Here is a 70009-nt window from a genome sequence, read left to right on the forward strand (position 1 = left end):
CAGAAGATACATAAATACCAACAGTAATGGCTGCCACCATGGAGCAAGCAGAAGACTTGGCTCCACTCCAGGCTACAAAGTTTCAATTGTAGAAGATAAATAAACCCCAGATACGAGTGTATCTGTGTGGATCGCCAGGTGGCATGGCCGGCCTGCAAACCACCACAGGCCCCTCACCCAAGCCACCTCACACCCCAAGGGAACTCCCACCCTGATCCTGGACATCCTTCAGGGCAAACCAGCTGGCCCCCACCCATGCACCAGGCCTCTATCCTATCTAATAAAAGAGTAATATGCAGATTGACTATCACTCCAACACACAAGATGGCTGCCCCCATGTGGTCAAAGATCCTGCCCCCATGTGGACACAAGATGGCCACCACAAGATGGCCAGCAGGGAAGAGCAATTGGGAGGGACTGAGACATGGAGTAGAGAGCAGTTGGGGGGGACCAGGCCTGCAGGGGAGGGCAGTTAGGGGTGACCAGGCCTGCAGAGGATGGCAGTCAGGGGCAAACAGGCTGGCAGGGGAGCAGTTAGGCATCAATCAGGCTGGCAGGGGCGTGGTTAGGGGGTGATCAGGTTGGCAGGCAGAAGCGGTTAGGGGCAATGAAGAAGGCAGGCAGGTGAGCAGTTGGGAGCCAGCAGTCCTGGATTGTCAGAGGGATGTCCGACTGCCCATTTAGGCCCGATCCCGGTGGGCCTAAATGGGCAGTCAGACATCCCTCAAGGGGTCCCAGATTGGAGATGGTGCAGGTTGGGCTGAGGGACACCCCCCCTCCATGCACGAATTTCATGCACCGGGCCTCTAGATCTATCTAATAAAAGATTAATATGCAAGTTGCCCGTACCTCCACTATGCCCACAAACCATGCCCACCAGCCAATCAGGAGTGAGTATGCAAATTAACCCAACCAAGATGGCTGCGGCCACAGAGAGAGCTGGAGGCTTGGGTTTCTCTGGCAATGGAGGAAGCCAAGCTTTCTGCCTGCCCTGGCCTGCCTTGGCCTCCACTTAAGGCTACAAAGTTTTAATTATAGAAGATAAATATATCCCAACAAAAATGGTGGCACCCACAGAGCTGGGGAAGGCAGGAGGCTTGAGTTGCCCCCAACAATGGAGGAAGCCAAGTTTCCACAAATCTGGCCTGCATTGGCCTCCGCTCAAGGCTACAAAGTTTCAATTATAGAAGATAGATAAATCCCAGATACCAGGGTCTCAGCTTGGGTCACCATGGGGCATGGCCAGCCCGCAAACCACCATAGGCCCTGTCAGGGCCAGCCTAATGGTTGAACTGGGCTGAGGTAGTGAGGTGAGAATTGAGAAAAGAAAGAAAGACAGGAGAGCGGGATCAGGAGGGCGGCAAGCCATTGACCGACTGCAGCAACTTTATTAACTGCATAATGCCTTTTATACACAAACACTAAATGGGAGGTCTGTTAAGAGAAATGTACTCTCCATTCCTCCCAATCTTTAAGATAAAGCAGGAAGCCAAAATTCTTGGTAAATATTTATAGACTTCTGATAAGCTATGAAAGGTTGCTCTCATTCTGCTCATTCTGCTGACAATAGGAAAGTGCCATCAAAACAAGTCAGGGAACAATGCGTGGGAAGGGGACTGATTCTTGTCAGCCCCTTTAGGTGCAAGAACTCTGTCAGCTTACACCCGATCTCCAACCAGCCCTCTCACCCAGGCTGCCCCACACCCCAAGGTAACCCCCACCCTGATCTGGGGCATCCTACAGGGCAAACCAGCTGGCCCCCACCCATGCACCAGGCCTCTATCTTATCTAATCCTCCTATCTAATAAAAGAATAATATGCAAATTGACCATCACTCCAACACACAAGATGGCTGCCCCCATGTGGTCAAAGATTACTGACCCCATGTGGACACAAGATGGCTGCCACAAGATGGCCAGCAGGGGAGGGCAGTTGGGAGGGACCAGGTCTGCAAGGGAGGGCAGTTGTGGGTGATAAAGGCTGCATGGGAGTGCAGTTAAGGGTGACCAGGCCAGCAAAGGAGGGATGTTGGGGGCGATCAGGCTTGCAGGGAAGGGCAGTTGGGGCGGCGGGGAGGACTGAGACCTGCAGGGGAGGGCAGTTAGGGGCAAACAGGCTGGCAGGGGAGAAGTTAGGCATCAATCAGGCTGGCAGGGGAGTGGTTAGGGGGTCTTCAGGCTGGCAGGCAGAGGCAGTTAGGGTCAATCAGGAAGGCAGGCAGGCAATCAGTTGGGATCCAGCAGTCCTGGATTGTGACAGGGATGTCCGACTACCTGGATTGGGTCTAAATGAGCAGTTGGACATCCCTCGAGGGATCCCAGATTGGAGAGGGTGCAGGCTGGGTTGAGAGACACCCCTCCCCTGTGTACAAATATTGTGCACAGGGTCTCTAGTCTATATAGTAAAGAGCCAGGGTTGTAAGGACCTTACAACCTAAGGCTCCACCAGACCAGAAGTCAGTGCTGGGCTGACGTGGTGACCCAGCACTCACTGGACCACTGCTGGTGCCCTGACATAGCACTGACTGCCTAGGGGGCTGCAGATCATGCCTGGAGAGAGGCTGCAGAGAGAGAGGCAAGGTCTGATCCATAGCCTCTGTGGCAGCCATTGATCAGAACTTGCTTCTCTTTCTCTCTCTGCCTGGCCAACAGCCGAGCCTCCATTTCTCTCCAGGCCTCCACCTGGCTACTGATCAGCCCCATCTTTCTGATCAGGCCCCATTGTTAGGCCCAGAGACGCTGACTGGCATAGAAACTGACCAATCAGAACCAAATCTGGGTGAATGTAAGGAGCCAATGGTTGCCTAGGAGGCGGAGCTTTTGACACTGACTGGCATAGAAACTGACCAATCAGAACCAAATTGGCTGGCAGAGGAGGGCAGTTGGGAGCAAGATCAGGACAGCAGGGGAGGGCTGTTGGGAGTGGTCAGGCAGGCAGAGGCAGTTGGGAGCTCGATCAGGTCAGCAGGGGAGGGCAGTTAGGGGTGATCAGGCAGGCAGGCAGAAGCAGTTAGGGGCAATCAGGCAGGCAAGCAGAGAGGCTAGGGGAGATCTGGCAGGCAGGCAGAGGGTTAGGGGCAATCAGGCAGGCAGGCAGGTGAGTGGTTAGGAGCTGGCTGTAGGACATCCCCCAAGGGGTCCCTGATTGGAGTGGGTGCAGGCTGGGCTGAGGGAACCCCCCAATGCATGAATTTTGTGCACCGGGCCTGGCATCTCAGACCCGGGCTTCCCACCAGCACCCAGGACCCAGGCTTCTCTCTGGAAGGTCTCCAGAAGGACGTCTGGTCTAAATAGCATATTATGCTTTATTATTATAGATTAAATATGCTGAAACATGTGCAGAGATTTTGTATCTACAATCTGGACTCCTCTTATCAGTGAATGTGGCCATGTCTCCATTTATTTAGGTTTTCTTCAATGCTTTCCATATGAATTTCCCTTGACTTGTGTTGTTAAGTAACTTCCCTAAATACCCTACATTTTTACTGCTATAGTAAATGGCATCTTAAAACAATGGTTTAAAATCTTTATTTTTCTTATTAAGAATGTATTCAATTATTGATATTTCACCCATATTGCTAAGCTATTTTATTCTAAAATATTATCTGTAGAGTGGCTTGGGTTTTTTGTAAAGTTAAAATGAAAAAAGAAAAACATTGTGCTGACTAGTTGTTCTCTGAAGTTATGATAGAGGTATTCTTGATTTTAAAGAGGATACTTCTAACATGTCAACATTATGATGGATATTTACTGAAGGGTTCTGGTAGAACTCCCTTATCAATTTAGAGATAATCTGAGAAATAAATCTTTTATTATGCCACTCTGGGTTTGTTACAAATCATGCATGAGTGTTGAATATTATCTAAATTATTTTTAGCATATTTTATGATGAATATATATTTTTTCTTTAGTAATGTATTAAAATGATTAGTTACAACAATGCATATAAAGCCAAGGTTAAAATTTTATAATTAAATCCATCTTGACCATGATACTTTTTTTAAACACTGCTGGTAAGTGTTTGCTATTAATTTATAACTTTTTACCTTTTATATAAGAGAGGCTGCCCTTTAATTTCTCATTTCTGCACTGATCTTATCTGATGTTGACATTATGTATGTAATCCTACTTTATAAAATACTAAGGATTGCTTTTACTTTATTTCTCCTTGGAAAGACTTTGAGCATGATCCCAGTAATCTGCTCATTAAATGTTTTGTGTGATAGCATTTGTGTCTGTTTGTATTGGTCATGGAAAGTATTAAACTACTGACACAATTTTTTAGTATTTACTGAATATTACAGACCAAATTGTGCCCCCCACCGTGGTCTCTTTTATATTTTGAAGCACTAACCTGTAATGTGACTGCATGTCGTGATAGACCTTCAGGAAGTGGTTAAGGTTAAATGATACCCAAAGTGCAGGGCCCTAACCCATAGGATTGTGCCCTTATTAAAGGGACACGAGTGTGCTCTTGTCACTTGCCAGAAGCCAATTCCAGCATGTCAGTAAGGGCTGAATCATCTGGGAATGGCTTAAAGGTATTTCCCCAAACCTGAAAAGGATGCATAAAATAATTGCTTGCTGCCAGACAGCTCAGGGCTTCTTAATCTACATGTTATTGCCTCCTCCTGGCCAAACACCTGAACAGCCTGAGGAAATTCCCCAATCTGACAATGGCTTCTGTATGAAACCCTACCCTTTGAAGTGTATATCTCCACCTTGCCTTAGGACAATTTGTGTTAATAAAAAGCAAGGAGTCCTGAGACAAGGAGAACTTGGTTTCTTTAGCCAGGCTCCTCTGCCCCCCCCCCCCCCCCTCACCCCAAATGCCTTTCAAAATTATGTTTCATTTCTGGACTCTTATTTAATTTATGCACACCCCCTTCTCCAGATTTCAGAACCCTTCTAGATGCCAGATCAAGACCACCGGCATTAGTCACCCACAACAGAGAAAAGGCCATGTGTAGACATGGCAGGAAAGCAGCTGTCTGCTAGCTGGGAGAGAGTTCTTATCAGAAACCAACCTTGCTGGCACTTTGATCATGAACTTCCAGCCTCCACAAGGGTGAGGAAAGGAATTTCTGTGGTTTTTCCCATGCAGCCTGTAGCTCCTTGTTATGGCATCTGGAGCAGATGAACACGCTGGCTGATGTAGTACTTCTATTTCTTTCATAAGTCAGTTTTACATGAATTTGTATATTCACAAGCAGTGGTATAATCTTGTTCAGATTCATTTGATTTTTATGTTTCTGCTCTATCTATAGTTATATAATTTTTAAGTTTTTTATTCCTTAACTAGAGGGCTGATGCATGAAAATCATGCACTCCGTGGGGTCCCTCAGCTTGGCCTGCACCCTCTTGCAATCTGGGAGCCCTTGGGGGATGTCAGACATCCTTAGCGCTGCTGCAGAGGCAGGAGAGGCTCCCGCCACCACCTCTGTGGCTTCTGGAGCGGTGCTCCTCCTGCATTGAGCATCTGCCCCCTGGGGGTCAGTGCATGTCATAGTGACCAGTTGTTCCACTGTTCAGTCGATTTACATTATCTAGGACTAGTGGCCTGGTGCATAAAATTTGTGCACAGGGGGAGGGGGGCGTCCCTCAGCCCAGCCTGCACCTTCTCCAATTGGTCCTAAACTGGTGGTCGGACATCCCTCTTGCAATCTAGGACTGCTGGCTTCTAACCACTCACCTGTGTGCCTGCCTGATCACCCCTAACTGCCATCCCTGCCAGCCTGATCTCACCCCAAAGTGCCCTCCCCTGCTGGCTTGGTTGCCCACAACTGCCCTCCCTTGCTGGCCTGATTGCCCCTAACTGCCTCTGCCTTGGCCCCCACCACCATGGCTTTGTCTGGAAGGAAGTCGGACTTCAGGAAGATGGCCGGTTGACCCTGTCTAATTAGCATATACCCTTTTATTAGTATAGATAGATTATATAGGATAGGATTGCTTAAATGAGGGGGGGAGCCTTTTTCAGCAGGAGGAGATGCTCTTGGCAGACAAAAACACATAATCCCTGTATCTGGACTGATAGCCAGCCATATGCACTATACTACCAAACTGGTCATGAAAAAATTGAACCGCTTCCTTACACCTTATGCCAAACAACTGTTGCCCTTAAAACCCCTTCTCAGCCCCCACCTTAGGTTCTGCCTTTGCAGTTCACCCAGTTTAGGTTCTGATTGGTTGGTTTCTATGCCAGTCAGCGTCAAAAGCTACGCCTCCTAGGCAGCCATTGCCTCCTGGCACATCACCCAGATTTGGTTCTGATTGGTTGGTTTCTATGCCAGTCAGTGTCTCCGGGCCTATCTCTGGGCCTGATCAAAGAGGCAGGGATGATCAGCAGCCTGGAGGAGGCTGGGGGAGAAAGAGAGGTGGCTCCTGACGAAGCCAGGAGAGAAAGAGAGAGGCAAGGCTGACCAAAAGCTGCCACGGAGGCTGGGGATCAGACCTTGCCTCTCTCTCTGCAGACCTTTCTCTGGCCTGATCCACAGCTGCCTCGGCAGTCAGTGCTGGGTTGCCACGGGACCCAGCACTGACTTCCGGTGTTCAGTGTAGCCGTGGTTGTCATGGACCCTGGCTCTTTATATATATAGGATTGTGTGTTTTGCTATTCTATGCATTCACAAGGAGGGCATTGCCCCAAGCAGTGAAAGGCAGTCCTCCTTCAAGTATGAACACAGTAGACAAAGAGATATACCATGTATCTATGGCAACAATATTTCCTGAGGAACCACCAGTGTTTACAAAGCTCCTGGGAGGTCATACTAGAAAGAGAAGTTTGGGAAGCACAATCTTGTTTTAAGGTCAATTTTATTAGAGGACTAGAGGCCTGGTGCACGAAATTTGTGCATGGAGAGGGGGGTGTCCCTCCAATCTGGAACCCCAGTGGGATCGGGCCTAAACGGGCAGTTGGACATCCCTCTCACAATCCAGGACTGCTGGCTCCCAACTGCTCACCTGCCTGCCTTCCTGATTGCCCCTAACCACTTCTGCCTGCCAGCCTGATCACCCCTAACCACTCCGCTGCCAGCCTGATTGATGCCTAACTGCTCCCCTGCCAGCCTGTTTGTCCCCAGCTTCCCTCCTCTGCCGGCCTGGTCACCCCTAACTGCCCTCCCCTGCAGCGTTGATTGCCTCCAACTGCCCTCCCTTGCAGGCCGGGTGCCTCCCAACTGCCCTCCCCTGCTGGCCATCTTGTGGTGGCCATCTTGTGTCCACATGAGGACAGGATCTTTGACCACATGGGGGAAGCCATATTGTGAGTTGGAGTGATGGTCAATCTGCATATTACTCTTTTATTAGATAGGATAGAGGCCTGGTGCAGGAGTGGGGGCCAGCTGGTTTGCCCTGAAAGGTGTCCCGGATCAGGGTGGGGGTTCCCTTGGGGCGTGGGGCAGCCTGAGCAAGGGGTCTGTGGTGGTTTGCAGGCCGGCCACGGCCCCTGGCAACCCAAGCGGAGGCCCTGGTATCTGGAATTTATTTACCTTCCACAACTGAAACTTTGTAGCCTGGAGTGGAGCCAAGCCTCCTGCATGCTCCACGGCTGGCAGCCATTTCTGTTTGGGTTAATTCACCTTCTATAATTGAAACTTTGTAGCCTTAAGCGGAGGCCTGGGCCCGGCCAGGGTGTGCGGAAAGCTTTGCTTTCTCCATTGCCGCGGGAAACTCTGGCCTGCTCTCTCCAGCTCCATGGCTGCCGCCATTCTGTTTGAATTTCTTTACCTTCTATAATTGAAACTTTGTAGCTTCAGTGGAGGCTTAGGCCTGGCAAGGGCATGAGGAAAGCTTGATTCCTCTGTTGCCTGGGAAACCTTGTTCTCTGTGGCTGTAGCCATCTTGGTTGGGTTTATTGGCATACTCACCCTGATTGGCTGGTGGGCGTGGCTTGGGCATAGTGAAGGTGTGGTCAATTTGCATATCACCCTTTTATTAGGTAGGATTATTTGCATACGTTAACTTTCAATTAACTTTTGGTTTTTAATTATTCTCTCCTGAATTTTGGTTTTTTATTTACTTGTTCTCTCCTTAACATTTTCTCACTTTCAGTTTTTTTGGGGGTTTATTTTACTATTGTTTCACTGATATTTTAAGGTCAATTATTAGCTTATTTATTCTCACCCTTTCTTTTCTTTAACATAAATCCTGGGGCCACAAATGTCCTCTAAATTTCTCTTTCAATGTAGTTGAAATTTTTTAGGTCTTATTTTATAATCATTTGACTTTAAAATATTTTTAGTTTTGATTTGTTTTTTAATCTAGTTATTTTATGTCTGATTTAAGTGTTTTTAAAAATTTCTCTCTGTCATTGGTTTCCACCTGGTTGCATGATGACTGAGAGCATGGTCGGAATGATGCAGTGTCTTTGAACTTTATTAAGATTTGTTTCAATGCATGATGGGTAGAGAGTTATTTATTAATATTGTTTATGGTGTTAGTCACATCTTCTATATTTTAAGTAGTATTTCCTTTTTTTTGACAGATGAGCAATGAAATTTCTCACTGTAACAGTGGTTGGACAATTTCTCATTTTAATCACTTTACTTTATTAACAGCATGTCAGTTTAACATTTTGTGGTTTTGTGGAAAATGAACCTGTACCATTGAGAAATCACCCACTTTAACCCTAACCTGTTTTGTTTTCTGTGGTGAAGACTCCAGCCTTCTCTTGGTTTGCCCAGCGTCTCTTGCGTGTCGTTCACTCTTTTACAGTCAACTTTTCTATGTCCTTAGGTGTTAAACATGTCTCCTTTAAAAGCATATAGCTAGATTAAAAACAAACAAACTGGACAAATTCTGTCTCTATCTTCTAAGTGAAGTCTATCTACATTGTGGGGGCCATGGGGATGCCCCACTTGGGTCTCTGCAATAGGGAGTGTGATATAGCCATTCCCAGTATTCCTCCGGTTGTTGTTTTTTTCAGTTCCTTTATTCACCCTTGTTACTTGAACCCCTGTTCTTTCATCTGAGTTCAGTTTCCCTCATCCTGAAGCACATTCTTCAGTACGCTTCAGTTTAGGTTGTGGGGATGATAACCTTAAACTGTACATCTGAAAACATCTGTTTTGTCCTCACTCTTTTCTAAAAATCTGTATTTTTCGGTTACCCTGCTATTCAGTATTAGCTGAGACTCAATATGACTTTGTGCTGGTTTCAGGTGTGCAGCACGGTGGTCTGGCACATAAGTTTATGACGTGGTCCCCGGTGAGTCTAGTACCCACCTGGCCGGGCTCTCTCTTGAATAACAGTTCAGTTCCATTCCGCATGCTGAGCGCGCAGATTATCCCCAAGGGGGCCTGGGCGCTCTGCGACTTCATCAGACTGCGAGGCTCACCTTGGGGGTTGGTGCCTCACCCCATCTTCTTCAATGGGCTCTCTTCATAAAAGAAAAGTCATGCTTTGGGGACCAATCGCAAATTTCTAATGTAAGTTCTGAACCTTGTTTCCCCGCCTCCGATTGGCCGTTTTTGTCCTTTACAATCTAACTTTGTAATAGATGCTCAAGCCTTGGGAAGCAGAGAGCCTGTCCCCGCACGTGTCGGCGCCCCGCCCGCCCCAGGCGTCCAGCACATTGATTGACTGAATGAAGGAAGGAGCAGGGACTCAGCTGCGTTTCCCTTCCGTCCCTCAAGCCTTCCCACATCTAACCTGCTCTGCACCCCTGGGCTCACATAACGTGTCCCCCACACCTGGCTGCCATTGCAAGCGTCCTGTGTTGCCCCAGACTACTGCCCTCTCCTCACCCCTCACTGCAAGGCAAAGCTCCAGGGAGCGTGAGCCCTGGAGTACCGCGCTCTCAGCCGCCACCCTCCGCGGTGGGTCCGAGGCTGCGCACCCTCGCTGGCGCTCCAACTTCTCCCCTGCGCGCCCCCAGGTCTCCGAACTCGCAGTTCTCAGCCCGGCGCTATGGCCACAGCCTGGGGAGCTGGGGGCGCGGGCAGCAGCTCCGGGAACCGGGCGTCCGGGCCGGAGAGCCGGGCACTGAGGCGTGGACTCCGGACTGACCCCCAGTGTCTCCTGGGTCCCGCAGACCCCAGAGAACAGCGCCCCTTCCAGAGGGGCTATGAGAGCCCGATGCCCCCGCGTCCTCGGCCGCCAGCGCCGGAGGGGGAGGCGGGATGGGGCGCTCGTAGTGCGGAGCTCGGCCGGCGTCCAGGAAGCCGGCCCCTCTGCGCCCATCGGGGGCGGGTTCCTTAGGGTGACAGGTCCCCTCGGGAGCCGGGGCCCCGCGGTGGGCGTAGCCCGAGCCCCGCCCGGAGGCGGGACAGCGGGGAAGGCGGGACCCTCCCTCCCGCGCAGGTGGCAGAGGTGGCGCGGCCGGTCCTGGGGTGCGGGCTCCGCGAGTTCCAGCGTCGCCTGGGGAGAGCCCAGGTGAGAGCACGGTCCTGAGCCCGGGACCAGCCGCCAGTGAGCGTGGGGGTCGGGGTTCCTCTCACCCGCCTCGCCTGCCCCTGCGAGTTCAGTCCTGCCCCCGACGGTCCCTCGCGTCTTCCCTTCCCGCAGCTGCTTTCTCCATCTCCTTCCTCCAGGCCACCGCCCTGCCTCCTCCTCCTCCTTCTCTGCCTCTGGTGTCCGGGCTCTTCCCTTTCCCTCTCGTCTCTCACTTTTCAGTCTCTCTTCTCTGCTGCCCCTGCCCCTGTCCTGCTGCTCTTTCTCCCTCCCTCTCTCTGCTCCCTGCTCTCCTCCCCGCCCCCCTCACTCCCACCACCCCCACCCTCATAGCAAGGCTGCCCTGGATATTCCCCTGTAGTGACTGCAGTTCTTTTCATCCACCCCTCCACCCTCCATCCTTCCACCCCTCCACCCTCCACTCACCCACCCCTCCACCCTCCATCCTTCCACCCCTCCACCCTCCATCCTTCCACCCCTCCACCCTCCATCCTTCCACCCCTCCACCCTCCACTCACCCACCCCTCCACCCTCCATCCTTCCACTCCTCCACCCTCCATCCTTCCACCCCTCCACCCTCCATCCTTCCACCCCTCCACCCTCCATCCTTCCACCCCTCCACCCTCCACTCACCCACCCCTCCACCCCTCCACCCTCCACTCACCCACCCCTCCACCCTCCACTCACCCACCCCTCCACCCCTCCACCCTCCACTCACCCACCCCTCCACCCCTCCACCCTCCACTCACCCACCCCTCCACCCCTCCACCCTCCACTCACCCACCCCTCCACCCCTCCACCCTCCACTCACCCACCCCTCCACCCTCCACTCACCCACCCCTCCACCCCTCCACCCTCCACTCACCCACCCCTCCACCCCTCCACCCTCCACTCACCCACCCCTCCACCCTCCACTCACCCACCCCTCCACCCCTCCACCCTCCACTCACCCACCCCTCCACCCCTCCACCCTCCACTCACCCACCCCTCCACCCCTCCACCCTCCACTCACCCACCCCTCCACCCCTCCACCCTCCACTCACCCACCCCTCCACCCCTCCACCCTCCACTCACCCACCCCTCCACCCCTCCACCCTCCACTCACCCACCCCTCCACCCTCCACTCACCCATCCCTGCACCCTCCACTCACCCACCCCTCCACCCTCCACTCACCTACCCCTCCACCCCTCCACCCTCCACTCACCCACCCCTCCACCCTCCACCCTCCACTCACCCACCCCTCCACCCTCCACTCACCTACCCCTCCACCCCTCCACCCTCTACTCACCCACCCCTCCACCCTCCACTCACCCATCCCTGCACCCTCCACTCACCTACCCCTCCACCCCTCCACCCTCCACTCACCCACCCCTCCACCCTCCACCCTCCACTCACCCACCCCTCCACCCTCCACTCACCCACCCCTCCACCCTCCACCCTCCACTCACCCACCCCTCCACCCTCCACTCACCTACCCCTCCACCCCTCCACCCTCCACTCACCCACCCCTCCACCCTCCACTCACCTACCCCTCCACCCCTCCAGCCTCCACTCACCCACCCCTCCACCCTTACACTCACCTAACCCTCCACCCTCCACTCACCCACCCCTCCACCCCTTCACCCTCCACTCACCCACCCCTCCACCCTCCATTCACCTACCCCTCCACCCCTCCACTCACCCACCCCTCCACCCTCCACTCACCTACCCCTCCACCCTTCCACTCAACCACCCCTCCACCCTCCACTCACCTACCCCTCCACCCTTCCACTCACCCACCCCTCCACCCTTCCACTCACCCACCCTCCACTCACCCACCCCTCCACCCTTCCACCCTTCCACTCACCCACCCCTTCACCCTTCCACTCACCCACCCCTCCACCCTTCTACTCACCTACCCCTCCACCCTTCTACTCACCCACCCCTCCACCCTTCCACCCTTCCACCCTTCCACCCTTCCACCCTTCCACCCTTCCACTCACCTACCCCTCCACCCTTCCACCCTTCTACTCACCCACCCCTTCACCCTTCCACCCTTCCACCCTTCCACCCTTCTACTCACCTACCCCTCCACCCTTCCACCCTTCCACTCACCCACCCCTCCACCCTTCCACCCTTCCACCCTTCCACTCACCTACCCCTCCACCCTTCCACCCTTCTACTCACCCACCCCTTCACCCTTCCACTCACCTACCCCTCCACCCTTCTACTCACCTACCCCTCCACCCTTCCACCCTTCCACTCACCCACCCCTCCACCCTTCCACTCACCCACCCCTTCACCCTTCCACTCACCCACCCCTCCACTCTTCCACCCTCCACTCACCCACCCCTCTACCCTCCACTCACCTACCCCTCCACCCTCCATTTACCCACCCTCCATGACTCCACCCCCACTCTTCTACCCTTCCACCCCTCCACCCTCCACTCACCCACCCCTCCACCCCTCCACCTCTCCACCCCTCCACCCTTCCACTCACCTAACTCTCCACCTCTCCACCCCCCACCCCTTCACCCTACCACCCCCCCACCCCTCCATGACTCCACCCTTCCACCCATCCATTCATCCACTCATTCTATGTTGCTTCCTTATTCTCAGCCAAGCTTGTGCTGGGCTCCAGGCTAATAAAGATGCATTGGCCCCAGATCCTTTCTCCAACAGATTCTATCCAAGGATCTGGGCGTGTAACTTGTTCAATGCCTGTTGTGTGGAAAATACACAAATGTTTAAGTTACAAATCTCTGAATTTTCAGGGTGAGCTGGAAAAATACTTGGCTTTAGACACAAAGTGTTGATTTAATCTTTTTCTTGAATTTGCCTTTAGTACTGGCACAGACAGCATCCCACAGAGCTAACCCTTGCATGCACATTTAGGAGACACTGAGGCTTTCACCATCTTTGTGTGAAGGCAGCGCCAGGCCAGGTAAATGGGGAGAGGGGTTGGATTCAGAGTTCAGTTGTGGGGACACAATAGGGAGGCCAGGGCTTTGCATGTAAAACATTTGGGTGAGAGTTGAAATAAGAAATTCACTGTATATTTTGAAAATATATACTTGTCAATGCTGCTGATGTGGAGAAATTAAGTTACATAATTATGTTGAATGAGACAGACATTTTATAGCAATTATTATGACATTTGAAATTAATGTTTTTAACATAATGTAGGACCATGGAGGAAGTATTTTATCTTAACATCAAAGATTGTCTTAGATACATTCTAAGTGAAGAAATCTAGATAAACAAATCTGAGTCATTTTAAGGAATAAAATAGAAGTATTGTATATCTAAGTAATTTTTTGCTTTTCATTAACAATTTTAATTTTGTCAGAGAAACATGATTTCATATTTTATAACATATGTAGCTAACGATATATGTTCAAACACATGCAATAAAAGTGATATATATATATTAATATTATATATTAAGTTATTAAAAAACTTGTTTGTTTTTTAAGCTACCACCTAATATTTGAAGCTTTGGGTTCTTAGAAAGAATTTAACCTCTCTTTAGTTTATTATGATTTTTAGTAATAATTGTGCTTATTTATAACTTTTCAATTGATATAGAAAGGGAAATTTTTAGTAGACAAAGCACACAGAACAAGTGAACAAAACTAAACATGATGGAAGACAATTGCAGTGTGTTTACTGAAATACTCTTCGATTTTAGATAAAAGATGTTGGCCAAATTCATAGGTATATCATGGAATTTTGATTTGGGAGACTATTTTCTTGATTGGACAAATCATATTTTAAGTTGTTTTAACCACTGACTTCCAATGTATTCGAATTCTGGGGTGGGGTAAAATGGATGCTTTTCAAATGATTTAGAAATATCATGTGTGCTTTGCTTAGATTTCTTTTTTCAGAAACCCAGGAAGTGACAGCTTTTCTTTAAAACAGATAATTATGCCATATTTTTCAATTCAAGGTGAAGTCTTTACCTACAATCTCTCTATATAAAAGCCTAAGCAACCGTTTGGTAGCTATGATGTGCATTGACCATCGGGGGAAGACACTCAACGCACAGGCATGGAAACGTGGAACAGTCTGAAGAATCTCAGAGGGAAGGGGGAAAAGGGGAGGGCAGGAAGAGATTAACCAAAGATCTTATATGCATACTAGAGGCCCTGGCCTGTGGGGATGGGGCCAAAACTGGCTCTCCAACATTTCCCAAGGGGTCCCAGATTGCAAGAGGGTGCAGGCCAGGACGAGGGACCCCACTGGTGCATGAATCCATGCATTGGGCCTCTGGTGCTTTAAAATGTTTTCTTTAAGTAGGCTGTAACTCTCCTTTCTATTGTTGGCATCAGGTAGAGTCTGGCTGGGAAAACTGATGTACAAACCATGGGCTTTTCTGCTGAAGGCAGCCACTGGGATTGGTCTACAGGGTCAAGTTAGGTCTCTAGCTGACCTCACTGTGGCCTGGTAGCTGGCTGTATTCTGGGAATCTTGCATTTGGTTTTGATTGAACACAGCAGGCATGGATGCTGGAGGCGTGTAAGGCCTAACTGGACATGGAGCCTGTGGGGGATGGCAGGGAAGCCCTCCTCTCTCCCAGCTCCATGGCCCTGCTAGCCAGCTCCAGGGAAGCCTGGGTAACTCTTCAGTTTTTAATTTTCTCAGGGTTCCAGGGTTGAAAAGATGCCTAGAAAGCATATGTGTTTCTCTTCTCAGAAAATCCCAGAATCTCACAATCCATATGTAGAAGAGGCTGATAGAGGATTATCCTCTGGAATCTTCCAAAAGGGTCTGAGAAGCAACTCTGGAGCGCAGAGAACTGAAGGGTAGAAGCACAAGAGATATTTTCTGTGCTCATTTGTTTTAGCTGAAAAGGAAGGCAGACACAGGATGGCCCTGGCTGGCCGTGTAGATGGTGTCACTGGACATCTAATTTCTGAGCTGCAGCTTGGAGCTGCTGGAGGATCGGTAGCTGACTCAGGGTAAGTACTTGCATACCTTCAGATACCTCAGGAAAATGAGGTCACCCAGTGGGTTGCTAACAGATCTTTCTTCTGTAAGTGGAGTGGAAGAAGAAAAGTGCCTGGCCATTTGGTCACTCATTAACCACTGATATACACTAGTCCCTGGATGCATAGGGATAGAGGGAAGGTGGCCATGACTTCGACTCTGACCCTTGCATTAGTCTTCAATATATATAAAAGCCTAAGTGATCATCTGACAGGCAAGTAGCTATGATGCAGTGACCACCAGGGGGCTGATGCTCTGACCAGTAGCTATGATGTGCACTGACCACAAGGGGGCAGATGCTCAATGCAGGAGCTGCTGAGCTGCAGTGACTTGGCAGCTGCAGTTCTTGGGTGACACACCCGGAACCAGAGAGTAGGGAGCCTGATTCTGGGGTGCATCACCTGAGAACCACCCTCTTACAATCTGGGATCCCTCAGGGGATGTCGGAGAGCCAATTTCCACCCAATCCCCGCAGGCCAGGACAAGGGACCCCACTGGTGCATGAATCCATGCATCTGGCCTCTAGTGTGATAATAAATTGATAAATTGATACTACCTAACAGTTATTGAGCTAGGTTCTTTAGCACTCAGATATATTAACCCATCTAATCTTTACAACCACCTCATGAAGTGGGCACCAAGGTGATCCCTTTTACACAAATGAGAAAACAGAGGCAGAGAAAAGATCATCACCTTCACTAGGATCACAGGTTTGGTAAGAGCAGAGCCAGGTTTGATCCAAGCATCTGACCAGGAGTCTGCTTCTATGTGATGTAGGGCTCGATGATCACATGGGAGGGGCTGGGAAGGCATGAAAAGGAAAGTAATTCCCAGATGAAGGAATGGCCAGAGTCTGCAGTCAGTGCCCGGGAATGGGTAATAAACAAAGAAAACATGTGTTTTTACCAGTGTGGGGTTGGTGAGGCTTCATCCTTTAGAATGAGCACTTTCCATGTTGGTCAGCAGAACCCTGGTTGGCGACCCAGGAGGGTTGGGAGCGTGAGGGAGAAGCATCATCTTGGTGGGGATGGCTGGATGTGGTCGGACATCCTGTGGCCTTGACAACTCAGTTTCAGGTGGTTTCAAAGATCAGCACTTAGTAATCCTACGATCTAAGCAAGAGCTCAGAGACAGTTGGAGTCTGAAACTGAAATCCAGTCCTTTTGATAGGAAGAACACGGGTGGAACTGAAGATGTCTGTGTGGCTCAGAGGATACGTTAGAGTTCAGGCTGAAAGGACCAAGGAGGACAAGAGAAACGTCTTCTCAGGACACACATGATAGAGCGTGATGAGGACCAGTAGTAAACAATGTTAGGGAATGAGATCCCGGCATAAACTGAGGCTATTGGAGAGAGCAGAGAACAAAGGGCTCATTAATGTGGGTTGGGAGCAAGGAGAACAAAGGCTGCTTAGACCCACTGGCTGCCAGGGCAGCTGGTGTCAGGGAAGAAGAAAGAGGGAGGCGCAGCTTCACTTTGCCAGGGACAGAGACCCGTCTCCCAGTTTGAAAGGGCATTGGTGGGTCCAGGTGGGAAAGGAGGAGGGAGGCAGTGCATGTGGTCTGTCCATGTGGTCACCTGCCCCAGAACTCACTGGCCAGGGTATGGAGTGACCCTAGGGATGACATCACATTTCTGCAGAGGTCATCCAAGAGGCCTTGGGGTACAAGACAGAGGTGCATGGAGCCTGGAGCTGGATGAGACCAAAGTCGGATGCCGACCTTGGAGAAGCGCCTGGGAGTCCATCAATAAGAAGAGATGAGCATTAGAGTTAGCAGGGGCTCACTGGGCCAAGCCATGTCAGCCTCGCATCACTTTCCATTCTGAGAAGCTCAGATCTGGTGATTGTGGCACAGAGTGGGCTGGGATTAGGTGAGGTCACAGCAGAATTTGCAGGACATTCTCTGCACTTACCTGAGTGATCTTACCCAGTAGCTTGGACACATGGGAGAGTGGTGACCCGCAGGGAGGCTGGAGTCATGCCAAAAGTCCCAGTCAGCATCTTCATTGGCTTTTTTGCTTCCTCCTCCTTTTCCTGCTCCTCCTCCTCCTCATTGTTATTATTTTTATGTTTTATCATCTCATTTTCTTCTCTCTTCTCCTCCTCATTATTAAGATTTGTCTTGTAGCACTGATGGAAAGTGAAATTGTGACTGAGGAGAGGGTTGTCACGGCTGTGGCTCAGGGCACTCTGGACAGTTCTGGCAACAGGGTCCACACATCTGTGCTTGGCAGAGGCCACCTGAGCGGTGAAGGAGCCCAGTGGGGGTGTCTGCCGAGGAATGCCAGGTGCAGCAGGACCACAGGGAGGCATTGGTAATACCGTCAATACTAAAATAAAATTAAGTTAAATAAAAAAGAAGGGCTCAGACCCCTGGAAGCACAGTTTGGGGCATGTGAGGCTGACATGGGCAGTGCAACCAAAGCGGGCTTTGGGGACACACTCTTGGGTTTCAACCCCAGCTGCACCTCCTACTTTCAGGGGACTCTGGGTAGGGTGTGTAACTTTTCAAGACTCGTGTCTGCTTGTCTGTGAAAAAGGGTGAAGGTGGGAGGAGGTGACACATGCAAAGCACCTCTCATGGACGCCTGCCACCAGGACAGAGGGAGGAACGAGTGCCTGGGCTTCCTTTCCCATGTGGGGCGTGAGGCAGGGCAGGGGGAAGGAGCTGACCTAGCCCACGTGGTATTTATGTGTAACAAGCCTGTGCAAGTGCCTGTGAGGAAACTCAGCCGCCTGCTGTCAGGTCCTCCTGGGCCTGCGGAAATAGTTTCTAACATGAAAACTTGGAGTGTGGCCCAGCAGTACTGCTTGCTGGCTGAGGCGGGTGCTTGAAGATGGGTTTCCCAATTTCTAGAACTTGCTGGTGGAGCTGATGAGGAAGAGGCAGGGAAGAGTGCCTTCCCAGCCGGGCTGAGGGCACCCTCTCCTCTTCAATGCCACCCTCACATATGGCCACCATATACGTCCCCTCAAAGCCTCGAGAGCCTACGGAAGCTGGTCCACCTGAGTGTGCCCAGCGAGTGGGCACAAGAGTTCAGTTGCCAGTTGCCAGTTGAGCAGAAGAAAAGTAAGTGGATTAATGCGAGGAGAACCAAGTGTTGGCACTTTCAGCGAGTAGAGACAGATGGGAGAGACTCACGTGTTCCAGGGGAGGAAGCAAGCACAGAGGTGGCTGACCCCCAGGTGTAGCAGTGGAGGCCAGGCACAGCCCCACACTCACCTGCCATGCTTGGGTATTTATTGCTTCAGCTTTTATCTCTCTTGGTGCCTGTTCCTGCAGGAGCTCCTGTCCCAGGTGCTTAAAGTTCTTGGCATTTCTGAGGATTTGGGGGGAATTGGCATGCTGTGTAGCAAGAAATGCAAACTGCCCTAAATCAGCATGCAAACATGTTAGAGCTGTCCACAAAGTCAGAACTGGCTGTTGGATGCCCTGTGTGCTCGGTTAATACAGTCTCTGCTGCCTGGATGCTGACAGGTGTGGAAACAGTACTGAGTCACGCCTCTGGGTGGCAGCATTGTGCAGTACTGTCCTTCCCTGATGGAGAGCTGGAGGTGAAAGGTGGCATAAAGCTCTGTGACAGGGTGAGTGTGGCATCTATAGTAGTCGGGATTCTTTGGATGCAAACAGCTGCCTGTTGCTTCCTCTCTCTGCAGAGGCCTGTGGTCCAAGTTGGCCCACCCAGCCGGGAGCTCTCCAATCTCACAGCTCTTCCCTGAAGACACAACTGTGGGAGTGTTCACCCTGCTGAGCTGTCCCAGGTCCCGCTAGTCAACATGGCTGCTGGAAAGGGGGTCCTGCAAACCCGGGGCTGCAAGCCAGTGCTGCTGGAGCAAACAAAGCACCCGGGCTCCAAGGCGGCCCTCAGCGGTGGTGGCCAGCAGGAGGCTGGCGCAGAGCTGGCACTGCCAACATCCCCGGGCGAGCTTAGACTGGGAAAGGCACTGGCCCAGACGGTGCACTGGGAACAAGAGCAGAGCACCTTCATGGAGATGCCTCATCTCAAGAAGAGGCTGCAGGGCATGTGGGCCAAGGAGCGGGAGCATGATGACTTCACAGGCCAGCCTGGCCCTCGGCAGCGGACTCAGGGCATCCCTAGGGAGCCAGCCGGCAGCACAGTCTTCTCCGCGTGGCCCAGCAGAGCTGGAAGGGAGCAGAGAAGTGCCTTCCGCAAACCAGCCAGGTGTCCACCAGGGAGACCGAGGTCAGCCTCTCCCTTCCCGGCAGGCAGACCTGCAGATGCTCGGGGGCAGCTGTTGGGACCCATCCAAATCGCAGACATCCCTTGCTGGGCTAAACTTCCCAACTCCAAGGTTTCGGTGAGTGACTTCTGGAGCCTGCAGATGCTGCCACAAAACGCTGCTCACGGCAATGCTGTCGTGGGTGCCCCCACGCTGTGGCTAACGCGTGCCATGGCCCAAATACCCACAGCCTCGTCTTCCTCCTCCGTCTCCTGGGCCCTCTTGCCATCCGCGTTCACTTCCCTGGGCTTGTCCTCCCAGAACTGGTGCGCCAAGTGCAACCTCTCCTTTCGCCTGACCTCTGACCTGGTTTCTCACATGCGGTCCCACCACCGGAAGGAACATGCAGGGCCTGACCTGCATTCTGAGAAGCTGAGAGAGGAAGCACTCGCCTGCCCCCTCTGCCATGAGCACTTCCGGGAGCGCCACCATCTCTCCCGCCACATGACTTCTCACCGCTGACAGGTGGCCGTGGGGCTGGGCGTGGCCAGGAGCACGGCTCCACGGGGCGCCGCCAGAAAGCCCTCTGCAGCCCTCTGCAGGGCTCCGTCAGAACTGAAAAAGGTAGTCCTTGGCTGGGATGTGTTTTGAGGTGAATACTCATGAAATAAAATGACGCTCTTTGCTAACCCAGGGTGTTGGGACTACTGGGCGCAAAGTGCTTCCAACATCTTCAAGAGTGGGGCCGCCCCTGGCACCACCCCGGGCTCCATGGAGCCGCGTTTGGCCTGCAGCACGGGCTTTGGAGACACACCAGCCTGGATTTGAGTCTCGGCCTTTTTACATCCCAGACCTGTCCTTGCACAGACTGCTCTGTCTGTCTGAGCCCCAGTTTTCTTACCTGTAAAATGGCGATATGACACCTGTGGTTTGGCTATTGTCAGGGTTCCATGGAGAGACGTGAGGACACTGGCCAGCACAGCGCCTGGAACAGTGTGATCACTGTGGAAAGGATACTTACTATCATTGTCTGGATCAGCCAGCCATTCTGCGTAACAAAATCTAAGTGGCCAACAACCCAGAGTATCCACTTCCCACCAGCCGGTCTGTGGGTCGGTGGGGCTGAGCTGGTCTTTTCCGGGCTTGGTCCCAGGCCACATGTGCTCTGTCTCTGGAACTGATGGGCTACCCAGACCATGCTTCTCTCGTGGTCACACCAGAGCACAAGAGGGCAAGTCCTCTGCCCGGGTCACTTCCGCTAACATCTCCTTGGCCAAAGCAAGTCAGTGGCCAAGTTCAAGGTTAAGGAGTGAAATGTGCATGCTGCCATGGTGAAGCCAGAACGAGCGAGTGGGTGTGTCACCCACTACAGGAGCGTGAAGACTTGGGATCAATAGTCAGCCATAGTTCTCCACATTCTGCATCCGCAGCTCTCAGGAAGGGAGCGTGTGCAGAAGCTCAAGGCTTAACATGTGAGAAGCAGGAGAGTTCTGGATCCCATTATTATCTCTTCTGCTTTTCCATGTTTGTCCTTGCAAACGCCAGGCCATAAACGGATGGCATGTAGGCTAGCTGTGTGGAGGCCATTTGCTGGGAGCCTTTTGTGTCAGTGCAGTGTTTTTGGCTGGTTTCCACTTCACTTTCAGGATTTCTTCATTTGAGCTGCAGCTTGCAGCCCTCAGGTGGGGCCTCCATCACAGAGCTCAGGCTTGTCGTTGGGAGGATCTAGTGGGGGTACCATGGGGAGCACGCCTAAGTCCGACCTGTGGGGAGGGGTGTGTGGCATCCCCGGAGGCCTTCTGAGGGGTGGGGGGCATGAGCTGAGCCTCCAAGTCAGCAGTGCTGGTGATTCAGACAGGGAGGGCAGTGGCTGGGCGGAGGGTGGTCAGAGCGCAGAGGCGCCAGGCGGGCAGGAGGACTGCGGGGGAGGGGCCAGCCTTCAGAGGAGGTGGAGATGCACGAGGGCCGCAAAGGAAAAGAGTCTGGACCAGGCATGGAGGTTCGGCTCCGAGAGGCACTTGGAGGGGGCCTCTGGCCTCAGTGGGAGGGAAGGGTGGGCTGGAGAGGCCCCCCTGAGGCGTTTCCTTTGCATCTGAAAGGAGCCAGGGTGCCAAAAGAGACCCCCATTCTCTCGGGGCGGCTTGGGGGAAAGGCCTGCAGGCCAGCCCCTTGTGGGGGCAGGATTTGCCCAGAGAGGCTGACGCTGCCAGGAGCCCCCTCTGCTGTCTCAGGTGGGCAGAAGGGGCCCCTTGCAGGTTTGGGCCTGAGGCTCCACACTGTCATTCCAGGCGTCATTTCATCCGCATGGCACCCCGGAGGGAGAGCTTCAATTCCCATTTTCCTGCAGAAGAAGCTGAACTGCAGGTTAACGGACTTTCCTAAGACCGTGGGCGCAAGGACAAGGCCCCGGGACCTGCTCATGCCGAGTGCAGATCCTTCCTCGCCTGCCACCATCTGCTTGAGTGCTCATATGCCCTTGAGGGCGCTTTATAGACTAGGACCAGACATTGACTTCAGCTTGCCCCCTGCCTGTCTCCCCTGCCCCCACCTTCCTATTGCTTTTCTCTTTAGCACATTCACCAGCTTGCATGCCATCTGTCTTGTTGGCTGTGTCCCCATCCATAGAGTGTGAGCTCCTTGAGGGGGTGTCGCTGCTTTGGGCCCTGCTGTCTCCCCAGCAGCAGAGCGATGCAGGCACGTGGCAGGTGCTCAGCAGGCTGCTTCCGCCCCGCTGCCCACAAGGCTCACATCAGCTTCTCACCGCGTTTTGACCTCGGTCAAATGGCGTGCTCGGCCATCCTCCTCTGGCTTACTGGATTGGTCCATAATTTCTGTGAAATCACTTTGAAAGGCATAAATTCATTATGTGAAGACACAATAGACATTTAGAATCTAGAGTGTAGAATTCTCATCTATTCCCTCGCTTCACGGCAGTAAGCACTGCGCCTGTGCGTAAGCTGGCCGCAAAGTAATGCAGGGCACGTGGTGGTGAGGCCGAGGCCAGGGTCCCCAGGCATCTGTGAGGCCCTGTCTGGGCATCTTCCTGGCCTGCTGGACTCGAGGAACCACAGCTGTGGCCACAACACTCACAAGCAAGGGAGACATTTTGAAAAATAGTAAATTAATGAAAGCTAATCAACTTAAGCTAATGAAGAAGCACAATAAAACATCTTTCTCCAACTCAGTTTTTAAGATGGAATTCAGTTTGTTAAAAATTGACTCTGAAGATGGACTTTATTTTGGTAAAAATTGATGTTAATGCAAGTTGCTCTGCAGACACTGAAATTGACAAACTGAAAGATGATGCACAGAGGTGATGACTTACAGCTTATGAATGTGGCAGGTTCCACTTGTCACCAGCTGGGCTCCCAAAGTCCTCTTGACAGTTGAATCTTGTCTCATCCATTCTTCTCTCCTGCTTTCCTTCATCTGCTGGAGAGGAGTCACTTTTAATTGTGACTTTGCCCAAGCGCCCTCTGCCACCTTCTGTACCATTTAAGTGTTGGCTGGTGATGTTGCCACAAAACATCACGTCAGCAGGTATGAATTTTTCTCCCCAAGCCTTGGGTAAAAATTGCTATATTCCTTAAATTCTCTATGTCACATTTAATCTCTGCCCCTCAATCTTTTGGCTTTGGTAGGATATGCAATCTGTCTTTTGGAAATTCCTCTCCTGCCTCTCAAGTTCAGAGAAAGTTCCCCAGCACCCACACCTAAGAAGGCAGCTCTTTTAACATCATGCTGTCTCCGCACACTGCCTTGGTGGCTTTGCCACTATTTCCCAGTGTGCTCTGTCTTTTCTCCCTGCCCACCCCCCAGACCCCCAGGGTCCTGGGACTTGGTGGTTTTCTGACAATGCTGCCATTAGGTAACACAGAAGCCACCAAGTCAATGAACAGAAAAGCTTGGCCAACTTCTTAGGCAAGGAGAAGGAAAATAGCTACGGTGGCTAGAAAAATGGCTAATTATATTCTAATAAACTACCTCCCAGCAGCCATTCAGTTAAGACTTATCAAAGTCCAAAAAATGTGCCAATGAGGCTAAATAAGACATTTTGAATTCAGATCCATTTTATTTCTCAATTTTAACCAAGATCTGCTTTTCTTCCTGTTTTTATCCAGAAGTAAAACCTTGATAAGTCTGGGATCCTGGATTTTAACTTTGGCCAACTTCTGGCTGTGGGTTCTCTTCAAATGACTCTATATTAGGTTACCGGAAGTGAGTGACTCCTGCAGATTTGGGGCAAGAGGGGGGAAATGAGGAAAGGCAGTCCTGACAGCCTGCAGCTCGGATGTCCTGTGCAAAGGCTCAGCACCCGGCTGAGTGCAGGCCGGAATCAGCGCTGCTTGTGAAGTCAGAGGTCAGCCAATGCAGGTGGCCTCTAAACTGATGGCCGAAATGGAATGCAGGGTCTCAGTGGTGGAGGTGGTGGTGGTGGGGAGGCAGGAACCGCCTGGAGACCCCTCAATTTGTTATGGTCCCAGTCTCCGCCAGCTGCTGGGCCTGGTGCTGCTAGCCTCATCCATACTGCCCGATTCCTCTGGGCACAGGAGGAGAATTACCAGGGTGAAAGGCAGCAGGAGTTGTCCCAGGGAGAGCCAGGCAGCCTTCCTGATTCTGGGAGGTGCTCGCACCCCCTGGAGGCAGCAGGCCTTCCCTGCAGGCCACTTCCTTTCAGATAAATGTTTGCATGTGTTTGTTTTTTGTACTAGAAGTCTTGGGGGGTAAACCTCATATAGCAAGATATAAATCCCATGGAAAAGAAACCTTTCATTTAAAAAATAAATCATTTTCTGATGTGTTTTGATTTGTGTCATTTCTTAGGAGAAAGTAATTTTTTTGAGACAGTTTTGAATGGGGACTGAGGAGTCAGTGCATGCTGAGAGAAGGTTTGGGATTCTTTAAATTCAACTTTTTCTTCCCTGACGATCTGTGCTTTCCCAGGGCAGGAAACAGGACTCCAGCGGTCTCTGCTGCCCTGGCTATTCCAAAGGGCCTGGATTAGGAGGCTGTTTTTAGCACGGGCTGCCCTGGTGAGCAAGGCAATGAATAGGCCTGGAGGCCAAGTGGCACTAATCTTATGGGACCAGTAGGTGGAGAAGGTGGAGATGGGCCCCGTCCAGTGGGGACCTCACAGGAAGTTTTCCTTGTCCAGCAGTGTACCATGGACCGTATACTTTTTCTTTTTAGCTGTGTCCTCTATTGTGTGAAAGCTGTGTAGGTACCCAGGACCCACAAATGTGGCCACTGGCTGTGTCGGGCTGTGTGGGCCGATGCAGGGCACAGGAAGCAGGAGGGTTCTGGGAGAAGAGCTGGGCCTCCCCCTGGGCTCCAGTCCCCTCCCGCCCCCCCCACCCCCCCGAAGAGAGAGCACCTATGCGGTCTCTCAGGAGCCTCCTCCACACTCCTCCTGGAGAGGTCCCTGGCCTGCTTCCCAGGTGGGCTGAGACAAGCCTCAGGACCCTGACAGCGAAGGTCACCTTTCCTTTCCTCTTCTAACTACAGAGAGCCTGGCAGGGTGTGGCCCGGATGTGGGTCCCTGGAACCCAGAGCTAATGAGGCAGGTCAATGAGCCAGGACAAGTGAGAGAGACAGCTGAACAAACCAGAAGAGCATCACAGCCGATCCAGAAGACCCTGGGGATCACATGTGGGCTTCAGCTGCATTTCAGCTCCAGGCCCAGAGAAGCAGCACAGCCAGGTGCACCAGAACCACCTGCAATGACTAAGGACCTCCTGCCCTGGCTCTGGGAGACCAGGACCCTGAAAGAACCACCTGGAAAACTGAGGAGTATTCAGCAGAACCCCCCCCCCCCCCGGGACTCCCCCTAAGATTCCCAAAGCAGCCAGACAGATGTGGGTTCACCTCTCGCCTACTCCCTACCCAGCTGCCCGGACAGTGAAGTCTGTTGTCAGAAGCAGAGACATGGCTGATTGCAGCAGAAAGGGATATCTTGAGAGGAGCCTGGGCTGCACCCGAGGTTGGGTAGGAAGGTTGGGGACCCAGGCTGGACCAGGGGCAGGGACAAAGAGCTACTCAGCAGGGTCAAGGCCATGGTCAGGCAGGAGGACAGCTGAAGACGCTGAGCAGCACAAATGTGCTGCTTTGCACACTGGGCATCTGGCCACTGCTGCTGCTCAGATCCCAAGTCACTTGCTCCAGATTAAACATCCTACACAAGAGTCTCTGATGGGCTCAGGAAGGACCATGAGCCTAAACCCAGCCATCAGGGGGCTGGGAGAGTAGGCTTCTGGGTGTACAGCTTCAGAGTGGGGAAATGGTGCAGCTCACATTGGCTGGGCACCAAATGAATTCCTTTAATTTTCTAGCACCCGAAGATGCTATTATCTCTACCATTGAGAGAGGAGCAGACTGAGGCCCAGAAAGGTGAAGTAAATTGCCTAGAGTTACACAACTGAGAGGTGGCTGGGCTGCCTTCCTACCTCGATAGGCTGAAGCGGAAACCTGGGTTCCCAACCACTCCTGCTCCTCAGTGAGTCTGTTTCCCACAGGCTCATATGGGGAGCAATTCTCTGAACCCCAACGTGGGTGCAAGTGCTGGGTGGCAAATGCTGGACAAACATGCATTGTGCTAGATGAGTGACCTCCTGTGGCTTCCTGAGCTTCTCTGAGTCTCTGCTGACTCCTGTGGACATGCTATGATGCTGGCCATGTGCTGTGACGCTTGGGAGAGGACTGTGCACATCCCCCGGCCTAAGAGCTGCTCTGCGCCTTCCCCTGTTCTACACCCACCAGAATCTTGTCATCTGTGAAGCCCACAGCATCTAGCCCGACACCTTAAATGAAATAAACTGTCAATAAATGCCAGTAGCGCGGAAATCCAAATGATATTGAAAGTAAAACCCAACTTTCAATCATTAGTGATTACTAAGGTATGGTTACTGACTCAATTCTATAATTTATTTGATCTTTTTTATTTTTTGGAATAATGATTGCTGAATTTGAAAATAATCTTATGTACTCATTATAAGGATTTAAGAAAAAAGAAAGGTATAGAGAAGAAACTTAAAATATCATCCTTGGTTCAACCACCTAGAAGAAATCATGTAGGTTTGATGTAGGTGATCACCTGATAGCTATATATATATATAGGGTGTCCCCAAAAATGTATACACACACTTTGAATAATGAGAAAGGCAGTGTTTATTAAAATATATTTCATTTTCAAAATTGAGCTATCAGGTGTTAAAATGTATATATATATATATATATATATATATATATATATATATATACACATATATACATAATATATATATTGTGTGTGTGTGTGTGTGTGCGCGCGCACGCGTGTGCGCGCGCATGTGCGCCCATGTGTGACAGAGAACCCCTATAATGTAAGCCTCTCAGGGGCCACACATACATCCTGGACATGAACAGGGCACTAAAATTCAACTGTGCACAGAATCTCATTTGCATTCAGCAGAAGGAGAAGGAACTGGAGTGAAGTCTTTTCTCCCAATTGGACTTTCCTGTTCAGATAGGATGGCTCCCCGTTCCAGTGGCAAACTGCCTGGCATTGGTGGTGACCCAGCAGTGTGCCCAGATCCCACAGCTCTGGAGTCCGGGGAGGGTGCTGGTGAAGTCAGGATGGTGTGGCGGCCAGCCCAATGCCTTAGGGACGTGGCCTGCGGCATCTGCAGCCCGACCAGCAGGCAGCCAGGCCAGAGGCACCAGCACTCTCCTCACTCAGCCGTCTTGGCCCGGATGCCCCCTCTCCTCCGGCCTCACCCCCACCCCTTTGGGCAGAGTCCTAAAGGCTTCTCACTTTTGGGTCCCTGGTGACTCCAGTAGGGTAGGGGTGCATGGCCCCTTATCTCACATGGAGCTGCCAGCTACTGATGTCCGTTGAGCACTAGACAAGTGGCACATGAGAATGGGAATGTGCTGTAAGATTTTAAGGACTTTGTATAAAAACATCGCATTCATGATAATTTTTATAGTGAGCATGTGTTGAAATGATATACTATGAATATAGTGGGTTAAATAAGATATAATATTGAAATTAATTTCACCTGCTTCTTTTAACTTTTCCAATGTGGCTACAAAACATGTGAATTGACACCTGTGCCTGGCGCCTGTGGCTCACGTCTGAGTCGTTGGACAGAACTGCCCCAGTGGACAGCATGGGGACCAAGGGCTGGCGATTATGAAGCACGGGCGGGGGTCGATGTGGACTCGCCTCCCCAAAACAGCTAGGACTGGGCAGGCCAGCTCCCACCTGTGTAGCAGAGGACGCTGGCAGCGGTGCTGAGGCCGGATGGGTGAGGTGAGAGGGCGCTTCTACCTCCAAGCCCAACCTGAGCTCAGCGGGCCCTTTCCTGCCCCTTGGGGCCCTCATCAGGACCGAGTACCTGAGTTCCCTTGGTGTGGGGCCAGGGGTCTCGCCTACGCCAGGGCTGTGCCCATGGAGGCCCGACAGGTGGCCCTGCTGGCCTGGGCTCTGCCTCGCCCTCCTCAGTGAGCAGAGCTCTGGTGAGGGCCGCTTCGCAGGGCCAGCCATGTAGGCACCCCGCCCACCCCTTCCCAGGAGCTGCCATCCGCAGCCCCCACTGAGCGGGCCGTGGCTGGTGATGTAGAGGTGTGTGTCGTGCCCGTGGCAGGTCTGTGGAGGCTGGCAGCCGCTGCTGGTCCCCTCCCCAGTGAGCAATGCGCAGCCCCGCCTCCTCATGATGTGGGTGAACTCTAGGCCTGGCCATTCAGGCGCCGGTCAGGATGGTCACCCTCTCCTTGGAGTCCTGGCGTTCGGCCGCAAAAGAGAAGACCCTCAGGATGGGGAGGCAAGACCCTGCCTGGGACCTGTCTTCTCCACGCTGTCTGGGCCCACAGAGAGGAGGGCCTGGGACCTAATTCTGCATCCTTGTGCCCACTCGCGAGGCACTGCACCTTTCTGAGCCCCAGTTTGTGCACCAGTAAATGGGGGTGAAAACCGCGCCCAATCCTGAGCATGTTAAGTGCTCCAGCCTCTTACCACCAAGAAATGGGAAGAGGCTTGACTTCTCTGAGGGAAAGGTGTTTCCTTTTAGTTAATAATAAAACTAGCAAACCTGACAGACTCTCTTCGCTCTGGACCTTCCAAAGAGCCAGATTTGTGACTTGACAACAAGCCTCTTGGACAAGGATGTCCAGTGCAAATGAACTGTAGCCAGAAGGCAAGCTGTCAGTCATTCCGTTTCCCAGGAGCCACGTTAAACAGTAAAGCAGATCAGCTGAATTGTAGTAAAGCTTTATGTAACGCAGTATGTCCAAAATATGCTCATCTAAAATGAAGTTACTATAGTTATTGATGAGACACTTTAAATTCTTTTTCTTCGTAAAATGTCTTTGAAATCTGCATTCACCTTCCACTTCACATTCATATGAAGGTACGAGTGACCGCTCATCTGCTACCGTCCTGCTTAAAGACTCCACGGTGGACGTCCAAGTCCTAGGACCCCGTGAGCTGCAGACCTGAGTCTCAGTTCAGCTCCCTGTCTATTGGAATCACCTGTTCTGATTTTTATTTATATTTTTCAGTACTGTTGAGTGTGCGCCCTGGAAGCTCCCCACAGGCTTGTGTGATAAGGAGGTGATAAAAGAAGGTGGCCGGGGCTCATATGCACACCGTTGGTCTCCCAGCTCCCCCTTGTCCATGGGAGTGCCGGGTCTTTGGTTTTGGGCACTGGGTAAGGGGACAGAACGAGCCTGTCCACTAGTGACAGGGCAGGGAGGGTCATAGCTCTGGAAAGCAGCCAGCCTGCCCCGCCCTCTGCTCACTGCCAGCGTCAGCACCGTCCTTGGCAGGTGTGCTGAGCTGCTGTGGGGAGGTGGTGAGATGTGCACTGGAAACCCTGTGGGGTCTGGTGATGGGCAGGGATCCTTCTAGGTCTGCACTGGTCTTGCAGGCACATGGTTGAAGTGGGGCAAACGGGAGGCATTTTGTTTTCAGACAAACTGGTGTTTAAGTTTTGGCATTTTGCTTATTAGCTGAGTGATGTTAGGCAGGACTTTCTACTCAGCAGAGATTCACTTTTCTCCTCTAGAAAATGGGCATAATGGTACAAGTTTTGGAGGATTAAAGACCATGTGTGCAAAGTGCATGGCGTAGGATAGGGACTTTATATTCCACTTACTTTTACTTGAACTCACATTGTATTTTTTAAAATTTTCCAGATGTTTCTAGAATGAGAACAGGGAGGAAAAGGCTTCTGCACGCACCTGCGAGTGGGTGTGGGTCCAGAGCTCACTGACAGAGTCATGGGAAGCTGTAGATTTTGTCCAGCAGAATGGGAGGGCCTTTGTCAAAGAAGTAGGAGCACAGGGAGGAAACGGAGGAGGTAGGGCCACCGATGTTGAACCTGAGGGAAGAGAGCGGAGACCACTGAGAGCAGAGCTGGAACTTGCTGATAAATTCCTCCTCTTCCCACCCCCCACCCTTTATTGACCATGGCCTGCTCCCCTGCACCATGGCCTGCTCCCCTGTGTTTCCTGTCAGTGGAACACATCATCTTGGGAACACTGTCCTTCCCAGTTGCATTCTCAAGATTTTCACTAAACCCACTAGGTGTCTCAGTCCAAGTGCCCTACCGAGGCAAACAGAGTGCAGAGCGCTCAGAGCTGTGAAACTGTGTCGGAGGTGAGGGAGGCTGTGCCTGTCCCAGGCCACGTAGCTGTGCCTAGATGTGCCCCGTGTCATGATCTTCCTGGGCCCCTGCCTCTTCGTCTGGGCAACAAAGAGCTCAGGGATGGTTGATGGTCTAGGATGGCCTGGCTGGGCTCAGGGCCCATGACCTCAGCACCTGAAACTCCAAACCTCAGATTAGAAGGGTCTTTAAGGAAAGCACCCCTATAGGCTGGGCCTCCTTTTACTTAAAAAATGTAGATGGCACTATTTTGCTGACAGGGTCTTAGCATGAAGGTCATTCAGATGTTTAATAGAGCATTTGGAGAACGAAAACATCAGAGGTACACACAGGAGCCCCCAACTCAAGTTCTGGGCACACACACTGGAGCCCTGGGAGACAGTTTGTCTCCCCTGGAGGAGAACCAGCCTCCGGGATCCAGAGCCACCTAGTGACAGCGAAGTACCATGGCAATGTTGCAGGCCAGCTACCAGAGCTGAACTCCATCTCCGCCAATTCCAGCAGCTTCTGTCTGGTAGCCTGCCCCTCCCTTGGCCACAGAGGGTACCTGGGCAAGCTGCCGGTGGACCTGGGAGTTAGGGGAAGCCTCCCCTGGCCATTGCCAGAGGGGATTCTTCCACCTCCCCTTGTTCTCTGAGGAAACCCCCCTCTCTCAGGCACACCTGCACAGAAGCAGAAGCAAGGTGGCTGGCTGGAAGCATCCCCCAATAATCATGTTGTGAGGCAAAGCATTCTTTTTGCAGCAATAGTGGCTAATGTGTAAATAGTGGCTAATGTGTAAATGCCCTCTGGGACTTGGCTTTATGATTCTCATGACCAGGGTGAACCACAACCACAGGTAGAGACCTAGCTCCCGAGATGCGAATGATCATCAGAATGACCTGGGATGGTGCCTGTCAAATGTATAGATGACTGGGCCTCGCCCCTGGAGTGTTGGACTCAGTGCGGCTGGGGCGGGGCACTGGAACCAGTGTTCTTCATGTCTCCCTTTCCTCTCCCTCTCCAAGGAATCCTGTGACCAGGCACGTTTGGGGATCAGCAAATTAGCTCAGTAACTCTCAGTCTGGGAAGCACATTGGGATCATCAGAGGAGTTTTTAAAATCTACCAGTGCTGGGGTCTCACCCAGTCAATTAAACCAGAACCCTGGGCTACCTGGCCAGAGCCCTGAGAGCCAGGTGACCCAATCCTTTTCAACTCTCAGGGTTCTTTTCCTTCTCTACTGGGCCCATAACTCTGACTATCTTCCAGCAGCAGCCCTGGCCTGACCAGGAACCTCTGACCCCCAGCCCATTGACCTCATGTCAATCATCATGGCATCCGTGTGTACAATCTTCTTTCAGACATGCTCCACCAGCAGCTCTGAGACCTGGGTGAGCAGCTCACAGTCTCCAAACATGTCAGACCTCAAGTAGCCAATGTTGTCCTCAAGCACGTTCGTGTGGAAGGAAAATTGATCAGGTCTTCAAAGACTTCGGGGGAAGGGATCTGAGATGGAGGGATCCGGCTCAGGGTCAGGAGAGAGCAGAGTTTAAAGCTTAGACAAGTGGACAACAGAGCTTTCCTTTGTAGCAAGAGAAATATTAAGGGTATATAAAAGGAACCAACCTTTCTGAGGTGCTGGGAGCTTAGATGGGTGGTAGCCCTGGGTTATGGAACCACAGGTGGCGGGCAGCCTCCTTCCCAAGAATGCTCCGAGTGCCAACCCCATGCCCTGGAGCTGCAAGGCTTACACATTGTCTCCACTCTGCTTTCCCTGATCTCTCGCCAGACACTTCTTGATGTCACTGAGGAAAGGGACTTTATATCCCACTTACTATTACTTTTACTTGAACCCACATTGTATTTCTCCAATTTTCCAGCATGCCCGGGCCTCCCCCTTTCTCTACAAGGCTGCTCGAAGGCTGCTGGCTCTGTGAGCTGGACTGAGGGCAAGGAGCCATCAAGGCCACCACTGTTGACTGGGACGCAGGACCTGTAGGTCATGCTCTGTCCTTTCCTTACGAGTTCGCTTCTGCACCTTCCAGACCTCAGCTTCTGTTTCTGGAAAATGGACAATTCTGCAGTAGCTGCTGTTGGCATCCTCAGCCCCCCTCTGATTTCATGCAACTGGACCCCAGCTGACAGGCCCGTGCCTCCGGCACATGCCTGTTTGCCTGCTATCCACTTCAGAACCTTCTCTTAGCTTCCTCAGAGTGTGAGGTCCAGCAGCCCCGGAAGCTGAAGTGCTCCCGCAGGAGGGTGGCGGTGATAGGGGGTGAAGAGGCACAGGGCCCGGTGTCTGGGCCCTGGAGGAAGGACAGCAGCAGGGGCGCCACGGAGGACGCCCCTCCTCCCCGCGGGATTCCGGTGCAGGTCCATCATCAGGGGCTCCACTGCCTGTAGAGGCCCCCACACCTGGCGCAGGATGCACGGGCCTCAGCCAATGGAGGACAGGAGCTGCAGAGGGGTGGCTGCAGGGGGCATTTCTCACACTTGTCAGCGTCCTGTTGGAACCAGTAAGCACCTAGCTTCCGGCCATGCCTCCCTCTCCCTGCCCCTTCACTCTCGCTTCGGTGACCGCCTCCCACACACGTCGTCTACACCCACGCCGTTGTCTCAGGCCCTCTTTTAAAGGAACCCAAGACAACCGCTCCCCTCTGTGCAGTGCCATCATGGAAGATGAAAGATGTGGAGAGCTCGATGGAGCTCGTAGCTGATGGAAGTACTCGCTCCCCTTGGCCACTGGGCAGGAGAACTCCCCGCATCCACCCAGCAGCAAACTCCTCAGCACTGATTCCCCGCTCAGCTCAGTGTTTCACGAACTTACGACTCTTCCCAGCACCGACAATGAGAAGCCACGCAAACACCTGTCTTCCACCCAGACGAGAGTGTAGCGCCTGCTATAACAGGGGTTTCCAAACCGAGTTTTTGTGGTACCAATGCTCCACAGAGGTGCTCAGGGACCCCCCCCCCCCACCCCCCCGAGCATGGGAGTGGATGGGATGCAGAGGGAGAGAGAACAAGATATGACTGTAAGAGCTCAAAGGTGAAAACAAGTCTGGAAATCGTCGCCTTGCACCTCGCACAGAGCCTGGGCGTGCAGTCAGTCAGCCCCCTACGGGGCGGTGCTCGGCCCAGCCCCCGTGCCTCTCACCTCATGGGCACAATCCTCGGGAAACTGGGCAGTCTTCAGGTGTGGTCCCCAGACAGCACCTGCAGGTCAGCCCCCAGCATCTCAGCCAGCGCCCTTTCAGAGGTCACCCTCGAATAACGGCTCTGCAGATGGCTGTTTGGCAGCCACGTCGGGGGAGGCATAGTTATTGGGGACCGGCTTCCCAGTGGTCTGCAGCACAGGGGGCCCTAGGTGCGCAGGCCCGCTATGTCCCAGGCGGGGAGAGGGCCTGGCTCACGGCACGGTGACGTCGGGCTCTACTCCTGCCAGGTCCTAGGCCTCGCCAGTGCTGGTGCTCAGGGCCATCTGCGTGGGCATGAGGCATATAAGGGACTTCTGTCCACTTGGTAGATGCCCACAGAGAGCGCCCCTCCAGCCGTGGCTCCCGATGACGGTGGCCCGCCGCAGGTCCTGCGTGGTGTGAGCAAAAGCCTCGGCTGCCGACCTGCTGGTGTGGCTCATCAGGATGTACAGGTCCTTGTGGGGGCCGTAGCGCTGACCGCTCACCTGGGGCAGGGTCACACCTCTGTGACCCTCGAGGTAGCCCTGTCAAAGACAGAGTAGAGGTGCTGGCAGGGCTCTGCCTCACAAAAGTAGGAACAGAGCAGGGGCACCGCCGTGGAGTAGCTGCCAGGGATGCAGCACAGATCGATGACCAGCATGGCCGGTCCTGTCCACCAGCCTCTGCCACACCAGCTGCTCCAGCTGCGGCCCGATGCCTTCATGGTCTCCAGCTCAGCCATGGCATCAAAGCCCAAGTAGCCCAGCCGGCTGGTGGCACCTCCCTCTTGAACAGGCCTGGATGAGGCAGGAGGGTTCCTGGGGGAGCAGCCGGCAGGAGAGGGGGCGCCTCCTCTGTGCAGCACCAGAGCATGGTGGTCCCCAGGCAGGTCAGCCGTAAGCTGGGAAGCCAAGGACTCCAGGTCCATGGCTGTGCGGTAGGCCCCCCCTCGACCCCACCCCCTCGCCCGCCCCTTCCCCCTCCCCTGCCAGCTTGGCTCATAGCAGGTCTCTAATCTTCCCGACAGCCTCAGGCTGTGCTCAGTGAGCCTCCAGCAGACACGTGTGCCCTCTACCAAGGCTCCAGGCCCCGGTGGAACACCAGCACTCCTGGGCCCTGTCCAGGGCCTCCTTGGCCAGCCTGATGGCATGCGGCGCCTCGCCGCCCCCCAGCCAGCACTCGCGGCGGTTGCTGATGAGGGTGAGCAGGGGCACCGTGAGCGCCAGGCCGCCCTCGGGGTCTGCAGCAGGGGCACGTGCGCTGTGCAGCTGGCTGCCCGCGGTGATCTTGCCCGGCTCCGTGGTGGCCCTGCGGTTTGGTGGTGAGCCCAGGAGCCGCAGTGCTGGCCCAGCAACCGCCCCCCGCCCCCCGCCCCCAGGCAGAAGTGCTCCCGTGTGACCTTGGTGCTGCGGTCCTAGGTGGTGAAGAGGCACACGCCCCGGCGTTCGGGCCCTGGAGGAAGGACAGCCGCAGGGACACCTCAGAGGACGGCCCTCCCCCACGGGGTTCCTGCACAGGTCCACCATCAGGGGCTCGCCGCCTGCAGAGGCCCCCACACCTGGATGCACGGGCCCAGCGCCCCAGCACAGAGGCCTTGGCAAAGCGGCCGAAGCGGGTGGCCCACATGGCCCAGCAGCATGGACCCCTGGAACCCGGAGTCCCCCAGGGCCTGCCGGGAAACTTCTCCTCCTGCACCACTGGGACACCGCTGGGGGGGCCGCGGACCCAGGCTCAGGCCCCGCGGAGGTTTCTGGGGCCCAACGGCCCACACCAGGAGCCTGGGTCCTGGGACACAGACTGCAGACCCTCCTGGGAGCCACACTGGAGACGTGCAGAGCCGCAGGGCCCTGCACAGGCTGAGGATGGCCAGGGCCTCCCCTGGGGCCTGCTCGGGTGTGTGTGTGTGTGGGGGGGGCGTCTCTACACAGGGCAGCACCCACTGCCTTCCCACAGAGGGCTGTCCCGCCCAGGGGCCCCGGGCCTGGACACAGGCACCGTGAGGAAGAAATGGGACTGGCCTAGCCTCAGCGTCAGGAGGCCCAGGCCCCGGGGTTCGCTTGCCCACTGCAACGGCCCTGCGCTTCTGAGGATGTGTGCATGTCCTCGCTACTCCAGAGGGGGGCCGCTGGTGAGGGCCACCACCTCCTTGTGGGCACTGCACCTCCCCCAGGACCTGGGGCAGGGTCCTGATCTCAGTGGTTGTATTGGAGGGGCGCTCGTAGATGGCGTCCAGGTGCAGGGCCGAGTTTCCTGGGTGCAGATAGGAGAGGTAGGAGATGGTGTAGGGCAGTGGTCGGCAAACTGCGGCTCGCGAATCATATGCAGCTCTTTGGCCCCTTGAGTATGGCTCTTCCACAAAATACCAAAGCCTGGGCGAGTCTATTTTGAAGAAGTGGCATTAGAAGAAGTTTAAGTTTAAAAAATTTGGCTCTCAAAAGAAATTTCAATCGTTGTACTGTTGATATTTGGCTCTGTTGACTAAGGAGTTTGCCGACCACTGGTGTAGGGGATGCCAGAAATGCCCCCGGTGCGGGGCCCCTGAGCTCCCTCCGGACACTGGCCACCAGGAAGCCCCCGAGCTTGCTCACCACCTCCTGGCTCGGGATGTTGTCCACCCGCAGGAGCCCACGTTGCCCTCCAGGACATCATGGCGGATGCCCTTTTGTACCGGGCAGGCAGTTCCTCTTGTGTGAGGTCGGTGAGTGCTGGGACTTGCCGTGGGCGCGTAGGAGGTGACCAGCAGGGGTGGTTCAAGGAGCTCTGCACTCCTGCCCGCCGTCAGGACGTGGGCCAGTGTCTGAGGGTCCGAGGTGCCCAGGCTCTCACGACTCTTGGCCGGCCGATGGCTCCCTGCATCCCACCCGGCTCTCTGGGAAGCAGTAGGTACCCAGCAGGACCTTGGCCACGTCCAGCACCAGGCGTGGCAGGAAGAGATGTGTGGGGCTAGCCAGGCCACAGGGCAGCGTGGACAAGGGCAGGGCCCACTCCTTCCTCATGGGGGCCCCGAAGCGGGCTGGCTCCTGCACAGAGCTGCCTGCACCCTTGCTGCCGTGTGGCTGCCTTCCTTCCTCGGCCTTGTCAGCGGGCAGACAGGTCTGAGACTGAATGTGGAGCTGAGGCTCGGCTGCCACCTCCAGTTAGCCTTTAATCCCAGCTAATCCAAGCTCCTCAGCCCCGGCTGGCACAGGCTGGTTTGACCCAGAAGGCATGCTGAATCTCATCTTGCTGTGTCACTTCTGTGCATAAGCATGTGAATAGTGACCATTTATTCTGAGTTCCTGCCACATTCAGGCTCCATGCTGTATAGGCTGACAGTCTCCTTGCAAGTGGAGTCATTAACTTGCAAGTAAATAGCATTTCCCGTTGCTCTGGAACTAGATAGAATTCACGGGAGGCCTGGTTCTGCCGCTCTTCTCTGTGGCCTTAGGTCTCACTTACTGTGTAATCACAGTAAGGGGGAAAATAGGCGTAAAGCTCTTCACAGTATCAAGCAAGAAGGGAGCACCTAGCTACTAACATGTTCTCCCTGTTAGATATTATCCCTGTTTTTTAGCTAAAGAAACAATTTAGTAGGTGGGGAAGTGGGGTGGAGAGAAAGCCTTGGGGTCATCGGCTCACACAGTGCAGAGACGGAGCCCAAGGCCCCCACCAACTTCAGAGCTTGAAGTTTATTCCTAGGCCCTGCTCACGCTGCCAGGGAACCAGAGTGGTCCTCCTGACAGCTTCCAAATGATAGAAATGGCATGTCTGGACCTCAATGTGGGGCTTGGTGAGTGAGGAGGGGACCTGTCTTCTGACATCACGAAATCAGGGATTCCAGGTCAGAGGAAGTTAGCTCTGAGGCCTGAGAAGCATCCATTTTCCTGTTGGCTGAGAGCTTGGCCACAGCCCACTGTGCACCTGAGTAGGACTTGGATCCCTATTGTCCCAGGGCCCACAGGTAACCAGACCACTCTCCCTACCTGCACGGAGCACGGCCAGTCCCAGGTGATCAACTGCTGGACTCGCAGTTTTCCAGTTCCTGCTCCTTCACATGGAAGTGATGTGGGTCCTGTCTAGGACCAGAACCCCTGCTTTTTCTCTGCATCCCTCCAGGGGTGGGCATTTCCCTCATTTAACAGGTGAGACATCGATGGCTCAGAGACAACCACCACTGAAAGCATGGGCACACAGCCAGGCAGAGCCCGGGGAGAGCGGCCTGGCTCACCTCCTTCCATTGGCCTGTTATCTCCAGCACACACGTGGGTTGTGCAGACAGCAGGCAGGCACGCATGTGTGCTCAGCAGGCAGCCGGAGGAGGCGGCCTTGGGGAGGGGTCGGGCTTTCTCAGCACACTTGACAGCCACAATCTACTCTCTGGAAGTCATTATCTGAGGATGTTTACCAAGTGGTTTATGAAGGCCAAAGAGGTCAATTAGCTAAAAGAAACATATTTTTAGCTCATTAGGATTTGTTTAATGCCCAAGTGACATATGGTCACACCACTCCATTTGCAGCGAATGAAGTGAGCCTGATTTATAATAATAGCAAGGCCTCCTTAGTCCCCGCTAGGAAGACTGCTCCTCCTGCTCCCCCTCCACTTGGGGAATCCCAGCTCTGAGCATGCATTCTGGTCTTCTGAGGACACGTCTCCCCATTGCCTGAGCCAGGGGGGGTGGGGGCAAAGAACTGGAAGAAGTCTCTTTCTGGGGAAAGTGCTTCCCCTGCAGGCTCAACAGCCTGGAGCTGTTGCTGCACCTGGATTTAGTTGAATGGCCCAGAGCCTCATGGAGGAGAAACTGGAGTTTGTTGTGAGTCGCTGAGGTGACTGAGTTAGAGAGAGCCTGCAGGAGGAGGCAACCTGCCCTCCTGGGGTGTGGCCTGAGCTCATTGGGAGGACATTCTGTGCCCAGAGTTCTCCATACTCTCCAGGAGCGAGGGGTGTCTGGCGCTGAGGAGAGCACGTCGGGTGCAGGTCTCAGAATGAAAGCAGGAGATGCTATGCATCTCCCACCCAGCCCTGCCTGGCATGGCCCAGGAGCTACAGGGACTTCCCGTGTGATCCTGGGTGTTGACTTTGGAGTTGGGATGGAGTTGGAAGCCTTGGCCTCCCTTCCCATGTACAGACAGCCACATGGGCAGAAGTCTTGAGCTTGAGCTTAGGAATGCCTCCAAAGCCCTATGCTCTCTAGACTAGAGACCTAGATTAGGTGACATGACTGCTCTGTGCCTTGGCTTCCTCAGGGAGAACCTCACAGTGCTGTTGCAACAGCGTTCCCAGGTAGGCTGGAGGATCTGAGAACTCAGTAGGAGCTGGTGTGTGGCAGCCTGTGACCAGAGCTCCTCTGTGAAGCTGGGGAGAGCTGCCCCAAGAGGCAGGCATTACCCTTAGGACCCTGGGGTACCAGGTACTTCTGAGGCCCCAAACCTTCCACAGACCTATGTATATATGGAGAGTCTGTACACTTGGGAAATGCCCAGACTTGGGGTTCACTCCAGAGTGCACCCCACACTGACCCCGGCATAAGATTAAATGGCTCAGAAGGTGTGCTCCTGGGATGGTCAAAAAAAGTATGCCTGACTCTGGGCAACCCAGGAAGAAGCAAGTCACCTGTTACATCCTGAATGCACTTTTGCTGTGGTCAGAGGCCTTGTCTGTCTGGTTATTTATCTACCCACTCATATCCATATCTATCTATCTATCTATCTATCTATCTATCTATCTATCTATCTATCTATCTATCATCTATCTATCTATCATCATCTATTCACCTTATGTTAATTTTTCCCTCGAAGGTCATTGTGGACATTGTCAAGTGGTACAGCAAATATCCATGTGCTGTCTACCTAGATTCTACCACTGATGTTTTATTACTCTTTCTTTATCGTACTTTTGTCTCTTGGGTTCCTTCTCAAGCCAACCTATTTTTCGGGTGCATTTCAAAGCAAGTTGAATCTTGTGTTGATTTGAATCCTTTTTCTTTTTAATTTTTAAAGAATAAAAATAAAACATAGTTTTACAAGTTAAATAATTCATAAATATGTCAAATTTCCCCCCAAAGACTTTCTAGCCCAGCAAATAGCAACAGATTAATGTGTTCATACGTGGAAGCACATATGTGGAAAATCTACCTGTCCATCTATCTATGAATACCTATCCATCTGTCCATCTATCTGATGTCATTTCATAACAGTCTGAACAGTAATTTACATTTTGTTTTCATTTAGACATATAGCAGAAACATCCTTCCAAGTTGAAGTATATACATATAGTGTATTTTTTTTAATGGCTGTGCAATAGTCCTTGATAACGTACTGATCCATCCTCCTGATGAGAGATACTTTAAGTTGTTTCTGCGTTTTCTTTCTTTCAATCCTCACTCAAGGACTGATTTCATTAATTATATAAAGAAGAAGAGAGAGGAAGGGAGAGAGAGAAAGATCAATGGGAGAGAGAAACAATGATCCATTGCCTCCCACATGCGCCCTGACCTACAACCTAGTTGTATATATGCCCTGACCTGGAATCAAACCCGCCACCCTTTGGTGTACAGGACGATGCTACAACCAACTGAGCCACTCTGGCCAGGGCTCGTTGTTTCTGTTTTTGATTCTATAACAACATGGTGGTAAATGTTCTCAAATACATTAGCACTTCTGTTTTTGTAGAATAAATTTCCAAGCCTGGGCTTGCTGAATCAAAGGGAGCACTCTTTTATTTATTATATTTTTCAGTAACTTGTAAATTGCATAATAAATGTATATTTTTCTTGTTGTTGTTCTTACAACTTGATGTATAATAAGCTGCCCATTTTGAAGTGTAGAATTTGGTGAGTTTTGACATATGTTATACACCCATGAAACTATCACCACAATCATGATAACATACATTGTCCTCATCCCCAAATTTTCCTCATGTGCCTTTGCATCTCCATCTCCAAACACTATAGATTAGTTTGTATTTTCTAGAATTTTATATAAATGGAATTATACAATACGCACTAATTTTTGTCTGTCTTCTTTTATTCACTTCTTTTACTTCAAGGATTTTGATTCACTGATGTTGTCGAGTGTGTACCATTAATTCCTTTATTTATTTATTTATTTATTTGCAGAGTAGTAGTCCATTCTATAGATACACCACAATTTGTTATCTACTCATGTTTTGATAGACTTACATGTGAATGACTCTTACAATAAGCTGCTGTGAAAGTGTATCAGTCTTTGTGTGGACATAGGCTTTTATTTTGTAGGACAGGACTGCATGCCTAATGTCTTAAGAGATTACCGAACTGTTTTCTAAAATTTAATTTCTACCAGTCATATGTGAGTCTTTCAATTTTCCCACATCAATACCAACAATTGGTATAGTCAGACATATATATATATATATATATATATATATATATATATATATATATATTATTGATTTTTTTACAGAGAGGAAGGGAGAGGGAGAGTTAGAAACATCGATGATAGAGAAACATCGATCAGCTGCCTCCTGCACACCTCCTACTGGGGATGTGCTCGCAACCAAGGTACATGCCCTTGACCGGAATCGAATCTGGGACCTTTCAGTCCACAGGCCAACGCTCTATCCACTGAGCCAAACGGGTTAGGGCCAGACTTTTTATTTTAGCCATTCAAATAGGCATATTGTGGCTTTTCACTGTGATTTTAATTTGTATTGCCTTGATGACTTATGGTGTTGAGCATCCTATCTAATAAAGAGGAAATATGCTAATTGACCTTCACGCTGTCACAAAGATGGCGGCTCCCACAGACAAAAGGAGGGAATATGCTAATTGACTGCCCCGCCCTCAAAGATGGTGGTGCCCACAGCCAATAAGGAGGGAATATGCTAATTGGCTGTCATGCCCTCCAAGATGGCGGTGCCCACAGCCACAAGATGGTGGAGCGCCTGCCTCCAGAGTCCCCCAGTTCCCTCAGCCCCCCAGACCCCCAGGGATGGCCTGAAGCACAGGCAAGCCTCAGATGGCGGCTGCCCAGCCTCCCAGGGCTGCCCGAGGCTCAGGTAACCAGGGCCAACCAAGGTTTGAGCTGCCAGCAGTGGCAGCAGCAGAGGTGTGATGGGGCTTCGCCTTCCCCTGATTGCTGGGTCGCCTCCTGGCCTTAGGGCTCCCTGACTGTGAGAGGGGGCAGGTCGGGCTGAGGGAATCCCCCCTCCACTGCATGAATTTTCATGCACTGGGCCTCTAGTCTTTTTATATACAGGGTGTCCCAAAAATGTTTACACACTTTAACAGATGGTAGCTCAATTGTGAAAATGAAATGTATTTTAATAAACATTGTCTTTATAATTATTCAAAATGTCTGTATACATTTTGGGGTCACCCTATATTTATTGGCCATTTGTATATATTCTATGGTAAAATGTCTGTTTAAATCTTTTGCTCATTTGCTGGGGTTGGGAGGAGAGGGGAGTTTTTCTCTTATTGATAAAGTAGGAGTTATTTTTATATTATGGAGATGAGTCTTTTGCCTAATACATATATTGCATATATACTAATATGCACTCATTTTTGTGGCATGTATTTTCATGCTCTTAACAATGAATTTTGAAGATCAAGTTTTTATTTTGATAAATTCCAATTTATCAATTTTTCCTTTATAATTTATATTTTTGCCCCATATCTAATAAATCTTTGCCTATCGCAAGGCTACAAAGCTTATCTTTTTGTTTTTTTCTAGAAGCCCTATAGCAGGGGTGGGGAACCTCCAGCCCATGGGTCGTACAAGGCTCAATAAATCATTTGTTCTGGCCCTACCAAGGCCTTAGGGTGATTTAATTAAATGCTTGACTGAATATAGCTGCTAATTTTTAAGTTGATAATCTTGTATGGTCCGAGAATGATGTTATAAATATCCAAATGGCCCTTGGCAAAAAAAAGGTTTCCCACCCCTGACCCATAGTTTTAGGTTTCACATATATAATCCATTTGGAGATAACTTTTGTGTATGGTGTGCAGTAGGGGGTCAAGGGTTATTTTTTTCCATGTGATTATCCAGTTGATCCAGCACTAATTGTTGAAAATATTTCCACTGAATTGCCTTGGCATTTGGTCAAAAAGTGATTAACCACATATGTGTGGGTCTATTTCTGTACTCTCTGTTCTGTTACATTCATCTATTTGTTTGTCTTTTGACCAATACCATACTGTTTTGGTCACTACAGTTTATAGTACGTCTTGAAATCATGTAGTGTGAATCTTCCAACTTTGTTATTCTTCATCAAAATTATTTTGACTTTTCTAGTTCCTTTGATTATCCATATAAATTTGAGATTCAGATAAAAGATTTTAGAATCAAACAATTGATTAGGATTGTGTTGAATCTATAGATCAGTTTGGAAGACAATTCATAATTTGTCTTCCAATTCATAAATATGGTATATCTCTTTATTATTTAGGTCTTCTTTGATTTATCAGTGTTGTATGGTTTCAGTTTATGTATCATGTAAATATTTTGTTAAATGTATAACTAAGTATTTCTTGCATTTTTGGGTGCTATTGTAAATGATAGTTTTTCTTTAAATTTTCACTTCCAGTTATTCATTTTGTATTAATCTTATATCCTTCAATGGGGTTAAGTTTATTTATTCATCCTAGCATGTTTTTGGAGATTCCTAAGAATTTTCTAAGGGTGGATTCATATTGCATTTCTCTGTTTCTCATCCTGTTTTGTGGGTGAGGAAGCTGAGGCTGGGCTAGTTTACAGAGCTCTCCCAAGACCACAGAGCTGGGGAGCATGACCAGCTGAAGGAAGGGAGGACATCACCGCTCTCTAGGGATTCTGCACCTGCTTACCTGGGCTTTGGTTCCTGGGTCTGTGTCACAGCTCCAGGCATGACTGTGGTGGTGAAGGGGGCAGCATGAGCAGGGACTTGCATCCCTATAGCTTTATGAATCCCAGCAATGCCATGTCTCTGATAACATATAGTGCGCTGTATGCTGGGGTGAAGCCACCACCTCCTGCCTCCTGGGAAGCCAGCGATTAACATGGGATGAGTTGGATGGGGTCTGGGGGTGGCTGGGAGTGGTTAGTAAATCACAGTCTTGGAAATCTAAGAGGAGGAGCCACCTGGGAAGCCTGGGAGCAGGTAGGGGGCAGACACTGGAGGGCCTGGGGCCTCGGGATGGTTCAGGCCCAGGAAGTGAGGCTGGAACCACTCCCAGGAAGCCGCCTCGATGTGAGGACTGGCTCTGGGCCAAGGAGGAGGGGTAGGGAGTAGAGAAGGGAAGGGCCTGGGCCAAGAGCAGACATTGGCAGGCCTTCTCTGTCTCTTGTCCAGGGTGCCTGCTGTGGAATTGATCCTGAGAGGCGGGGATGCTGCCTGGGTCAGGACAAGGCAGTTTCTAGTGACACTGAGAGTCCTAGCCCCCACGGGTCCACCTCCATCAAGCATCCCCACGAGTTCTGGCTGAGTTCAGATTCCTGAACGAGGGCCCCTTGGGTTGCGTGTCCTGAGCCAGGCTGCCGAGAGGGCTTGGTCTGTGGGGGAATCTGGTCCCTGTTGGGCCTGGCTCCAAGGACAGGCTGGCTCAAGGTTCTGAGGGCAACCTAATCGGGAGGGATTAGAGGAGACGCTTAGAGTCACACAAAGAAAAAGGTGCAGGGATAGAGAGAGAAGGCTTTGGCAGGCAGAATGGATTTCAAAAATAATCATCCCATTTGCACCATGTTCTATCACTTTTTTGAACATGGTCTTGTTTAATGTTTTAAAAATACTTTTACTAAGATACAATTCACATGCATACAGTTCACCCACTTGAAGCACACAATTAAATGTTTTTAGTATATTCACAGAAATGTAGAGCCATCACAGCATTTTCATCACCTCAGAAAGAAACCCGGCACTCTTAAGCTATTCCCCCCATTGCCATCCCTCACCTCTGTTTCCTCACCCCAAGAAATCACTCTACTTACTGTCACTATAGATTTCCCTGTTCTGGACCTTCACATGCGTGGAATCATACAACATGTGGTCTGTTGTAACTGCTTCTTTTACTCAGCATAATATTCTCAAGATTTATCCAAGTTGTAGCATGTGCCAGTACTTGCTTTTTTTATGTCCGAATAATATTCCATTGTGCATATAGACCACATTTTGTTAATCCATTCAACACTTGATGGACATTTGGGTTGTTCCCACCTTTTGGCTCTTGGGAATGATGCTGCCATAAGCATTGGTGTGCAGTTTTTGTATGGACATACATTTTCATTTCTCTTGGGAATATGCCTAGGAGTGGACTGGTTGCATCATATGGTAACTCTATGTTTAACTTTTTGAGCAACTGCCAAACTGTTTTCCAAAGTGGCTGCGCCATTTTACCTTCTTGCCAGCAGTCTCTGAGGGTCTCAGTTTTTGCACATCCTTGCCAGCACTCATTATCACTTATATGGTTGAATCTAGTCATTTTAGTGTGTAAAGTGGTTTTCATTTGCAGTTTCTTAATCATTAAAGATATCAAGCATCTTTCAGGTGCTTATGGACCATTTAGGTATCTTCTCTGGACCAACATCCATTCCAATTCTTTACCCATTTTTAACTTGGGTCATTTGTCATTTCATTATTGAGCTGTAAGAGTTCTTTATATATTCTAGATATATCCCTTATCAGATCCATGATTTGCAAATATCCCTCCCATTCTGTGGGTTGCCTTTTCACTTTGTTGATAGTGCCTTTGAAACACAAGGTTTTTAATTTTCATGATGTCCACTTAATCTAATTTTGTTTTGTTGGTCTTACTTTGGTTTTATACCTAAGAATCCTTTGCCAAATCCAAGTTCATGAAGACTTACCCTGATGTCCCTTGAGCATCTTATCTCCAGGGGGCTTCCTTCTGCCTTTTCCTCTTTCCTCCTTCCCTCCCTCCCTCCCTCCCTCCCTCCCTCCCTCCCTCCCTCCCTCCCTCCCTCCCTCCCTCTCCACTAAGCAAAGACATTCTTTTTCTAGTGCCTAGCCCTCTTCTGGAAGATCCTGCTATAATTCTACCAACTTTCCCTCTCAATGGTTCTCTCCCGCCTGGCTTACCATCGTCTTCTTTTCCCTGGCCTGTCTTGTCTGGTGTGGCCTCACCCTGTGTCTCAAATCACCAAACTCTGCTGCCTAGAAGGGCTTGCCTGCCAGGCTCCATCCTCATTTGTGATGTTTCCCCCCAAGACTAGCTGTTCTTACTGCATGTTTTGTCCACTTTCCCCAGGTCCATCAAACATATCTGTATATGTCTGAACCCCAATAATTAACAGGCATCAGGATCTTGTCTGTGAGGCCCCTGGCCTAGGAAGAGCAAGGACGTGGAGCATGTCTCTGCGAGCCCCAAGAGTGTGGCTAAGTTTCAGGTTTGGATGCCAAGCACACGGAGGAGCTCTGGTGTGTGTGCATGGGAGGACCCTCACTTCCAAACCAGGAACAGGGAGAGAAAATGGAGAGGTGGGATGGGGACATAGAAATGAAGGCTCAGAGCCAAAAACAGCAATAGAAGATAATACAGTGGCTCTGATATTTTCCTGAGCATTACTCAGAAAATGTGAGGGCCCAAGTGAACTTTCCCCAGGCAGCAGGAAGCATCTGTCTGCCATTTTGTGGAGTGATATGCAAGGACATCAAGGCTCAATGAGCCCATTGCCTTGACGTAACTATGAGCCATTAGGTGACTCCACACCCCATGCCCTTCCCACCACCCTGCTGTTCCCAGCTGACCTCTGCTGTCAGCCTCGGAGCTGTCTGTGACGATGGACACCACGTACGTAACATGCTGTCCAACAAGGGCCCTAATGCTAACTACTCAGAGAACGCAGGCATAAACCAGGACCATCCCTGACAAACCAGATGATGGTCAGAGAGCCAGAGGGAGAGGCTGGTCAAGCACGGCCCGGCAGAAGCATTGTCCAGGCAAAGGAAGAACAGTTCAGGCACTGACATGGATGCCCTGGAGGTGGGGTCCTCGTGGCCTCCGCAGTGAGTGTGATGCTGGGGTCGTGGGAAAGCACAGAGGGCACCCACTCACTGTCCAGATCCAAAGACACAGGAAGGCTGCACCTTGACGTTGTCAGGGATCCGCACCATGTCTGTGGCTTCATGCTCTCTGGAGCCTGGTCTCCCCTCCCTTCGGTGCTAGCCGTTTGGCCTGGGCAGTGGTGGCCTTTGTTTCCCAGTGCAGGCCCCACTTGCCCGGCGCCGGGGAGAGCGGGCAGTGTGTGCGGGCCCAGGCACATGGGGACTGCAAGTCCAAGCTGCCTTTGAAGTCTGTCTTCCTCACCTGTCCCCCCCGTCAGCCTCATGGTGCCGGCAGTGGGTAAGGGACATGGTTGGACAAGGTAAGGGGCAGAAGCAATGGGCATTTATCTAGCCTCATGCTGGTGTCCCCCTGGCCTCAGTGCTGGGAACCCCAAGACAAATCACACTCCCAAGGGGGAGGACAAATATATCAAGAAATTACTGCAAGGATGATGGTGGAGACACCGCTACGTGACATCATTCACTTCCTGCCCTGTGCTGTGTGCTCTGGTGCTTTTATAAGCTGCTTCCTGCTGTGTAAGCATCTTCTTAGGCTGCACGCGGTCTCGGTGTGGGGTTTACGGATGTGGCTAACGCCACGCTGGGCTTTCGCTGTGCTTCTTGCTTTCCCACTCAGCATTAGGTTTTAACATCTAGACATGCTGCTGCACATGGGCCACAGGCTTTTTTTGCTCCACGTTATCCGCCCAAATGCATGCACTGCCCTTCAGTCAGCTGTTCAGCCATCGCTGGGGTTTGGTCCCTCACAGTCCCAGGGGCTGAGGGGCGGGCATTGCCCTGGGCAGAGGGAGAGGCTGAGGGTGACGCAGCTGCAGCAGGGGTCTCGGCCAATTCCGGGGAGCTCTGGAGCAGGAAGGGCCCTTCAGAATTACCCCGAATTGAAGCCAGAGGCCTTTCCACTTATAAAGGTTGGGGTATAAATGTCTGTTGTCAGAGCCAGCCTGATCTGGGGGTGCCCCGGCCTCCCTCTCTGGCTGTCCTCACAGTCCCTCCACCCCGCTCCTACCCCGCTGTCTCTGTGTGGCCTGTGGCTTCTGCCCACAGTCCCTGAGCCTCTCTCTCCCCTGCTCCGGTCGGGACAGTAGGTCACACGAGGGCTCAGGACAGCCCTCAGTCTTGCCAGCCATCACTTTGCTACGTGCGATGACGGCAATGCCACTGCTCTCACGTGGCAAACAGGAACCCGGTTAGGAAACCACCCTGCAGCGGTGAAGGTGGTCCTCAGGCAGAGGCAGGTGCTACAGGCAGGGTCCACAGGGTGGTGCTGTTGCCTTTCCATCTCTGGCTGGGTGAACCGCGATGGGAAACTGGTGAAGGTGCGGCCAGAGCACACTGCTGGGGCTGCTCCTTGCATGTCCTCTGTCCTGTCCCTGCACGGTCGCCCACCCCAGTCTGTCCTGAGCCACAGGCCGTGCCGGCCCTCCAGGATCCACAGACACCAGAGGCTCGCGGGCCTTGCCCCGGGGGACTTGCTGCCTCAGGAGGCTCCAGACAAAAGGCTGTCAGGTCTCCATCCCAGGCCGGTGACAATGGTGACAGAGGCACTGGTGTTCCTCGGAGCCAGGGAGAGCAGCCCCCGAGGCTCAGGAAAGGGGCCAAGGGAGACACCAGAGCAGGGCCCCAGCAGGTGGACTTGGGCTGTGGAGTGGGGGTGGGGCGGCTCGGAGCGTCACCCGAAGGCCAAGAACAGGGTGATTCTGGAGGGCATGTGGCTGGCGCTGGGCAGCTGAGCAGGGACATAGTGGAGCGGATGCTGGAACTGTGCGGCCCAGCGCGCCCTGCGAAGGTGACGCCGGGCCAGATGTGTGTCTGAGCAAGAGCGAGTCCTCTCCCCCGACACGTGCGGAGGGTGAGGATGGCACGGCGGCTGATTATCCTTGGTCACTTACAAATATCTGCATTCATGCCCACGCCCACGCCCGCATAGCCACATACATGCCCTTACACAGACATGTCCACCCCCGCAGGGGGCAGGGCTACTGTCCACTGAGTCCCCGCCCCCACAGCAGCGTTCTCCACCCCCTTCCCTTCGCCCACCCACTGAAAGAAGGGCCTGTAGGGAGGGGTGGGCAGGGTGTGGGGCTGAGGGACCACCGGGCCCAGGTCTCACATCCACAAAAGGCCACAGAGTAGACGTTAGACTTTATTTCCAAGTAAAACTCTGATGCAGGCGTGGAAACACGCCGCTGGGACAGGAAGACACCCACCCATCTTTATGACTGAGCACACTGTCGTACCAGGAATTCGTGTTTTCTAAAACTCTAGTGATCAAACAATGACGTTTCATTGCAATTTTATGTTAAAGCTGTTCATTGGCTCCATGTAAACATTCAGCACAAACCTTTTGTTTTGGTAACATACCGGAGCTTCCACCAGTGGGCACAGCCCAGGTCTCTCTAGGCCTCTGCTGGGCTTGGCCCTGGCCAGTGGTCAGAAGGGCCATGGAGCGGGATCTTCACCACTTCCAGACTCTTCCTCACCCCCTCCCATTCCATGTGAGCCTCGAGTCAGAGGAGGAGGAAATACAGAGAACAGAGACCGTGTCCTCCTGGGTCAGTGAGGGCTGGCCCGGCCCACGCCCAGACCACGGCCTAGATCGCGGCTCTGGACGCCAAGATGCAGCACAGCCTGTGCTGGGGAGCTGGTTATGCCGAGTGAGGGACTGCAGAGATGCAGGCCACAGGCCCTGGCCATCAGGGCAACTGTGTCTGCCCTCCCAAACCACCACACGGCCTGAATGCATGGGCAGCAAGTGGCCCGTGTGAACGGTTGGCCATACGAGCACCGTGCCAGCGGCCGAGTGCGCTGCCCCGCTCTCTCCCCTGCAGTTGGTTTAGGGGCACCTTCCCAGTGACTCTGGGGTGATGTTAAAAAGCACTGGCCACTGCGTCAGCACAGGCACTGAGCAGCCGGAACGTGCCCTGAACGTAACCGGCAAACCAGTGCCCCGTGCTCCCCACCTCCCAGCATCTAACTGATCTTTAGCTACAAGGTGAGCTGCCACACTGTGATGGGCACTTGGGAAGGTCCTAGACATGGGCAATAGATCGCCCTATGGAAACCTGTGAGGTGGAGTCAGATGACTGATGGGTGCCCCTTGACCTGTCTGAGTTTGGGGTTCCGCGTATATAAATTAGGGGTCATAACACTGTCTCACGGGGTTGTGGGGATGTGAAATGACTGGTGTAAGCACTTGGTCCATTTCTTTCCCTCACACTCCCCAAGGTTATTGGAATAAGCCTCAGTCCCTTTCACGCCTTCATTTCTGTAAATCTCTACACATCACCTACCTGTCTAGCTGCCTCGGGCTCACCTTGCTCAGTGTTCTGCTAACTCTGGATTATTTTTTTTTTTCTTGTTCCCCTTTTGTCATCTCCCTTTCCACCCCAACAACCCTTCTGGGCGGCCCTGTTCTCTCCAGGCCTTACCTCCCCTGCCATCGCCCCCCCCCCCCCCCCGCCGTTACACCCAGCGGAATGCGTGGGGTGGCCTTGAGAGGGAGAGCAGACTCTACCTCGAGGATGTGACAGTTCCCTTTCCTTCTCCAGGCTGGCATGCAAATGGACCTCGTCCCTGTCGCAGGACCTCTCCTTACGCCCCGCCAACCTGGCCTCCCCCACCCGCAGGCGGCACTACCTGCACCCACACTCTGCCACACTCATCCCTTCATAGTGGTACTTGAGGGTGGGGACCCCCATGTCATCCTTATAGAGGATAGAGATGGGGCTCAGTTTGGTGGGCACACAGCAGGCCTTGCCCACCTTCATGGGGAACTTGAGATGCACCAGGGTCTGCACGATGGCGTGTTTTGTCGGGGTCACGTCGTCGGCCAGGGGGAAGAAGCAGCCTCCTTTACACTCGAAGGCATCGTACTCCTTGGGCGCGATGATCCAGCTGTCCCAGCCGATGTCCTCGAAGTTCACTCGCAGGGAGGTCTTCTGACAGTGGTTGTTGGCCCCAGCGCTCCTCTTCCGTCTGGCTAAGGATGACCCCGTGGCTATGTGGCTTTCCACGTCCTCCTCGCCCTTGTTCCCACCCGCCTCTGGGCCGTGGGTGGACAACTTCTTCAGCACACTCTCCTGCTCGTGGCCGATCATCTCCCTGAGCTCCAGCCGGGTCTCCTTGGTCCCATTGCTGCGGTCATTGGAGAAGACAACGAAGAAGGGCAGGTTCCTGGAGCTGGGGGGGACACTGATATCCAGCTTGTGGCAGCCTTTTCTGTGACTCTGCATGGTCACTTCCAGTTTGTTTTTGCTCTTGGTGGAGTCGGCCCTGACCCACCGCTTTACAGCCCTGGAGATCTCAAAGGTCGCCCAGCCCTCGCCCCGGATGTCCTGGGACAGCAGGAAGGCCTTGGCTCCCGCAGCGTCCCCTGTGTCTGCTCCACCCAGAACATCATAAATGGCTATGTTTCCCTTCAGCTCATGAGAGGGGGTCTCGTGGCCTTGGCAGGAGCTGTAGAGCCGGAGTTCTGCCCTGGTGATCTGCTCATGCCTAGGGATGGAGATGTTGAAAAGCAAGATGTGTTTCTGGAAGGGGAAGTCTTCTGTGGCAGATACAGAGACGGCATCTGAAATACAAATACACAATGATGGGCATCTGCTGGGAGGGCTGGCTCAGGACACCAAGCTGAGGCTCACGGCGTGGATGAAAGGCACCTGGGATGACATTGTCAAATCTCTATTTGGTTTCACTTAAGCCCTCGATGTAGAAGAGGCGTCTGAAAGGTACACTTAGAATCTGCAAAGAAAAGCAGATGCAGGAGATGCTGGCAATGGAGTGAACAGGCCCAGGTTCTACCAGGCACCCCACATTGCAGTGGGGACTTGGCATATATATCTCACTTGACTATTCACGAGGATCTATTGTTATTTCACTTTTACAGGCGTGGGAGTGGGAGTGGTTTTAGGGTGTTTAACATCCAACGTGCTCACGTTCCGCAAAGATCCTCACTTAAAAAAAAAAGAGCCAAATACAACAGCAATGAAACTGTCCTCTTCTGAGAGCTGATCCTGAGTGTATGATTTTAAACGATGGTGCATGTAACTTGGCCAACACTGTCCTGGCTCATACTAGGTGCCCAGTCAATATTTCTGTGTCCTCCCCAGGCCCTCCGCCCCACCGGTGCATGCCCTGCCCGCAAGCACTTGGCCTTTTGCACAGTTCTCTGTGGTCCCCTCACAGCTGTTCGAGCCCCGGCAGAACTCCTGAGGTGCTTTGGCATATCGAGTAATGAGGGTCTGTGAGCAGCGCGCTAGGGGCCTCGTGTGCTCCTGCTGGCATGCCTTGATAATGGCTGTGGTCAGACGTCTCGAAGCAAATGCCCTCCCTCCCTGCCTGTGAAGTCTGTGAAGGGCAGCATGCGTGGCCTCTACAGGAGTGCTGGCCAACGGCAGAGCTGTGGCCGGTCAGAGTGCTTGTTTGCAGGGCATGGATTTGCTGAGGGTGGGGCGAGGTGCCCCTAAGATGACTCTAAGCGCTGGACTCCCAGACTGTGGGATTCAATGCCTAGGTCCAGCCAAAGAAGCCCTAAAACAGGACACAGACATACCCTGGGGGCCTGGTGAGATGCTGGCAGATTGCAGTAACAGAATAAAGCCAGTGTTTTAAAAACCAATCAAGTTCCCATAAAATCTAGATTTTCCTTTTGGGCAATCAGGAAATCAGACACTGCTGGACATGCATTGTGAGCACAGCGTTCTCCAGCGGGCCTGGCGGCTGTGGCATGAGCAAGGCCTGCAGGAGCCTCCGGGGCCCCAGCCCAGGGCGGAGAAGAGAGGCCCGCGCCACGCAGGCTGTTCAGAGGGAGAATGCCGCAGCAGGAGACCCGCAGCCACGCGGGGGCCTGGGTCACAGTGCCGCTGCTGACCAATAGAGCGGGGCAGGCTCCCTCAGCACCTGCCAGCCTTGCCCCCTGCTCAGTCATTTCGCCTGCACTGTGAGAATTAGTGACATACGCCCTGAGTCGACGTCTGTCCTCTTCCAGTCCTCCTAAATCAGGGCCGTTCTTATATATTTAGAAAATAATTAAGTAGTCCTCCAGTGTTAATCTCTCAGAGGCGTTTATATGAATTTTCTACACCTTTTCATGAGAGAGATGTTCTCTCAAAGTTTAAAAATATGCCAGTGGCTGGAGGCTCAATGTGCAGTCTGTTTCTCAGTGGGAAGGGGGGAAAGGGAGGGGAGGGCGAGGGCAGGAGCCCAGGCCCAGGGGGGCTCCCCCAGGCAGAGCTGCCCGGGGCACGCCCTGCGGGCCAGCTGCCGGTCCTGCAGGGAAGCCGTTAGCCACACTCCACTGCCAGGCACTTGAATGGAAACCAGTGAAACTAAAAACTAAGTTACCCATTTGATTTCATTCTAATGAATTTAAATGGGAACTTAAAGAGCCTCCTGTGGCCAGTGGCCACCATAGCGGGCAGTGCAGCTGTGGACACTATGTCCCCCGTCCCTGACCCGCAGCGCCCTGGGGGGCGGACTCTACCTTCCACGCTGAAGCTGCGCACGATGTTGGACGCAGGGGTGGACGACTTATCGGCGGTGTATCTGTGGTACAGGTCGATCATGTACTGCGGCGGCTCTGCTCGGGTTCTGTCCGGGGCCGGGACCCCGCTCAGGTTGAGGCTGCGCAGGAAATCCATCTTCATGTTCTCCAGGAACAGCCGCAGGTCGAAGGCGCCTCCCGCCTGCTCGCCTCCCGCGGCCGCTGGCAGTCGGGCATCTCCCCTGGCCGCCGCCCGGGCCCGGGTCTCCAGAGGCTTCCCCTGCCCAGAGCAGGCCAGCAGGGAGAGCACTGGCAGGGCCACCCACAGCGCCCCGAGGCACATCTTGAGACAGCACGGGGGTCCCGGGACGGGAGACGGCCGCTGGCCTCCTCGTGTTAGCGGGTGTGGGCAGGAGCCCGGGAAGAGCAGGCCCGCATCGTCCTGCCGACCACTCTGCGCCCAGCGCCCGGCCCGTTCCCAGGCTCCCCGCCGCCCCGAGTCCTCCGCTTCTTATCTGGCCCCGTTGCCGGCTCCCACCTCTTATCTGCGCAGCGCGAAGCTAATGAAGGCTCTGTAAACATCTGACAAGCACACAGGGCTGTGGGAAGAGCACGGTCCGCTGCAAAGAACCCGGATTGCTCCGGGGTCATCGCCCCTAATTAGGATCTTTCTCGTTTCCTTGCCAGTTCTGTTCAGGGGAATCTCAAGGCAGGGCGACATGGGCTCCGTCTCCTGGGCCACAGGAACAAGGGATGCAGGAAACAACACGACCAAGAAGTCCTCCAAACAGAGAAGCAGCACAGCCCCGAGCCGCTGCAGACCTCGGCTGAGCGGGTGCTGGCTGCGCCCCTCCAGGACCTGCAGGTGGCTCACGCACTTCACGCCTCGGGGCTCATCTGTCACCTGGTTCCTGGGCATTAAGAGACCACGCGAGGAGGTGGCACATGGTTCGGTGAGGCGAGGAGACGTTGGCGTCAGGCGAGACGAGGATTCCAACCCAGCTCCTCCCTCGTTCCCACAGCAGGACCCGGAGCAAGTGCTCCATGTTCTCAGCGTCCGGTCAAGAGGAGAGTCGCCGGATGTGGATGCACACGTGCTGGAGCCCACGCCGGCCCTGCACACCCTGGTCCGTGACAGGGCTGCTTTCTGCCTGTCGCTTCGCCCAGGTCTGACTTTGCTGGGAGCTGAGGAGAAAGCCCTGTGCCTCCCAGCCTGCTCCCCAAGGCTGGCCACCAGGGACCCCAAAAAGCTCTGTCACTGGCCTTGTGTGTGGGTCTTTGCTCATGTCAGAGGGTGGTGCCTGGACCACATTCCTCAGCCCGGAGGACTGAACCATGCGGCCTGGGAGACACGCGGCAGAGTGGAGCTCTGAGCTGGTGCACCGCCGGGGTGGGCCCTGCCTGCGGAAGCTGGGCAGCCACAGCCCACAGCCTCCTGCCAGGCCCCAGGGTCTGCACTGTTTGAAGAGCATCATGCCCACACTTAAACTCTGTCCATTTCCATCAGGTGTGGGTTTGAACAACGCAAAGAATGAGCCTCGTTAAAAATCCTCAGGGGTGTACCCCGAGGAGCATTGGCACGCGGTGTTTCCATAGTGGCGGGGTGCTCCTGGGAGGGTGGCGGGAGCTGAGCAGCCTCCGGAGATGGAGGAGGGGCTGTGGCAGGTTGAGGTCAGAGGTCCAGTACAGGGCAACACCAGGAGCCTGAGTAGCCGGCATGGGTAGCGTTTGCTGTCCCTATCCTTTGGGGCCCGGCCAGGGGAGGGTGTCACTTCAGGACTGCTGCTTGGAAAAGGGCAGGAAGCCTCCTGGGCACTGGGCCAGCTCAAGGCAAGAACTAACTCCTGCACTGAGGAAAGGGCAGCAGGCCTGGGAGTGCGGTGGGCTGGAGGAGCCGGCAGGTCCCCCACACCCCCCACAGCCCCCACAGCCCCACGCCGTGCTTCTGTCCCTGCAGCAGCCCAGAAATCTCTCCAGCTGCAGGAGGAGCCAGGGCCTGCATGGGGTGGCCCAAATGCGCTTGGGGAAGCTCAAGGGGCCTGATGCTTTTTGAAACACCTACAGATTTCTTTTCTGATTGTATCGGTAGTACACAGTGCAGGTAATGTGGGGAATGCAAAACACTATGAAGAAGGAAGTAGACTACAACCTCATCGTGCAGTCCTGCCCACCGCTAAGGTTTGAGAAACATACAGCTACAGTCTCCTATCTGAAGCCCTTGGGCCTGGAGTGTTTTCCGATTCAGAGAGCTCCGGTTGGGGGATGTGGTAGGGCAAGCATACTGTGCCATCCCCAGTGGTGTTGGGGACAGTCACCTACAGTCAAGCGTGTTGATGTTTCTGCAGTGAAGCAATAGAAACACATACCCATTGGGGTTGGGTTTTGCCATGAAAGGGGTTAGAAGAAACTGCAGGTTTGCTGATGGTTTGGAGAGTGGGGATCTCAGGTAGAGGATGGGGGACTTGCTTACGTGTGGAGTCACCACACCCACCGTGGAGGCTCCAGGAGCAAGGCTCGGAGTCACTGGTCCCGTGCACTGTGGTGTGTGGTGCCCAGCATGGTGCGGGGCAGCGTGCCTTCGAATTTCTGGAATTTTCTGCCCCTCAAACCCAGAATATCAATATGTCCACATCTCCTACGTTGTTTTCAAATGAAAGTGTGCAGCCTTCTGGTCCCTGCTATCCGGAAGTCTAGTTTGTCCCCTCTCAGGGCATCTCCTTCCTAATTTGTCTAAGTGCATGTAGGTTTACTCACCAAAGAGGCAGAGGTGAGATGGTGTCAGCCCAGCTTCTTAAAGCTGGAAGGTGTGTGTGGGGGGGTAGTGGGTAGGGGGAAGGGAGAGAAAGGGGTTCCAGCAGGTGCTGCCTGCTGTTGCTTCTCCATGACACCTGGCTTTGCTGTTGGTGATAGGCCGACATCTCACAGCTGTCTGTGCACAGCTGCTGGGATGCCTGGCTGGCCAAGGTGCCTGCCCAGGTCTCTGTGATGTCCTCCTTTGTGCACTATACATGTGCAATGGAACATAATTCAGCATTAACAAAGAAATTCTGACACATGCCACAACATGGATGAACCTTCAAGACATGTTGAATGAAATAAGCCAGTCACAAAAGGACAAATAGTGTACTTATATGAGATTCTAGAATAGTCCAATGCATACAATTGTGGTTGCCAGGGGCTTAGGGGAAGGAGGAATGGGGCATTACTGATTAACTAGAGGCCTGTTGCATGAAGATTCATGCAATAGGCCTTCCTTCCCCTGGCTGCCAGCACCGTTTTTCCTCCGGCAACCTGAACCCGGGCCGCAGTGGAGCCAAGACTTCAGCCTTCAATCTTGGCTCCGACCACAGCGGAGCCTTCAGTCTTCAATCTTCAGTCCTCAATCTTCAGTTTTCGCTCAGTGCCTGTGTATGCAAATTAACCCGCCACCTTTGTTGGGTTAATTTGCATACTCACTCCTGATTGGCTGGTGGGTGTCATGAAGGTATGGTCAATTTGCTTCTTTCTCTTTTATTAATGTAGATGGGTACAGAATTCTAGTTCTAGAGACGGATGGCGGTGATGGTTACATAGCAACGAGCATGTACTAAATGCTACTGAACCGCACACTTAAATGGTGACTTTTATGTTGTGTGTACTAGTATTTTGACACAATTTTAAAAAGTGGAAGTGTGCCATATAGTTTCTTTTGTTGCAGGTTGCAGAAAAGGAGAGTGCTAACAGGCTTAAGAAAACGATGGTGGCTAACTAATGACAGCTGACAAGTCCGTGAAGGCTTGGCTTTAGGATCCTGGCCCGGGCACAGGCAGAGCTCCAAGGATGTTCTCTCCACTCGTGGACTTTCACCACGGTCTTCGCGCTCCCTGTGTGTCTTGGAAAGAAGGCTCAGCGGGTCTACCCAGTGGGGGTGGAGCGAAAGCCTCTCTTCCAGGAAGTCTCAGTCTCAGGTGTCTCCTTGTCCCTCATTGGGTCATCGGCCCACACCCCAGCCAATTCCTGTGGCCAGGGCAAGGCAATGCCTTGACTGGCTTAGACAAGGGGGATGTCACTGGCAGCAAGGAATGAGAGTCACTTTGGGATGACTCTTCAGAGGGGCCTAGATCCGGTCACCAGAAGGAGATACCACTAAAGGATTATATAAGCATCTCCCCTTGCCATGAAACATTTTTCATATACTACATTTTTAATGACTTAACAATATCCAACCATTTGGTTATATCCGAATGTATTTAACATCGCCAACTACAGGGCGATTGGATTATCTATTAAGATAATGTTGCGAAGCACATTGTTATAGTCTATATTTAATATTATTTTCTTGACAGCTCATCAGCAGTGGAATATGTACATGAAAGTATACTGGTAAACATTGCAACGTCACTGTCCAGAAATGCTCTTTTAATAATAACTCCTTTGCAGAGCTGAGAGCGCCTGTCTTACCAACCCCACCAGGAGTACTTCCGAGTCTTTAGTAACTTGATAAACAAACATGCTAATGTGCATGGCCAGCTGAGCTGGACTAATTTTCCCGTTTGATGAGCCACACCAGTGCCTGGACATGAGCCTTCCAGACGGTACAGCAGCGGCATCTCTCACCGCGGCGGGCCAGGCCTGTGCTCGGGAGTTGTTTTGGTGGCACGCTGTGTCCAGGGAGGGCACAGATGTCCCCAGAGGCCCTGGCCTCCCTCAGGGGCACAGAGCCTGGCACAGGGGAGGCACTCCTTACTGCTCTGGTCAGTGCAGTCGGATGTTTCCGTCACTGCTCCTATTGCCCTGGGGCGGCTCGGTCCTCCCCTCTGCAGAGCCCCTGCTTTGGCTGTGCCTCAGGTAGGGATGCCTCGTGCTTTGTGCTCTCCTCCCCACCGTCCTGCACCTGGGCCAGTCCCGCCTGGCCTCCGGTTTCTGCTCTGCACCGCCCTCCGCCAAGCAGCCTGTGTATTCTGAGCAACGGCACTTACGGGTTTGTCTGACAACCACTATGAAGGGCCCCGGGAATGCTGCCTGCTGTTGGCTTGGGTGGCACATCCCTCTGGCAATTAGTTTTGCCACGGAGGCCCTGAATTCACAGTGGGCTGAGGCTCCTTCGGGCAGGCCTCCGTGCTCATCGCTGTGTACGTCCTTGAACGCTCCGGGTGCTCCGGGCGTGTTGGCCAGGCTGAGGATGGTGGCTGCCAGCTCAGCCTTGTCCTAGCTGCACTCGATGCCCAGATGGTAAGCATTCCTGTGCTGAGGTGACTTTAACCAAAGCCTTTGTAACAGCCTCTCTCCCAGGACTTGTGAGTGGCAGAATGAGGGCCATCCTGTGCAATCGCTACGGGAGACATAAATTTAATGAGTAAAAGGGCAGGTGGACTCACCCACTCATTTCAATGATTGCTGAGGCCCATCCCTTCAGCAGACACGGAGCTCAACCTTCATTCCTGGGGGCGGGGCCATCGGCCTGGTTTCCAGGAAGCAGCTGCCTCCAGGGGGTTAGGAACTCCTGCTGTCCCGGGAGGCATGGCAACGCCAGTCCCTCTGTGAGCTTCTCAAGCCCCACACTCACCCACACACCGCTCAGGGGAACAGAAGCTGCAAGAAGGAAGCATGAGCAGGCAGAGCAGGGGGTGGCCGCTTCGCAGCTGAGCCTCGCCTCCCTGCGATCCTCTTGGCATTTGAAAAGTGTGGTCTCCCCGTCTGAGGACTGTGCCGGTGGTGAGCACACTTATAAGAACAGTGGCTCTTACAGTGTGGTCCCTGGGCCAGCAGCAGGGAGCTGGTCAGCAGGGCAAGTCTTGGCCTGAGTCAGAAACAGGGCCCGGCGACCTGGCCGAGCCCTCCAGGGACTGAGGCGCCAGAGTCGCAGGTTGGTTTGATAGAGGAAGTCCGCAGGAGCCGCAGGAGGTGAAGTAGCAGATGCTGCCCAGCATGGGACTTGGCATTTGGTAGGTGCTAGAGCAGTGAATGAATGATGACCAGCCTACTCCTCTGCTCACCCCCCACCCCGCCCGGGCTGCTGGGAGAGACGGGGCGGGACCGAACTCCACCTGAGAAGGAGAGTGGCCCGAGCTGGGCCGAGCATCGCCCCTCAGGCAGGAGAGGGAAGGGAGGGGGATCTCAGAAGTGAAGTGGGTGTGTCAGGGGGGCTTATGCTTCCAGCCTTGGTAAGGGAAGAGCCTCGCGCTGAAACGTCGTGTTTACGTGCACAATTTACAGTCAGCGCCGGTTCTGCCCTTCCGGTCCCCCCACCCCGCCAGTTCTCCTGGCACGGGTGCCACCACACGCATTTGCTCAAGTGGGATCTGCAATGCCTTTCCGCCACCAATGAGTCCAGCCCTTCCATCCTGGTGGGCCCCCCTCCATTCCTCTCCCTGTGAGCCCCTCACGCCCTCCCACCCCACCCAGACCTCTGCTGACTCCCCGCCTCTACTACTCTCCCCCCCACACCCCCGTCCCCGCATCGCTCTGCCTCCATCCTGGCTGGAAGCACTGTGACAGGCGACAGCGCTGAAGGCATGCTGTGAGTGGATTAGGCATACAGAGGCGCCTATTGGGACACCTCAGGCAAGGCACCTGGTGGTAACTGGATGCGGTTTCCCCACTTGTTCAGGGAAATGGCTGGATCGTCTTCCACCATCTTCTCCCAGCCTTACACTGCCAGCGCTCAGCTGCACAGTTGTATTTGTCACATGGACTCACCCTTCCAGAGGATGTCGCTCAGGAGCAGGCCCGGTGGCAGCCACCCACTCCTGCCTCCAGACCCACGACCGCAGGGACCCACGCACTGGGCTCTGTCCGGAGCCTCTTGTGTGATGTTGATACTTTGGTTTTAAGGGAAAAGAGTTGTTTCATACGCACGTTTCCTTTTAAACCTTGCCTTCCTGTGAGGTCATTCAGTGCCGCTGGGACAGCCCAACAGGCTGGCAGTGCGGCCACTGGCCAGGAGGCGTGGGCAGCGCCAGCACGTGGCCTTGGACCGAGCAGCCTTGGTGTCGAAGCTGACACTGCCCGGCTTGGGAAGGCCCGTGGGCACCCTCCCCCAGCCTGAGCCTGTGCTTCCGAGGCACCGATTGGGAAGCGGCTGCAAGGTGCCGGAGGCTTCTCCTTCTGCTCACAGGGCACAGCTCCTCCCACCACACACCCAAGTCGTCACCACCGAGTCCCGCCCATCCCCTGCCCATGGCAGCACCCAGGGTGCCCTCCCAGCCTGCTCCCTCCACCCCCGAATCCAGAAACGAAGCAGAGGAGCGCTAGGCATTCAGGGTGACTCGGAAGATCTCCCAGAAACTGAAAATGACAGAAAGAACTAGTATAGGTCACCCCATCTCCAGCAAGAAATGGAAAGGGAGCAATTTGATGAGAGAAAATTGAAGGGGGAAGACAAAATAAGGAATCTGACACCGTGAAGGGAGGCATGGGGAGCCTGATCAGGCCTGATGCTTTGTACTTGCTTTCCTATTAACTTACGTCCTGTCATCGTCCCAAAAGGCTTAGACGTGGCACACCCAGTGCTAAGCCAGCCGACCATGTGAGCCACCCAGCAGTTCACAGCGAGTGGTTCAGTCCCCGAACACGCCTGCAGGAACGGGACGCACTCCCTCATTCCCCGGTCTCTGCCCAGAGGCAGCGCCCTGTGCCCGGCAGCTGTGTGCACACGTGTCGCAGGGCCATTGGAGCGTCTCAGAGGTGTGAGCAGCGCTGGGGGCTCTGCCCAGGGCCTCAGGACTCCCGCCTCCCTGCTCTGGGATGGGTTGCTGATGAGGACACGGGTGGCCGTTCTGCCCCACGCCCGGGAGCAGCCCTCCAGGCCCAGGAGCGCGGGCACCGCAGGAGCCACTCCAGACTGCGCGCCCGAGTCTCCCCCCAGTGCCAGGACCGGGCGACCGCAGAGGTTCCGCGTGATGTCTCAGACCCTCCCGACCACTCAGTGTCCCTCTGAGGCGGAGTGCGCAGAAGCTCCGTGAGGCTGCTGGGCCGCCTGGGCCGCTGCTGCCTGGACCAGAGGGTGGGGAGGACTCGAGGGCACAGGAGCAGCTGGTTCCGGAGTTTGGGGCGGAGATGGCCTACGGGGGCTCAGCTGACCTTAAGGAAGGTGATCCCAGCAGCCATGCAGCTGGAGTGCTCCCAGGCGGGATCCGTCAGTGTTTTGGAACGGCTAACATTCAGTTTTCAAGATACCACTGTACCTTTAATTTATTAGCTTTCCATAAAACACATAACACACACACTCTACAGTAGAGAAAGTATAATTTATAAAAATATAAACATCTTGATTATTTTTTAGTATTCCAAGACATTGCTGCGTGTTACTTCAATAAGCATGTTTAAACAATGCACACTTAACCAGCACGATCACCCGTGCGGAATGGTTACAACTCCCTTTTTTGTTTAAAATAAAATATATATTAAGAAAAAGAAATGGAAATTGATTACATGTGCAGATTGTAAAAGCTTTTGCAGTGGAATCTGGGGAAAGAAACATCCGTTTTTACTATTGCTGGGGCCCGCTTTCCAGGATTAATATGTGGCCAAAGTGATTGTTCAATGAGGCTGTTTCCACTGAGAGGAGCGAGGCCCCAGGTGCGCAGTCTCCTCTGAAGGCCGGGGGTGATGCCCAGCAGCCCGTGGTGTGGACGGGTTCGGCTCGCAGGCCTCAGGGCCAGGGATGGGCGGCGGCCCGCCTTCAGGCTGGGCTGACTCTCGGGTTCCTTTAGGGGCTCAGTCACTGGCAATAAAAGCCCGGAACGATGCCCTGGGGACAGACCCTCCTGGGGCGCAGGCTGCCTGTGCCGGCCCTGCCTCTGCAGCTGCACCTCCAGTCAAGCTCCCACTCCAGGGCTCGGAGGCCGCTCCCCCGAGGGCACCGGGGGGGGGGGGGGGGGGGTTCCGTCCCTGGAGCAACCGGTCTTACCGGCAGGCACAGGTCTCCACAGACATGTTGGGGTACACCTTCAGAACCACATTCCGGTTCTCATCCAGGAAGAGGACCCCAAGGGGGCTCATCTTGTCGGGAACGCAGCAGGGCTCCGGGATGCCTGGGACGATGCCCACGGCCCTGACGATGCTCTGGATGGTGGCGTGATTGGACGGGCGGACGACCTGCAGTGGGAAAGGAGCATGGTTACCGCAGCGCTCTGCCCTCACCCACCCACTGAGCCGTCTGCAGGGCCTTCCCTCAGCCCTGGGAAAAGGCATCGACCTAGAGGAAAAGGTGCCATTCCAGGGCTGGTCCCCTTTCCTCCGAAGTCAGCCCCGGATGGACGGAGTCCCTGGGAGGTTTGCAAGAGCCTCAGGCCTTCCTGCCCCTCCGGCCTCTCAGAGCGGTCACAGCGCCGACCTGGCACTGGCCGCTTGGGGGCACCTGCTCGTCACCCATCCCCGAGGAGCACCTGGAAGCGGGCAGGCGCCCTCAGAGGGGGACGCCCAGCGGGTTCAGCCTGGCCACAGCGGCCCCGGTTTCCAGGCCCAAGAGTCCTGCACGCTTGGGCCACGGCGCCCTGGGCGCACAGGTGTGCACGCGGCGGCCTGGACACGACGCTTCCTGGGAAGGCGGACGGGGTGTCAGTGCTGCGTCACCTGCATCACCCCATTTTGCCATCGTACCAGTCTCAGGGGGTGGCTATTACCTACATTTCACTGGTGAAGAAACTTAAAGTGGCTAAGAAACTTGACCAAGACGCCTCAGGAAGACAGCCAGGCGTGGAACCCTGCTCACGGCCGCGCAGGCTCCTCCCCGCAGGCAGCCTCGCACACCCAGGAGGCTCGGCACGCAGAAACCCAGAACGCTGCTCCAAAGCACCTCTGACCTGGGGAGCAGGATTCAGCTGGCCCGGAGCTTTATGCCACTGTGCCGAAGACACAGCCCGCTGGTGGGAAGCAGGGCGGAGGAGGGGGAGGGAGGGACTTGTGATTTGTGGGATGCAGGCAGGTGTCAGGGAAGGTGGGAAGACAGCCAGCCAGGTGACAGGGTGCGTGCAGGGCCAGCCAGCTGGAGCCCGAGAGCCCTGACTCTGTCCGACCTTCCTGTACACCCGTCCTGAGGGCACCTCCCTCCCTTTCTCTGGGGCACGCAGGGCTTTGAGGAGAAGCCCCCCAATGCCCAAGCAGGGGAATGCGCCCGCACCAGCTCTGGGGTTTCCCAGCCGGCTGACTTCTGGAGGTTCCAATTGGATTTATGCACTGACTTCCTTTCCTGGACGGGAAGGCATGACCCGGAACTCAGCAGAGGAGCTAAGAGAAGGGGAGTGTGCGCTGCGAGCCGAAGATAGGCATCAGCTGGCGACCAGCCACACGGCTCAGGCGGTGGGAGGCGGGCGGACAGAGCCACAGCCCTCCTAACAGCCTGGGGGGAAGCTGAGGCTGCAAACATTTCCAGCGCGGGGACCAGGCAGCCCACGGCGTGTGCTGTGTCTGCACACTCCTGCACCGTGAGGGCGGGGTGTGCTGTGGGTCTCTGCCCTGCATGGGAGGAAGGGAGGCGGAGTCCTCACTGGGGTCACTGAAACCAGCTGTGCTGGTCGCAGACGCGGATGCTGCGGAGAGGAGGGAGCTCTGACGACCTGTCCTGCCTACGGGCAGCACCCTCTGCGGATGGCTGCTGTGGGAATGGACCTGCGGATGGAGTCTCCCCTTGGCAAAGGCAGAGACGCTCTGATTTAAAATTTAGTTCAACCAAGTCATCATTTTCAAAAGCACAGCCCCACCACATCCATCTGGGGACCCACCAACAGGCGACCCCATGGGGACCCTCTCCTCAGGCCCCAGTAGATGGGAGGTGTTTTGATGCCTGTTTTAGAGACAGGAAGCAGCACAAGGCAGAGGGACTCGCTAGCCGGGTACAGCTGAGAGTCACAGTCAGGCAGATGCCTACCTTGGGCATGGGGAACTCGCACACTCCTGCGCAGTAGTAGGCGTCGAAGGACTTGGGAGAGATGATCCATTCGTTCCAGCCAATGTCCGCAAAGTCTACCTTCAGGTACCTCCGGGAGCAGACCCTCGGCTCGTCCCACTGCTTCCTGCGGGCTTTCTGCATCGTCTTCTCATCGAAGTGCAGCACCTGCGAGGAGGCGGGGAACGCGTCCGGGCCCTTCCTCCTGCGGTCCTTGCGCCCTGGCCGGGGCTTCAGAGTCCGGAAGGGGCTGGGCCACAGTGCGTGCTTGTGGCCGTGCTGGGCGTGGGGCGCCTGCGCTGGCTTCTCGTCCAGCCCTGGCAGCTCGTTGTCATGGAAGGGCCCGGTGGGCTGCGTGGCCCGGCGGACGCGGGGGTCTGTGGAGCTGTTGGGGGCTGCGCCGGGCTCCGGGTCTCCAGCAGGGAAGGGGTCGTATCTCTGCAGTGTCACGGCCACACTGTTGGGCTCCGAGATGGCCAGGTCATTGGCATAGATGAGAATGTAGGGTGCATGGGCGCTGGGGCTGGGCACCCCAGGGTCCTTCTCCCCCGAATCCAGCTCGGCAGAGAGAAGCAATTCGCCATCCCGGCGGGCCGCCTTGACTATGGGGGAGATGTCCCTGGCCTGCCACAGGCCCTGTGGCGGGGGCGCCAGGGCAACGGCCCCCCGGAGCAGCCCCTGCGTGGCCATGTTCTGCGAGAGGCTGCGGAAGAGCAGGTGGCGGCGGGCGGGCGGGCCTGGGGGCAGCAGGCGGCAGGACGCATTCTTGGCCCGCTGCTTGCAGGGCACCTCGTGAGCCCGGGGCCGCCGCGGCTCCGAGTAGAAGTGGAACGTGGCCGTGAGGATCATTTCCGAGTCCTGCATGGAAGTCAGGTTGAAGAAATACAGGGCCCTCTGGTTGACCACTTCTGCGAGGGAAGGACAGACACAGCCTGTTAGGTTCTCTCCTGCAGAGGCGGGGCTGGGATGGAAGAGGAACACCCACTTAGGGTGTCCTCATGTAGTTCTCACATTAAACTGACGAGGGCGCCCTCTGCTACCCCAATGAGTGGATGAGAAATTAAGGTCACAGAGGTTGGGGACTGCCAATATCCCGCTGCAGACAAGGAAATGTAGCCGCAGACAGGGTAGGTGCTCTGGCTACTGGCCCCTAAAGCCCCTGTCAGCCCCCGCCTAAGGACACACACACACACACACACACACACACACACACACACTCCAGTGCCTCTCCATGAACAAAGGAACAAATGACCTCGGGCACATTAATGGATAAGGTGTTCGGGACTGCGTGGCTGAGTCCCAGCGCTGCTGAGAGCAGCCTCCTGTACGTCCTCTGCCCTCTGTTTTACAGACATTGCATGCAGCCGTTCTTCCAAGTGAGGTGGAGGAGTAGCTAGCCTCAGACTCTCCTGTGCTGAGGGCCCGCTGAGGGAAAAGGGCCCGGGACACAGTCATCTGGCTGCCCAACGGCTTAAAACCAATCCTCACCCACAACATGCTGAGAGGAAGGAGAGAGAGGTGCCTGTAAGAGAGACACATGGTCCCTGGCCTTCTATATGTGCTCTGACTGGAACCAAACCCGCAACCCAGGTATGTGCCTGCCTGGGAACTGAACCAGCAGCCTTTCTGTGCACACGACGACACTCAACCAACTGAGCACCTCTGGCCGGGCGGCCTAATGGCTTTTCAGCTTGGTTTACAAAGAAAGAAATCCGATGCACAAGGTCACCCAACAAAATTTCCAACGTCCAGGTTGCTCCAGAGGCCCAAACCATGGTAGGGACTGGGATGCCTCAAACAGCCCACCTGAAGCTGGAGAATGCTCTGGCCCCTGCATCCTGGGGCTGCCATCCCCTCTTTCCTTCTCTCCTGGGTCTACCAAGTTACCCTCGTTCCCAGGGCCACGCCCCCAGGTCTGCAGCCTCAGGAAGCTGCCTGGCCTGGCAGCATGCGCTCCCTGAATGGCCAGGTCCTCTCTAGGGTTCGAAAGGGAGGGGGCAGTGGTTCCCGGGGCCTCCCAGGGGTGCTGCGGACCAGCAGACCAGAGCTGCCAGGCAGGCTGCCCCCTGGTTTATGTCCTGCTGCCTGTGTGGGCCTGCTGGGCAAAGCTGGGGGAGGGGCAGAGCTCCAGGGCTCGGAATGTGAATGTGTGCTGGGTGCTGGGCGGGCGCGGATGCCCTCACATGTGCACCCATGGGATCAGCTGGGATTACTTTCAAAACGAAAATCTTCAGTTTAAGGTTCATTGTTTACACTAGGAAGGAGGCATAATTCAGTGGGGAATTCTCACCTGCTCTTAAGGGATGTGAGAGAGAGAGGGGAAAGGAGGAGAACACACGTCTGCGGAGGCCCGGGACTGCAGTCAAGGCTCAGGTGGCCTCCCAGGCCCGCCTTATCTATTTCTCAGAACAAACACGCAGAGTTGTGGCGGCCCCCGTGCCCCCTGAGGTGTGGCCTGCTCCACACACATGGTTAATGCACGTTGGAACGGGCTCCCCCACCACTGCAGCCTGGGTATCATGGCCGAGTCCTGCATTTCCCAGACCCCTGATCACTGCCTTCCTCCCTGGAGGTGACTCAGAGAGCCTGGAAAATGGGGCGCAGGAATCTGTAGTTTCACCTGCAACTCAGGGGTTCTAACCAGCAGAGAAGTTTGGGAAGCACCAGGTGGGGGCTGTGAGCCTGCAGCATGTGGATTGGCCCAGCGCGAGGCGTCTCTGTGGTTCCCTGCCTCATTTATCTCCATGTCCCTTCCCCACCTCCTGACGTACATGTCTTGGAGTTTCTCTCCCCAGAACACACGCTCCCAGAGAGCAGGGGCTTTGCCAGCTTTGTTTGCTGCTGTGTCCCTAGAGACCAGCACAAGGCCAAGGGACAGTGCTCCGACCACATGCTGGGTGATGGGGCGTGCGGTCTGTGGTAGCTCTGTCTGCCCCAGTTAGCCGATGGGCCCTACCCTACAGGAGCAGGACGCGAGCCGCCTGAGATGCGTGGTGTCATCCATTGCCCTCGGAACAGCCATCAAGGTGACCCGAGGGAGAGCCCTGTGAAGACACAAGCACCACAGGAGCTGGGGGAAGGACGCAGGGGCCGGTGGTGCCGCAGAGGAGGGAGAGCTAAGATGAACGGAGGGTCTGCCTTTCAGGCAGCCCAGAGTCAGGTTTAGTCTGCTAGCTCTGGGGCCTTCAGCGAGTCATGGACCGTCCCTGTGCCTCCGTTTCCTCCCCAGCGAACCACAGAATATTTGTACCCGCCACCTAAAGTTGTAAGGTCACCTCTGTGGAGCATGCAGCATGGTGCCCTGTGGCTTTGGGAGCCTCGGCTGCACTCAGGGCACTGTGCCCTGATCCCTGCCTCGTGACCGTGAGAGGCAAGGCCACCTGTCCTCTCCCCGCCCAACAGGAGCCTGAGGATGCTCAGGGCCTCCTCCCCTCCAGCGTCTCACCAATCCCAGTCCTCTGGGCTTTGCACCTGCTTGTCCACAGCCGTCCTGCACTCTGCGTCCCTCTGCCACTGCTTCGTCCAGGGCAGGCCTCAGGCCACTGTGCCCAGAGCCCCACCCCCCTCGGTCCCTCTCAGGCGTCACAGGGTCACCATTTTAGGTGAAGGGTTAATGTCTTTAATACATAAAGAACCTCCACAAATCAGGAAGAAAAAGACAGAATCCCAATAACAAGAAGCAATAAAAAAAGACAACTTCAAATGAGAATGTCACACATTTTACCTGCATGTTGAACATATGATCCTACAAACTACACATCCCACCAACATATTACCTTTGGTTCTATCTGGGTGTTGATTAGGGGTGACTTCTTCTCTTTACACTGGTTTTCTATGATTTCTAGATTTTCCCCAGTAAGTAAGCATTGCCTTTATGACCTTTCTTTTTTCTCTTTCCTTTCTCCTCCCCTTGAGTCTCTCCTTCCTTCCTCTTCCCATCCCCCTCTCTTCTTCCCTTATCTTCCTTCCCCTCCCTCTCTCCCCCTCCCTTCTCTTCCTTCCCCTCCCTCCCTCTCTCCCCCTCCCTTCTCTTCCTTCCCCTCCCTCCCTCTCTCCTAATTTCACCCCTCTCCCGCCCCCCATCACTGTGTAACACTGTATACCCCCCCCCCCCACTGCCTCTAGGACTCTCAAGCTGTTGAAGGCCCAGTTATCGCGCACTGGCCCCTTCTCCTCACCTCATTCCCTCCCTCAAACCGAAGTCCTCACAGGCCGGCACGCAGCCACGGCTTCACCTCCACAGCCGCCCAGTGCCACCTGCCCTTCCGCTGCCTTGGGTCTCACCTGCTGCCAGGGCTTCCCTGGTGCTACCCAGTGCCCTTCCCTCCTGTTCCTTGGGGATCCCGAAGTCACCCCAGCCCCCGGTGGTGTCAGCTCCTGAGCGTTTCTGGGCAGGGCCCGAAAATGCATCTTGGTGTCATCTGAGCTTACAGCACCTGCCACCCACTGGGGTGCTGAGAAAGACTTGGGGAACTGAAATGAATGTGACTTTTGACATTGCAGACAGATAGGCGTGTATTATTACACTCCTTTTGGGGATAAAGAGATCGAGCTGAGAGAGGTTATACAAGTGGGTGCAGAGCTGAGATTTAAATGCAGGCTATTTGGAGTGGGGGTGTCTAATCTTAACCCTGAAAGTCAGGCTCAGAGGCTCTCTCCACTGATGGAGCCTTAATAAGGAACAAAGCATACGCAGTGGAAGGGAGAGAGGGTGGCTGGAGTAATAATAGTAGGAGCTAATAAATTATTGAGACAAATATCAGGCATTTTTTAAAACACTTGACATGTTTCAGATCATTAAAAAAAAACTTGTAAGAAAGGCAGAATTTCAGTAATGAAAAGGCTGAGGCATGAGCAAGTTCAGCCCCGTGTCCAAGTCACAGACACAGGGTCGGGACCCCCAGGCCGCCCACAGCCCGTCCTGGGCACCCGAGCTTGCTGCCTGGCGGCAGGTGAGGAGCACATTTCCCGGAAACAAGGGCTGAGGGCGAGCACCTGCTGTGCAGGAAGGGGCACCGCCCACCCAGCTATAGAGGCCCTGCCGGGGAGCAGGCTGGCCCAGGACATTCTGGTTCCAGAGCGGAAGCCCCACTCTTTTGCCTCATTCGTAAAGTGAGGGATCCCTGCCCAGGCTCACACCTCCTCACAGCTGGTCAGAAAGCAGGCATCTCTGAGGGCTGGAGAGTAGCTGCAGAAGAAACAACTTAAGTGAATCAAGGGAGGGGATGAGAAACCAAGCTGCTGAGCCCGCTCTCTGCCAGGCACCAAACCCACCTCCCCCACCGACCCTTCCCGTCCCCGCTGTACGCACAAGAAACGGATGCTCAGAGGTAAAGTGATGCGCCCCACAGCACACGCCAGTAGCTGGCGGTCAGAGGTTCCAGGCGGGAATGTTAGATTTGTCAGACAGTCCCAGGCTCCTTCAGAATAACCTCCCGGATCCTCTGTTCTGCCCTCCATCTTCCACACCCGGGGCTTATGATGATGGAGCTGGGGGAGGGAGATAGCTGTGAAGACAGCATGGGCTTAGCAGATGGGAAGGGCCAACCATTGTCACTGTTGTGAACAAACCCGTCCCCTGCCTCAGTTTCCTTCTCTGTAAAACGGGAGGGCTGGATCTGAAGGACCGTCTCTGGTCTTTTTCAGGGCTAACATGCAGTGCTTCACTCACTGTTCCTTGTAATCCCCCCGTTCTCTGAAAACAGAGATCAACTGCACCTCCACCCGGGGCTGCAGCAAGTGAGTGGCTCACTGGGTGCTCACCGCTTGTTCCAGCAATGACCTTGCCAGTCTTGCTTTCCTCAACGGCAATGCTTTGAGGACTGACTCGATGGGTGCAAGGTCAAGTCTACACCTCTATGAACACAAATGCTTGTACTCCTAGGGGAACAGCATGTACCAGCGCCTAACCTGGCCAGGGCTGGCTCGGCTCACACACATCACCTCAGCTCCTCTTCCTGCCACCCCCAGGGAAGATACTGGCGTGAACGTCCATCTTGTGGATGAGTACACTCAAGTCCACAGAGCTTTAATGATTTGCTCAAGGTCACATCCATGCTCGATGACTCCTGAGTGGCTTAATTTAATAATGCTGCTGCAGAAATAGCCCCAGGTGGTGAACAGACATAGCAGGGAGGACGGAGTTAGTTCGGATGGACCTGGAACCCACCCGAGTCTGCTCAGTGCAGGGTAGGGGAACGGGCCTCTCTCTGGCAGGTGCTCCCAGCACATGGGTATGTGAGGCCAAGCTTCCCAGGCGTGGCTCGGAGCCACAGATGCTACCTTGAGTCACACAGCCAG

At 53.7% G+C, this 70009-nt stretch overlaps 4 protein-coding genes across 4 annotated transcripts in view; 1 reads left to right on the forward strand and 3 right to left on the reverse strand.

Annotated features, from left to right (window-relative positions):
- Positions 1-19138: 19138 nt before the first annotated feature.
- Positions 19139-20065, forward strand: ZNF488 (zinc finger protein 488; the record flags this gene model as incomplete). Its single annotated transcript, XM_079793242.1, has 1 exon — positions 19139-20065. One exon carries the CDS (start codon positions 19139-19141, stop codon positions 20063-20065), a length of 927 nt encoding a protein of 308 aa, XP_079649368.1.
- Positions 20066-27870: 7805 nt separating this feature from the next.
- Positions 27871-36336, reverse strand: RBP3 (retinol binding protein 3; the record flags this gene model as incomplete). The annotated part of the gene is given in 35 exon segments (XM_079793243.1): positions 27871-28066; positions 28068-28133; positions 28135-28269; positions 28271-28302; positions 29762-29801; positions 29803-29901; positions 31484-31524; positions 31528-31640; positions 31643-31692; positions 33287-33368; positions 33371-33456; positions 33458-33530; positions 33533-33559; positions 33562-33576; positions 33579-33612; positions 33616-33659; positions 33662-33720; positions 33722-33860; positions 33863-34004; positions 34006-34058; positions 34061-34111; positions 34114-34175; positions 34177-34426; positions 34429-34446; positions 34449-34648; positions 35257-35275; positions 35278-35387; positions 35389-35461; positions 35464-35501; positions 35503-35641; positions 35898-35963; positions 35966-36010; positions 36013-36070; positions 36072-36183; positions 36185-36336. Coding segments are annotated over 35 exon segments (2919 nt in total).
- Positions 36337-49993: 13657 nt separating this feature from the next.
- GDF2 (growth differentiation factor 2) lies at positions 49994-53185 on the reverse strand (the record flags this gene model as incomplete). Its single annotated transcript, XM_079792977.1, has 2 exons — positions 49994-50931; positions 52843-53185. The coding sequence occupies 2 exons, from the start codon at positions 53183-53185 to the stop codon at positions 49994-49996; spliced, it is 1281 nt and encodes a 426-aa protein (XP_079649103.1).
- Positions 53186-61728: 8543 nt separating this feature from the next.
- Positions 61729-70009, reverse strand: part of GDF10 (growth differentiation factor 10) — a gene marked incomplete at its 3' end in the record, with an annotated part of 9530 nt that continues 1249 nt past the window's right edge. The window contains exons 2-3 of the mRNA XM_079793018.1: positions 63692-64617; positions 61729-61920 (exon numbers count right to left, since the gene is read on the reverse strand). Of these exons, the coding sequence (XP_079649144.1) occupies positions 61729-61920; positions 63692-64617 (1118 nt within the window). The remainder of the gene's footprint in view (positions 61921-63691; positions 64618-70009) is intronic.

Source organism: Cnephaeus nilssonii, assembly GCF_951640355.1.
Source record: "Cnephaeus nilssonii genome assembly, chromosome: 16".
Lineage (NCBI taxonomy): Eukaryota > Metazoa > Chordata > Mammalia > Chiroptera > Vespertilionidae > Cnephaeus > Cnephaeus nilssonii.